The sequence below is a fragment of the Trichosurus vulpecula genome, chromosome 6 (genome assembly GCF_011100635.1).
Source record: "Trichosurus vulpecula isolate mTriVul1 chromosome 6, mTriVul1.pri, whole genome shotgun sequence".
Classification (NCBI taxonomy): Eukaryota; Metazoa; Chordata; class Mammalia; order Diprotodontia; family Phalangeridae; genus Trichosurus; species Trichosurus vulpecula.
In genome coordinates this window covers 263,751,082-263,809,974 of record NC_050578.1, presented here as the reverse complement: position 1 = coordinate 263,809,974, position 58,893 = coordinate 263,751,082, and the positions used below count along the sequence as shown (strand labels likewise).

The window sequence follows — 58,893 nt, the reverse complement described above, 5'->3', positions numbered from 1 at the left end:
TATTAGACTGAATTAATGAAAGCATATTGATTGTAATGAATTGGAGAAAGAGTTTCATTCTCAATTGCCATGATGAAACCTCAAGTTTGTTTCATTTCTAGACACAAAATTTCTAGGAAGCATATTGACAAACCAGCAAATGTCTTTGATGGGAAAAATATTTGAAACTTTACCATGTAAATATCAGGTAAAGGAAGTATAAATGATTAACCAGAGAAAGAAAGACTTGGATTTGGTTGGGATAAAGAATCCATTTTGAAAAATTTGAAAAATTGTCAGAAAAAGAAAGGTTTTTCTGGTTCTGCTTGGCTTTAAGGTAGATATAAGAGTAATATATAGAAATGGCAGGAAAGATAATTTTGGTAAAAATTAAGGCAAATTTATATTAAAAATAAAGCTTCAAAACTCAAGTGTAACCTATTTGAGGAGGCTGCAAGTTTGCCATCACTGGAGTTCTTCAAGTAGAGTCTGTAGGTGAAACACATTTAAAATTCAAAATCCACCCAATTGATTAGGAGAGGAGAGGACATTCTGAGCCTGTATAAGTAATTGATTGATGGTAAAGAAGCTAATAGAACTCAGCTTGTGGTGTACTGCAGCGTTCTGAGTCCACAATTCAAAAATGGGTTCCAGAAGACGTTGGAAAGTCATGGCTGTGATTTAAGTTTTGCTTAAACATCTCAGTAACAGTCAAGTTAGAGTGATGGTGAATGTGATCAGATCAGGCATACTCCAGAAAATGAATTTCTAAGTCTCCACCTTTCATTGGCAAAGACAAAGAAACTGGCAATCCAAGAACATTTGGAAAGGCTACCTTTTCCAAGTGATTCTTTGTCAGAGTGTACTCGTAGCAAAACTAGAGAAATTAAAAAGTGGTAAATTCAAGTCCCACCAGAGACCTATTTTGAGGGATTTGATATGTTCTGCCTAGCCCCATCAAGATCGACTCTAGCCAAAGGATGAAATGTGGATGTTATCAAGGGATCTTCCAAAACAGACCCCAGTCATTCTATTCAATGTTTAAATTTTAATTATAAGCATTTATGCTTTGGAAATCAGCAAGTATAATGCTTGATTTTTTTGTCTTGTGGATTGTCCAGACTCATGAAAGTGATGGAAAAAATATTAATAATGTAAGTTAAGTTTAAAAGAAGATAGTGTTCATTTTTTTTCCAGAAAGGCAGTTATTCAACATTCCCAGCACATTACTGATTCCATGCCCATGCAAAGGATAAAGCAGAGCACTATGTCTAACAAAGTGCACCCTGGGACTATGTTCCCTTTCACTAGACATCTTCCAACTTGTGTATTACATGGATTCTTTAGGTACCTATTCAAGTTCACACACCAGTTGGACAATATGTCCTTCATGGTCCTTTCTAAGTGAGCATTTATATCACTTCTAACTTTAGCATAGAAACATCATATAAGTTATAATTTTCCTGCTTTGTTAAGCTTTTTAAACATTATCAAGTTTTAAAAATTATGTCATTAAAGCCCAATGGTTTATATATTACTAGCTGTCAGGTCTCATTATTTTGTGTAACTTCCCCAAGGTCCTAACCTGCTGAAATGGACAAACTTAATTATTGATCCCAAAGGGATAGGTTTCCCAAACCCTAAAGCACTGCATAAATGTAAGCTACACTTTTCCAGATTAGAAATCCCATTCAGATAATATCTTAACTGTCCCTCACCTCAGGACTATCTGAACAGCAATCACACTAGTTTTACTCAAAGAGAGCAATGTCATGGTGACAACTTCCCAGGTAAAATGAAACTTACGGTCAAAGTTCTTTCCCTTAACTATCAAATATAGCCTTCCCACAACCAATGGAATAGTATTAGATTTGCTAGGTTACAGTACTCTCTTATTAGTCCAGGTAGTCATGAGTTATTCCTAATTCCTCATTTCCCTTTGCGTGTCTGATGTCACCTGAGAAATACTGTGATAGAAGTGGATTTAGGGTCAGGAAGTCCTGCTGTGACTCGAAGCAAGAACAAAGCTGAGAATACTTCTCTAACTCCTCCTTTCCTGCCTCTGATTAACTGTGTGATACAGCATGAATTGGTTAACCTCTCAGTATCCCAGACAGCTCTCTAAGAGTTTGAACAAGAATTTCATATGTATGAAGTGACATCTGCACAGAATTAGGGGAGGGTGGAAGCTCAAGATGAAAATAATAAAAGTTTAACAGACATAGGCCCAAATGTATTTTCAAGAAAAGAGATTTCAAAGGTGCTCCATCCTGGGGCTCATTCAGGTACCACGGAGACAGGAGCAACCTAAGACTGAGTGATGGCTCTCTATGAAACATCATGGCATCTTGAGAATCATATTGAAGATTACTTTGATTTTGATAACATTGGTCTGCTATAGTAAAACAAAACAATGCAAAACAAAGCAATTCAGAAACAAGTACAGTGGGATAGTGTAACCTACCTGTTGAAGAGAAAGCTATGCCCTGAGTTCATATGACCCAGTGCCATAAATCTTGCTAGGGTTTTTGTTTCTTCCTGAAGCATCTGGTGGTCTCTGCTAAGTAACAAATTTTATGGCATGTCTACAGCTTCATATAATTCAGGAAAAAAACTCTCCATCATATGTCCCTTTCTCAAGGGGAAAAAAGGCACATTAGGGACTCATTACTAAAATCTCTTTCCATATCACCCTACTCCCCATGCAAATATATGAAAAGAGCTTGGGAATTAGAGCTATTTGTACAAATATATTTTTGTGGAATATTGTTAATGTTTATATTTAATATGTCATGAAAATTTGACCCAATGGGCCAATGTTAGCTTCTCTAGTTCCTATTCTATCTAGCTCATCCTGAATATTCCTCATGTATTTCCACTTCTGCTCTCATTTGCCCTTTCTTCCTGGAACACTCCTCCCACTTCTCTCTTTAAAACGTACCATCATGAGTAAATTAATATTTTTGAATTAAGAATCTGTTCAATATTTTCTTTCTTTCATGGGTATATCTTATTGGCCTTGATCATGTAGGCTTTACATGTGAGTCATCTATGCAGGTCTTCCATTGTTATCCTTAAGGTTCTTGACCTGTTGGTCCTCCACATGAAATTAGTAATTATTTTTCAAGCTTAGCAAAACATAACTTTGAGAGTTTAGGAATGATATGAGCAAATTAATCTTGTTGGTATCATAATTTTTACTATATTGGTTTAACTTACCCATAAGGTATTGATGTTTATCCCATTATCCAACCTATCTTTATTTCCATAGAGAGTTTTCTTATTAGATTCATAAACTTCTTGGTTGGCTCTGTGTAGATATGCTCTCAAATGTCATATAACTTCTATAATTATTTCATGTTTTGTGTCTTACCTTTTTTTATTTGTTTTAACATTTTTCTTTATAAATGTTAAGTTCCAAATTCTCTCCTGCCTTCAAATTCCCTACCCATCCCACTGAGAATGCAAGCAAACATACCAATTAAACATGGGAAATCATGCTAAACATTTCCATATTAGTCATATAGCCAAAAAATAAAGAAAAGAATAAAGAAAGCAAGAAGATTTTACTTCAGTTTGTACTCAGAGTTTATCAATTATCTCTCTCGAGATGGATAGCATTTTTATCATCATAGCAGCCAACTGTTTCATAGTTGATCATCATTAAAACATTGCTGTTATTGTCGAAATGATCTCCCAGTTCTTCTCACTTCACTTTGCATCGGTTCATACAGTTCTTGCTATTTGTTTCTGAAAGCACCCTCTCATCATTTCCTTATAGCACAATAGTTATTTGCTGAAATCTTGTGTCACAACATGTTTAGTAATTCCCCAATTGATGAACATCCCCTAGATTTCCAATTCTTTGCCACGACAAAAAAAAGTATTGCTATAAATATTTTTGTATGTATAAGTCCTTTGTCTTTTTCTTTGTTTTCTATCGGGGGTACGTACCTAGCGGTAGTATTGCTGGGTCAAAGTTTAGGCTCAGCTTTATAGTCCTTTAGGCACAGTTCCAAATTATTCTCCAGAATGGTTAGATCAGCTCTTATTTCCACCAACTGTACTTTAGTATATGTGTTTTCACTCATCACCTCCATCACTTGTACCTCAAAGTTGTTTCAATATGCATCTTTCTAATCAGTAGTGATTTACATCATTTTTATATGACCGTAGATAGCTTTGATGTTTTCCTTCTGAAAACCAATTGTTCATGTCCTTTGACCATTTATCATTTGGGGAATGGTTATTTTTTTAATAAATTGGACTCAGTTCCCTATATATTTGTGAATAAGTCCTTTATGAGAGAAGTAGTATATATGTATGTATTTATGTAGGTATTTGATTTTACTTCATTTTCTATGGCACCTTTTAGCAAAACATACTTTCCCTATTATTCCTTTTAATTAGCACTATTTTTGCTTTTGCTTTATCTGAGACTATGATTGCTACCTTTGCCTTTTTAACTTTAGCTGAAGCGTAATAGATTCTACTCCAGCCCCTTATTTTAACTTTGTGTGTGGCTTTCTGCTTCAACTATGTCTCCTAGAAACAACATGTTGTTGGATTCTGGTTTCTAATCCATTCTGCTATCTGCTTCTGTTTTATGGGTGAGATCATTCCATTCACATTCACATTTATGATTACTAACTGTCCGTTTCCCTCTGTCCTGTTTTATTCTGTTTATCCTTCTCTCTCTTTATTTTGTCCCTCCTTAAAACCGGTATTGTTTCTTACCACTGCCACTGCTAATCTGCTTTCCCTTTTATCACTCCCTGCCATCTTTCTTATCCCCTTTACCTTCTCTCTCCCTATTGAGTAAAATAGGTTTCTATATCCAACGGAGTCTCTGTATAGATTCTTCCATCTTTGAACCAATTCCAATGAGAGCTGGGTTTTAGTACTGTACTATCACCCCATCCCCATTTGCCCTCTAATATTAAAGCTTTTCCTCTTTCATATTGGAAAAAAAATCTTCAGTCTTCTTGCTCATTTCCCCATCTCCCAGTGCATCCCTCTTTCTTACTCCATCTTCTTGAGATCATCCCAACATAATTGACTCATATTCATGTCCTCTGTCTATGTATATTTTAATTACCCTGATAATGAAAAAGTTCTTAGGAATTACATGCATTATCTTCCCACATAAAAATGTAAACAGTTTGCCTTTTTGAGTCACTTACAATTACCCTCATGTTTACATTTCTAGTCTTTTCTTGAATCTTGTGTTTGAATTTCAAATTTTCTACCCAGCTCTGGCTGTTTTAGTAGTCATGGCTAAAAGTCCTTGATTTCATTAAATATTCACTTTTCTTTTTCCCCTGTGCGGTTATATTCAGTTTTGCTAGTTAGGTTATTTTTGGTTGGGATCCTAGCTCCTTAGCCTTTCACAATGTCATATTCCAAATCCTCCGCTGTTAGCTCTTTCTTTAACTTCTCCAGGATTTCTTGTTGGTTTTGCATTTATTTAGTATTTTGTTTTCCTTGAGGCTTTACTCATAGTTGTTTTCACATTGGTCTCTTCTTCTGAATTTATGTCTAGTTTATTTTTTCCTGCTGCCATAGTAGCTTTTTACAATCAAGTTTTGTTTGCACATTTTTCCAGTTTATTTCTTGACTTTCAATTTGATCTTAAATTTGTGCTGAGGGTGGGGAGGCATTGTTCCAAGCTTCAGGATTTTTTGTTTTGTTATTTTCAAAGGTAGTTTTGCTGGTCTGTGGGTTTTCAGTGTTTCCAAGGTGGTGTGAACCACAGTGGTATGATCCTCAGTAAGGGTCCCTGCTCACCTGCACTCATACTTCTCTTGGTCTTGGAACTGTAACCAGGTCCCTTGTTCTCCTGCAGCCACAAGCACTAGTGTTCCTTTCCATCATAGAACTGTGACCAGGCTCTCTGTCCCTTGTGACCAGCCACAAGTACTACTCTCTGCCCTGGAACTATGACCCAGAACTGCAATGGGCAATAGAACTGCCATTCAATGACATGGTCCAAAAGTGCTGTTGCTTCATTCTGGGGCAGCCCCAACTCCATCATCATAGATGTCTCCTGCTGACCTCCTAAATTGTCTTTGTGTGGCTCAATCTGGCTTTTTGTTGCCCCTTCTATATTAAAATCTGATTTAAGGAGCTATATTAAAATTGTTTGGAGAATGTTTGGAGAGTTCAACTGGATGGCTGCCACTGCTGTGTTGTCTTGGCTTTGCCCAGTTAGAGCTGCTATTTTCTTTAATATTTTTGTTCCTCTTTTTACCAAAATCATAATTCTGTTTTCATAATCCAACAGAGTATTCTTAAATGAGGTTTTAAATATGGAATCTGGATATCCCACATCCATATCTCAGGAGCTAGTTATATGCTCATCTCTTTTGTAGTTTTTCCAAGGTGTGCAGATAAATGTTTAACAATACAAATCTCCAGAAGGGAAAAAAGCAGACAAAACTTTTAATTTTAAGTACATTATTTATACTTTCTAAGTATAAAAATACAACACTTGATTTACAGTGACTTTTTAAAATTTCTGATCATGTGTAAATGCTTATACTGAAAACTTTGACAACGGACAGTCACAAAGCTGTGGGATTTTAGTCCTGCACACACCTTTTTGTTTCCTATTCATTAATCCTATAGATTTTCAGATTTCAAAAATTTTTCTTGCCATATAGTAAGATTGACACTAGATGGCATGAGAAGGCCTTGCTCGTAAAGTCCAAAAGACTAAGCTTGATTTTAAAACCTGTTTTTCAGCCACCAAATAGTTTCTGAAACTTTAATGATTTTTAATAAGCTATTGAAATTTTTCACATAAACATTAATTAGTAAGATATTTCTTACAGAAAACATTTTAGACAAGTTAGCCCTAAGGTGTAACTCAGAGATATTAAACTTTTTTTTTTTGTCATGGCCCCCCTTTGGCAGTCTACTGAATCTTATGGAGACCTTCACAAGAAAAAAAAATAACTAAAATGTAAAACATAATGCGTATGATTAACAAAGAAACCAAAGTTAGTGAAAACAAAGATGCAGTATACATTTTGATCATTTGAGTTCATAGACCACTTGTAATACCATATTAAAAACCCCTGGTCTGGCTTAATATGTTTCCCACTAAATGTTTCACGTAATTCAATTTAATCCAATCTAATTAAGTTTAAGTTCAAGTCAATCAACATCTACTAAGATTCTAATTTGTACACCATGCTATGATGAATGGTAGTGATACAAGCATCTCTACACTCAAGGCACTATGACTGTATCACTTGGAAAAATGAATCTGAAATGAACAAAAATAATTGACCATATGGTGGTTCTATCTGGAGACAGCATATAATGACAGGTAAAAGGGCAAGGCTAAATCAACCCTTAGTTCTGTTGGGGTAAGGAAGAGGGGAATATATTCTACTATACAGAGTAGAAGTAGCCAAATGTTTTGAGTTGAGCTATCCTTGCATATAAAAATCTAGCCTGTGATATATTGTAAAGGCGTGACCAATGGCAAGTGTCTTAAATTCTTTGACCTTCAGTTTTCTTATCTTTATCCTCCATTGATTGTGAAAAAATGGATAGAGAAAATAATTTGTATGAAAAATCTCTTTTTTGATAAAGGTCATATGAATGTCCTCAAAACATTATAGCCTGATAGAGTACAGGGCTTAGGAAATGACTTATGAGATGACTTACAATGTATATACCCCCAAATTGGTAGTTATTTCATCAATGCCTTCGGAACATATAAGGCCATGGGGGAATTATTACTGACAAAAACAGGATAAGATTAAAAGGAGTTACAAATCCAGCATAACATCACACTTTCATGTAAGATTAAGGTCATAAGTCCAAGCAAAATCCATAAAAAATGAATGGTTTGAAAAGATACCCTGTGTTCTATAACATGTCATGTACCTTATGTCTTGACCTAATACTGATGACCAAACCATGCTTATTTCATCTTGTATCTCCCCTCTACATTTGTTTGAATCCTTTGTATTGAAACATTTGGGTGCTTGGGAAAAAGATTACAATTTAATTTGAGATTTGCTTTATTCCATGATATAGATTGAATCTCTGCTCTTCTACCCAGGGGGTTCTGCTTATACCTTCACCAAACATATGCCATAAAGTCTTTACTTCTCAGGCATAACATGAATATGATATTGTATTTCTTTCTCTCATAGAAATGCACTACTTGAAAAAATGTGGTTAGATGAGGATGAGGGTGAAGACAGAACAGTAATCCTCTGGTGAAAAAAAAAAAGGCCTGGTTCCTAGAGTCTGATACTCTGTGTCAAAAATGGCTAAATTTATATCCTTCTGCCACTAAAAGGTATTTGGTGGAGGACACATTTAATCTCTACAAGATCAGGTTATTCTTCTATAAAATCTACACATGCCATATAAATATCACAGGTCAGATATTTACTTCTAATAACCAGTTGGGATCCTCTATATGGTACCTCAAAGAAGACATTTGTATTGATTTTCTAGGGCTCTTTTCAAGGCACCTTTAACCTCCTTATTTCTCAAACTATAGATCAAAGGGTTGAGCATGGGAATGACCAGAGTATAAAAGACAGAAGCCACCTTGTCTGTATCAAAAGAGTGGCTAGAATGGGGCTGCAAGTACATGAAAGTCAGTGTTCCATAGAACACAACCACAACAGTGAGATGGGAGCCACAGGTGGAGAAGGCTTTGCGTCTGCCCTCAGCAGAGTTCATCCTCAGGATGGCCACAAGAATGAGTCCATATGAAACAAGAACAACCAGCAGGGAGGAAATCAAATTAAAAGCAGAAAGGCTCAGAATGATTAATTCTACATCCTTTGCATCCTTGCATAAAATACTTAAGAGGGGAAGACTATCACAGTAGAAATGACTAATTACATTAGATTTCCAAAAAGATGAACTAAAAATCTTAATTGTGGTCAGCAGTGCTTCACATGAGCTGTAGAGATATGGAATAACCACCAAGATGCAGCACATTCTGTCTGACATGGTGACCATGTAAAGCAGTGGATTACAGATGGCTACATAGCGGTCATAAGCCATCACTGATAACATAAAAAGTTCACTTATAATCAATGTTACGAAAACAACTAGCTGGGTTGCACATCCAGTATAGGAGATGATATTTTTCTCCACTACAAAATTAACCAACATTTTGGGGCCAATGGCAGTAGAGTATCCAAGATCAATAAATGCCAGATTCCTGAGGAAAAAATACATGGGAGTTTTCAGATGAGAATCAATTTTGGTCAATATAATCAAGCCCAGATTCCCCACTGCTGTGATTACATAGATGAATAGGAACACAAAGAAAAGGGGTATCTGCAAGTCAGGATGATCTGTTATGCCAAGGAGAATGAATTCAGTTACTTGAATCGATGTAGTTTCATTCCACTTATCCATTTCTTCCATCCCGGGAAAGCTGTCTGGGATATGCTCTTTGAATCTAGGATGCACCACTCACGAGAAATTCCGTTGGTAGGATATTTACAAATAACTTACTATTCGATGTGACATCAAGAAATTCAGGAATGAGCTCCTTATTTGCCATAACCTCTCTTTAGTTTCTGCACTGGAGGTAGATTCCTTTGCTGTCTATACGATGAAACTGAACCTGTACAAAATTTTGATATTTTTAATAACTATCTTTTCATTGAGATAAAAAATCTATGTTTATGAAATTTGTTCTTGTGATGGCACTGTGAGTCACAATTTGTATCACAAATGTAATTGGTCTACCAACCAATATTAGTATTCAAGTATCCATATGCTTTTTTACTTCTATACTTGCATGAAAATATCTGATATCAGTCAGATAAAATTTATAATTGAATGTGATTTTTGAAAAAAACAAATAAAATTCCCTGATGAAAGTACAAATAAACCTCCAAACATGGGTGCATAATATTTTTTAGTCTTAATATCAAGATACGTTACATAAAAAGCAGAAGTGGCCCTAAGGAAAAGTGTTAGTTTCAATATATTATAGGATGAAGAGAGACATTTCCCTCTCAGGTAATTCACCTGACATATGAACATGCAGGGAAACAAAGTCTCTATAGATATCAAGGTGGGAAGAGAATAACCTTGGGCCCTTGCTGTCATGAATATGGTCTGATTCTTTTGAGAAGACAGGAAGGCAAAGGAAATGTGAAAGTTTTCATATTGTTGTTTATGAATATTCATGAGATAATATTTTAAAGAATCAGTCTTAGAATTAAAAGGAAAAAAAATAGGATTTGAGAAGAAGGGAGACTTTTATTCCTCTCTTACCTTTTACTTACCTCAGCAAGTAAGGTTATGATCTTTCCATTTCTTCCTGTCATCAATAGAAGACTATTTACAGATAACACATTTTGCCAGTATCCTTCATATGTTATGGAAAAAACTCTACGTTGTTGTAATCATTTCCTGAAGAAAAAAGTATATGGGAGTGTTCAGGCAAGAATCAATCTTAGTCGATATAATTGACAAAATTGATCAAGATATTGACAAAATTGGGTCATTTTCAAAACAAAAGTTTAGTGTGATTCCCCATAACTTAGGGGAGAGCAGTGATAGCCAGAATGCCTAGCATCTCATCTGTGAAAAGTGGAAAGCTTCAGAAATGCCCTTAGGTTCTTTATTGTGATCTTCAAGTAAGAAATCCATTTACTTGTCATGTCTACACCTGCTTAATAAGATCTCACATCAGCTCAATCCTGTTTTATAATCCTGAGTATGTTCAAAGACCTTCCAGTTTCAGTGTTGAGTATCCAGTAGATCCCAGGGTTGTCAACTTACAATGCTCTAACCAACTCTGACAAATGTTAGGAGTGGTACAGAATTTTAGGTATCAAAAGCCTAGAAAAAACTGACCCAAAGCACTGCCACATTCACTATTCTCATCTTGATATGAATGCTTTAGAAAGAAAGAATCTTCTCTTTTGTCTCAGATTCTTCTAAATATTGTCTCATCCCACTATTCCTGTATTTAAATTGAATTGATGTAATTTTAATGATAATAACTCTCAATGTTTAAAATTATATCATGCTTTGGGCAGCTAGGTGGCATAAATGCCTATTGACTAAGTGAAGGAGGGTAAAATCTCATTTATTTTTCAGGTCATACCAATGGGGGATTTAATGAAATAAGTATTGTTATACCTTTAACAAAACAAAAATGAATAATTGTGGTTTTAAACAGATTGCTGAATCTCAATTCCCCCTACAAACTCCATTTACAGCCCCATTTCTTCCACCTACAATATTGTACAATCTTATAATTACCCATACTTAGTAGGATGCAGAAGGATTCCCAAAAGATAAAGATGAACTTCTTGGTACACTATTCTCTGATTTCCAAATTTGACCTGATTTTCCTTCGTTCTTCATTCTTTTCTAATCACCTCCCACCCCAGCTTGTTTTTCTCTTCCTAGCTTGCTTCTTTATGGCCTTTCTTCTAGAATTGAATATTTCTATTGATAGGGTACTAGATCTCTGTTCTGAGATTTTTTGTTGTTGTTTTCTGTTCTTTCTATTTAACTAATTTATCACTGCTTGACTGTCTTCCATTCCTGTACTCATGTACTTTACATGCCTGTACTCATCATGCTACTATAACTCCTGCTTCAGTTTGTGAATCTCTTTCTTTACTGTTTGTCACTTTATGTGTTTTTAAAAGTTTGGTAAGTGTTGGTGAGGAATCTCTTCAAAGTCTCCTTCCTATCCTTGTTCCTCAGTCTATAGATCTTAGGATTCACAATGAGGATCATTACTGTATAGCACACTGATGCCAATTGGTCAATATCTAAGGAAGTGTTTGACCAGAGCTGCAGGTACATTTAAAGGAGCATCACATAGAAAACAGTGACAGCCATCATGTGAGAAGCACAGGTGAAGAAGGCTTTCTGTCTCCCTTCTGCTGAGCATATCCTTAGATTGGTCAAGATGATGCAGAAGTGGAACACCTGGAAAATGATCATGGAAAAGAAGAGGCTGCAACTTGAAGAGATAAAGACTAGTATTTCTGGCATCAGGGAACAGAGCAAGATAAAGTTAACAGACTTTTATCCCCAGCAATTAACAAAGATCTTGACCAATAGCAGGTTCTTAATCAAATCAATTGACCAATTGACTGACAAATCCCTCTCTTCTGAGGAAACCAATCATAATTTTAAGCTCCCATGTTGCAATTTGTCAAGGCAAGTTTAGCCATGGAGAAAACTGCCTGGGAACTTTGGTAAATTTATGCTTGATATAAGTGAATAGTAATCATGTGAATACCTCCAAAATAAGTAAAATATTAGATCAAATTAATAGAAGCATAATGTTTACAATGAATTGGAGCAAGAGTTCCACTCTCACTTGCTATGAGGAAACTTCAAATTTGTTTCATTTCTATGCACACAATTTTAGGAAGCATATTGACAAACCAGCAAATGTCTTTGATAGGAAAAATATTTGAAACTTTACCATGTAAATATTAGGTAAAGGATGTGGAAATGATTAGCCCAGAGAATTGGCTTGGATAAAGCATCCAGCTTCAAAAATTTGAAAAAATTGTCAAAAAAGAAAGATTTTTCTGATTCTGCTTGGCTCATCAAGGTAGAAATAAGAGCAATACATAGAAATGGCAGAAAAGCAAATTTTGGTAAAATTAAAGCAAAATTATGTTAAAAATCAAACTTCAGAACTCAAACAACCTATTTGGGGAGGCTGCAAGGTTGCCATCCCTTGAGTTCTTCAAGTAGAGGCTTTAGGTGAGACGCATTTAAAATTCAGAATCCAAACAACTGATTGTGAGGGGAGAGAGCATTTGAGACTGTGTAAGTTATTGATTGATTGAAAAGAATCTAAAAGAAATCATTTTGAGTTGTGGTAGACTGCAGTATTTTGAGTCCAAAATTCAAAAATGGTTTCCAGAAGACATTGTAAAGGCATGATTGTGATGTATTTAAGTTTTGCTCAAATGTCTCAGTAATAGTGAAGTTAGAGTGATGATGATTGTGATCAGATCAAGCATACTCCAGAAAATGAATTTTTAAGTCTCTATCTTTAATTAACAAAAACAGAAACTGGTAGTCCAAGGACATTCAGAAAGGTTATGTTTTCCAAGTGATCCTTTGGCACAGTGCATTCATAGCAAAAATAGAGAAATTAAAAAGTGGTCAATTCAAGTCCCACCAGAGACCTATTTTTGAGGGATTTGGTGTATTCTGCCTAGTCCCACTGAGATCAAATCTGGCCAAAAGATGAGAGGCAGATTTTATTGAGGGATCTGCTTAAACCAGCCCTCGCTGCTCTATTAAATGTTTAAATTTTTAGTGTAAACATTTATACTTTGGAAATCAGCAAGTATAAGTGCTTAATTTATTCTTTAATTGATTGTCTAGACTCATGAAATTGATGGAAAAATATTAATAAGGTAGACTAAGCTTAAAAGAGGATTGTGTTCAGTTTTTTTTTTCAGAGAGGCAGTTACTCAACATTTCCCATCACATGACTGATTTTATGTCCATGCAAAGGATAATGCAAAGCACTATATATCTAACAAAGTGAGTTCACACACCAATTGGGAGTTCACACACCAATTGCTCAATATGTCCTTGATGGTCCTTTCTAAGTGAGCATTTATGGCACTTCTAACTTTAACAAGGGAACGTCAGGTAATTTCTTATTTTCCTGATTACGTTAAGCATTTAAAACATGATTAAGTTAAAAAATGATGCAATAAAATCTCAATAGTGTATGCATTGTTAGCTGTTAGGTCTCATTCTTTCGTTTAACCTCCCCAAGGTCCCAACCTGCTGCAATGGACAAACCTAATTGCAAAGGGATAGGCTTCCCAAACTTTAAAGTACTGCACAAATGTAAGCTACTCTTTTCCAGATTAGAAATCCCATTTAGATCATGTCTTAACTGTACTGTACCTCTCCTCATAGCTGTCGGAAGGGATATCACACTAGTTTTACTCAAAGAAACCAATGTCATGGTGACAGCTTCCCAGGCAAAATGAAACTGAGAGACAAAATTCTTCCCCTTAACTACCAAATATAGCCTTCCCACAACCAATGGAAAATTATTAGATTCCCTAGGGTATTCTCCTTTGAGTCTGGGTAGTCAAAAGTTGTTCCTAATTCCTTATTTCCTTTGTATATCTGATGTCATCTGAGAGCCACTGTGATAGAAATGAATTTATGATCAGGAAGTCCTGCTGTGACTCATGATGAAGCAAGGACAAACCTGAGAATTCCTCTCTAATCCCTCCTTTCCTGCCTTTTATTAGCTGTGTGATCCATCATGAGTTGGTTAAACTCTCAGTATCCTAGACAGCTTTCTAAGAGTTGAATAAGAATTGCAGATAATGTACAAAGGGACATACATCTGTATAGAGTTGGGGGCAGGCGGGAAAGCTCAGGATGGAAATAATAAAAGTTCAACAGCTATTTTTTCTATTTTGTGCTCATAATTTATTTCTTAGAAAAGAGATTTCAACAGTGCTCCATCCTTGGGCTCATCCCAGCACCGTGGAGATGGAAATAACATTCCATACCTAAGAATAAGTTATGGCTATCTATGAAAAATCATTGGGGAAGCTAGGTGGCACAGTGAGTAGAGCACTGGCCTGGAGTCAAGAGGACCTGAGTACATGGGTCCTCAAACACTTGACACACTTACTAGCTGTATGACCTTGGGCAAGTCGCTTAACCCCAATTGCCCTGCCTTCTCACCTCCAAAAAAAAGAAAGAAAGAAACATGATGGCAACTTGAGAATTACATTGAAGGTTACTTTGGTTTTGATAACATTGGTCTGCTATGATAAAACAAAACAAAGCAAAATAAAACAAATCAGAAACCAGTACAGTGAGATAGCGCAACTTACCATTTGAGGAGAAAGCTGTGCTCTAAGCTTATATGACCTAGCCCCATGAATCTTGCTAGGGTTTTTGCTTGTTCCTGAAGCATCTGGTGGCCTCTGTTAAATAATAAATTTTATGACATGTCTCCAGCTTCATATAATTCAGCAAAAAAAATTTCCATTATATAGTCCCTTCTCCAGGGGAACAAAGGCACATTAGGGACTCATTACTAAACTCTCTTTCCATATCACCCTGCTCCCCAAGTAAATATTTGAAAAGAATTTGGGAATTAGAGTTATTATCTGTACAAATATATTTTTCTGGTGGAATATTAGTGATTATATTTAATATGTAGTGAAAATTTGACCCAATGAACCAATGTTAGCTTCTCTAGATCTCATTCTACCTAGCTCATCCTGAATATTCCTCATGTATTCCTACTGCTGCTTTCACTTGCCCTTTCTTCCTGGAATGCCCCCTTTGACTTCTTTCTTTGAAAGTTACTATCATTTACTAAATTTATATTTGTGGATTAAGAATCTATCTAATATTTTCCTAGTTTCAAGGTTATATCTCATTGGTCACGGTCACATAGGATTTACATGGAAGACATCTGTCCATCTATCTCTTCAGCAATATTGATGGCAACACAACTTGTGAGCAGAACCTGAGAATGTCTTTTACAGGAGGGCTAGAGACTACACATATTCTTGAAGTTACAGTTCCACCTGTAGACTACTGTCTCAAATGGATGTACCACCTCTTCCAAAGGCAGAGTTTATATCAGGCTTCCTTCTTCCAGACCCATGAAAGAAAATTAGACAGAGAGATCACATATCTAATCTTTTGCCCGTGTGACTACCCTCATGTTCTGAGTGTCCAGCCCTAGAATAGTGGTTGGTGGCCTACCAAGAAGAATGTCAAAACCTGACAACCCACAATTCTGCCTATTGCAGTTTCTACATTGGAACAAGACAAGGGGAAGTATCAGGCCTTTCTAGTTGTGTTTCCTGGCATAGATTTACCCTAAGGGTCTTAACTTCCCTATTTAGCTACTCAACTCCCCTTGATGATTGTGGGTAATAGGGGGTATACAGACTCAAAGTTATCCCAAAACACTTGACAAGCTGCTTAGTTATTTCTGCAGTAGACTATGGCTCTTGACTGCAGTCAATAATACATGGCAGGCCAAATCCTAGAATAATGTCCTTAATTGGACACCTTGTTACTATGTTTGTTGTGGAACGTTCAATTTGGAAGGATTTTATCCAATGGCTCAATTAGCCTCTACCTACCAAAACATAGTTGTAATCCCTAGACTTTCGTAATTCAATAAAATCAATCTGTAGGAGTTCAAATGGTAGAATTGTCCACAGAAGTGTCTCCCCACTTTTATCACAGTATTCTTCCTGAAAGAGATGGACTGTTGACAAGAAAGGTACCACAATGGGCCTCTGCATAAAACCTGAGGGCATAGCATGACAAGGCCTTAGTTCCCATATGTCCCTGGGTATGGAGTTGGCAGTACAGGAAGACCACTAATTATTTAGATGCAATGAGGTGACCATCTGCCATGACCTACAGCCCATCTTGAAGAACTGTTTCTTGTCTGGTCACATATATTAATTTTGGTACCTATGATGAAGGAAGAATAGTGAATGGATGAGCTTGCATATAGCACGAGTAGTGTTTTGGTGGCTCTCAGTGACCCCATTGAGCAGCCCATTTGGCTTTCCCATATACAAACCAGCTGCAATCTTGCAAACAATAACTGCCCTCTGGCATGGGCCAGGCAATGCATCATGGAAATAGCCTTGGGGAATAAGATCACTTGGAGTAGATGATCTATAAATGAGGCACAAGTTATTGGTTTGCCATTTGTGGTGATGAAACTGTGCTTATTCATTAAGTCACAGACTTGAAAGGCATATTTGGAATCTGTGAAGATGATTACTTGGAGCCCCAAGTAAAATCCCCAAAGGGATTTTGAGGTTTTTATGCACTAACACATGGCCAATTTTTGTGTAGATGCCATGTACTGCTAAGAAAACATATATTCTTTTCTGTTTACATTTAATTTTTCCAGAGATCTATCATATTTAACTTTTCCATAATTTCATTTACCTCCTTAATTTCTTTTTGTTTATTTTTTTTGTTAGATTTATCTGGTTCTGAAATGTGAAAGTTGAGGTCTCCCACTAGTATAGTTTTATTATCTATTTCCTCCTGTGACTCATCTAACTTCTTCAAAAATTTAGATGCTATACCATTTTGTGCATATATATATATATATATATTTAGTATTGATAAGACTTCATTGAATATGGTGTCTTTCAACAAGATATAGTTTCCTTCTTTAACTCTTTTAATTAGATCTATTTTGCTTTTGCTTTGTATGAGATCACGATTTCTACCTTTGCTTCATTTGCTTCAGCTGAAGCACTGTAGAGTCTGTTCCAACTACTTACGTTTACCTTTGTGTATCTCTCTGCTTCATATGTGTTTCTTATAAACAACATATTGTAGGATTCTTGTTTTTAATCCATTTTGCTATCTACTTCCATTTTATTGGTGAGTTCACCCCATTCACATTTATAGTTATGATAACTGTATATTTCCCTCCATGTTATTTTCCCTTTTTTATCCTCACCTCTTACTCCCAATTCACAAGTGTTTTGCTTCTGATCACTGTCTTCCCCAATCTAATCTTTTTTTTTTATCAGTTCCCACTCCCCCTTCTTTTATCTCTTTCTACTTACTTGTAGGATAATATAGATTTCTGTATCAAAGTGAGTGTGCATGCTATTCTCTCTTTGAGCCACTTTTGATGAGAGTAAGATTTAAGCTTTGCTCGTCAACCTCTCATTTTCCCCACCATTATAATAGATCTATCAAGCTTCTTTCATGTGGGATAATTTATCCTATTCAATTTCCCCCCTTCTTATTCTTACAATGCAATTTTCTTTCTCACCCTTTTATTTTGTCTTTGGGGTATCATCCCATCAGTGTCACCTCATATCTATATCATCTGTCCACACATACTTCTAATTATTCTTATAATAATAAAATTCTTAAGAGTTACAAATATTATCTTGCCATATTATTAAAATATAAAGAGTAGAACATTATAGAATTCCTTATGTTTTTCCTGTTTCATTTGTTTGTTTCTTTGTTTGTTGTTGATGTTTTTACCTTTTTATGTTTCCCCTGAGTCCTGTATTTGAAAGTCAAATTTTCTATTCAGCTTTGGCCTTTTAATTAGGAATTATGGAAAGTCCTCTATTTCATTACATATCCAATTTTTATCCTGAAAGATTACATTCAATTTTTCTGAGTAAATTGTTCTTGGTTTTAATCCCTACTCCTTTGCCTTCTGGGACATAATATTCCAACCCTCAGGTTCTTTAAGGTAGAACCTGTCAAATCTTGTGTAATCCTGACTCTAGCTCCATGATGTTTGAATCGTTTCCTTCTGGCTGCTTGCACTACTTTCTCATTGATTTGTGAGCTCTGAAATTTGGCTATGATGTTGCTGGGAATTTTCATTTTAGTATCTCTTTTAGGAGGTGATGGATAGATTCTTTCAATTTCTGTTTTGCCCTCTAATTTTAATATAACAGGTTAGTTTTCTTTGATCATTTCTAGGAAAATGTCCATGCCTTTTAAAATTATTATTATTATTTTATCATGACTTTCAGGTCCTCTAGTGATTCTTATATTATCTCTCCTGGATCTATTTTCTAGGTCAGCCATTTTTCCAATGAAAAATTTGACACTTCTGTTTTTTATTTAAATTTTGTTTTATTATATCATGATGTCTCATAAAGACATTAGTTGCCATTGGCCAATTCTATTTTTTAAGGAACTAGTTTCTTCAGTGAGCTTTTGTACTTCTTTTTCCATTTGGTCAATTCGATTTTTTTAGGGAGTTATTCCCTTCACTATTTTTTTATATCTTTCCCTATACTATTGATACTTTTTTCATGATTCTCTTGCATTATGCTCATTTGTTTCCCCAATTTTTCTTCTACTGCTCTAATTTGCTTTTTTAAATGCTTTTTAAGCTCTTTCAGGAATTCTTTTTGGGCCTGACATCAAATTACATTTTTTTAAGATTTCACATGTAACAATTTTGATACTATTGTCCTCTTCTAAGTATATGCCTTGATCCTCACCATAGTAGCTTTCTATACTCGTTTGTTTTGTTTTTTTTTTTTTGGTTCATTTCTTTCTGCCTTTTTGTGACTTGGTTTTTATGTGACAATTGGTCTCTAGTCTTGTACTGTCCTAACTCTTTTGTTTTGAAACTCAGGGTCTTACTGCTAGATTTCATGGGCTTCAGAACTTAGTTGCTTGCCTTCACTGGAGGGTAAGCTTGTACTGGGGTTGGGGTCTTCCTGTTGGCCTCCCCTGGGTGTAGGGTTTAGCTATTGGCCTGCTCCAGTGGTGGGGCCTTGCTGCTGGGTTGCTATGGTAATAGAGTCTTTCTGGTGACTGGCCTTGGAAGAGTAATCTTGTTGCTGGTTTGCCCCAGGGGTGCTGCTCTGCTTCTGGGTTGCTATGGAAACAGTGTCTCTCTGTTGGGGTGCTCTGAGGTAGAGCTTCACTATGGGTCAACAATGAGGTCAAGGACTTGCTGATGGCTTGTGCTGGATGTGGGATTGCTGCAATGGGGCCTGGCTGAATTGCAGAGACTGCTCACTAGCCTTGGGTGCTACTCATTTGTAGGAATGTGCAGCCTCACTGGTGGATTGCCCCAGGCTTGGAGCCTTTTTGCAGGCCTCCTGCTGTGATGCTGGCTGCTGCTGCTGTTGAATCCTACTCCCCTTCCAACACAGTGAGACAGACCTTTCCTGCCTTGCTAGTAAAATGCTTCACTGCTCCTAGGTAAATTCTGAGATGATTTTCTAGTTGTTGGAGGGAATTTTGGGGTGTTTCAGAGGTGTCCTTCCTCACTCCACCATCTTGGCATCAGAAGTGCACTTCCATTTTTTTTTGATGAGCTCATTCCATTCAAAATTTACATTTTTGATTACTAGCTGTACATTTCCCTCCATCCTATTTTATTCTGTCTACCCTTCTCTCTCTCTTTTTGTCCTCTTTCAACCATTTCCTAAGAGAATAAAGTTCAAACAGTGCCTGCCACCCACTCCATGCCCCCTCTTCTATATGCTTTACCTTGTGCATCTTTTATGTAAGAAAACTTTTCCTCATTCTACTTCTCCTTCTCCCATATCACAGTATATCCTTCTTTCTTACCTTTTCATTTTTTTGGAGATCATCCCAACATAATTGAGGCATACTCATGCTCTCTGCTTATGTACACTCCTAACTGCCCTAATAATGATAATGTTTTTAGAAGTTACATATATCATCTTCCCATGTAGGAATGTAAACAGTTTAGTTTTATTGAGTCTCTTATGATTATTCTTTTATGTTTACCTTTTTATGCTTCTCTTGAGTCCTTTCTTTGGATGTCAGATTTTCTATTCAGCTCTGGTCATTTCATCAAGAATGTATGAAAGTCTTCTATTCCACATAATATTTTTTTTCTCCTGAGGGATTATACTCAGTTTTGTTAGGTATGTTATTCTTGCTTGGAACACTAACTCATTAGACCCTTGGGATATCATGTTCTAAACCCTCTGCTCTTTAATATGGAAGCTGCAAATCTTGTGTGATCTTGACTATTGTTCCATGATATTCAAATTGTTTCTTTCTGGCTACTCGAAATATTTTCCCTTTGACCTGGGAGGTCTGGGATTTGGCTATAATATTGTTGGAAATTTTGATTTGGGGATTTCTTTGAGGGGGTTTCTTTCTAGAGTCTTTCCATTTCTACTTTACTTTTTCAATCTAAGATACCACAGCAGTTTTCCTTGATAGCTGCTTGAAATATGATGTCTGTCTTCTTTTTGTGGGGGAGCAGAGAATGAAAGGTGATAATGGTGCTCATATAGCCTGCTAATTCTTAAATGATCTCTCCTTGATCTATTTTCCAAGTCAGCTGTTATTTTGATGAGATAGTTTACATTTTCTTCCATTTTTATCATTTTTATGTTTTTTTTTTATAATTTATTGATGTCTCATGGAGTCATTAGCTTCCACTTGCCCAAGTCTAAATTTTAAGTATTTTTTTTCCTGAGTGAGCTTTCCTACTTCATTTTCCAATTCACCAATTCTGATTTTTTTTTAGGAATTCTTTTCTTCTGTGAATTTTTGTGCTTCCTCTTCCATTAGGCCAATACTATTTTTTAAGGACAGCTAGGTGGCATCCATTGGGATATAGTGCTAGGCTTGGAGTCAGGAAACTCATCTTCCTTAGTTTAAATTTGGCATTTGAAATTTACTAGCTGTGTGACCCTGGACAAGTCACTTAACCCTGTTTGCCTCAATTTCCTCATCTGTAAAATGAACTATAGAAGGAAATGACAAATCATACCAGTATCTCTGCCAAGAAAACTCCAAATGGTATCACAAAGAGTTGGAGGGAACAAAAATGACTAATAAACAAGAAAACAATAACTTTTTAAAGGTATTATTTCCTTCTTATAAAATTATTAATTTTGCAAGCATTTTAATCAATGTTTCTCACTTTGCCTGTCTCCTTCCAATAGAGCAAATAAAAATATAACTCTCCTTACAAAATTGCATGGTTCACAAAACCACTTTCTCATTGGCTATGTCTGAAAATATATGTCTTATTCTGCACCTCTGAAAGGACACCTCTGAAAGGCTTTGTGGTGTCATTCATCTTCAATCTTTTGTACTTACTAGTTTATCATGGCCTCGATCAATGTTCTAAAGTATTTCAGAGAAGTTTTGTCTCTTTGATGTTGTCACTATATAAATTATTCTTCTTGTTCTACTCTGCTCTTCTTGAGTTCATATAAAAATTCCCAGGCTCTTCCAATGTTATATATTTTATAACTTCTTATGGGGCAATGATATCTTAATAATTCATATTCCCCAATTTGTTTAGAAGACATCACTTTAGGTTCCAGTTTTCTGGATATCATGAAAAGAACGTTTCTATAAATATCGTTGTGCATGTCAATTATTTTTTCCATTTCTTGAATCTTTTTGGGTAATAGACCTAGTAGTAGAATAGCTGTTAAAGATTATGCAAAAGTTGATAACATTGGGGCATAGGTCCACATTGCTTTCCATAATAGCCAAACCAACTTACACTTTTACCCACAGTGACTGGAATTCTGGTTTGCCCATGGCCCCTCCAGAATTTGTCATTTTCCTCTTGTGTCATTTTAGCCAGTCTGAAATGTCTGAGGAAATAACTGTAAAGTTGTTTTAATTTAGTTTTCTCTAACTATTGGTGATTTAGAACATTTTTCATATGGTTTTAGATAGCTTGAATTTCTTCCTTTCAAAACTGGCTGATCATATCTCTGACCATCTATTACAGTAAAGTTAATCTTAGTCTTAAAAATTTTAATCTGTTCCTTATGCATCTTGAATGTAAGATCTTTACCAGAGAAAATTCCTGCAAAGATTTTCCCCCCAGTTACTATTTTCCTTCTAATTTTACCTACATTAGATTTTTATCTACAGCACCTTTTTTAATTTTATAAAACCAAAATCACCCATTTTCTCATATGATCCTTATGTATTGATTGATTAGACTTGAACTCTCGCCTCATCCATAAATCAGAAAGGTAATTTCTTCCTTGGTATTCCAATTTGCTCAATATGTGACCTTCTACATCTTAGTCATGTATCCATCTGGAGAATGACTCAGTGTAAGGTGTTTCTGACAGACTGCTTTTCAGTTTGTCCAGTAGTTCTTGTCAAATCCTGAGTCCTCCTCATTAATGGTGATCTTTACCCAACACCATGATACCAGGATTGTTTGATGCTTTATAATGTACATCTGATTGGCTTCACTAACAACCATCTCTATTGCTTAACCAATACCATGTCATTTTAATGAGTACTGGTTTGTAGTACAGTTTGAGATCTGGTACTGATAGATTCCTTTCTTTGAAGCTTTCTTTTCATTGTTATCTTTGAGATTCTTGAGTTGGTCTGTCACATGAAATAGATTATTTATTTTTCAACCTCAACAAAATATAACGGTGCTCATTTAGTTGGCAAAGAATTGCATAAGTAATATAATTTTTCTGGTATCATAATTTTAGTATATTGTATTAAATCACTCATGAGCTACAAATATTTATCCCATTATCCAACTACCTTTATTTCTGTAGAGAGTTTTATAATTGGATTCAGAAACTTCTTGATTGGCTCTTGGTAGAATTCTCAAATATAATTTATCTTCTGTAATTATTTTGTGTTCTCACGGCTTATCTTTTTCTTATTTATTCATTTTTAACATCCTTTTCTTTATAAATGTTGAGTTACAAATTCTCTCCCTCCTTTAAATTTCCTCCCCATCCCACTGAGAATGCAAGCAAAATTATATCAATTATACATGGGAAATCATGCAAAACATTTCCATATTAGCCATAAATCCAAAAAAAGTTTAAAAAAACTAAAGCAAGAAAATTCTAGTTCAGTTTGTACTCAGAGTTCATCAATTTTCTCTCTAGAGGTGGATAGCATTCTTCATCATCATAGTAGCTGCATAGTTGATTATCATTAAAACGTTGCTGTTATCCTCAAAATGATCTCCCAGTTCTTCTCATTTTACTTTGCATCATTTGATATAGATCTTGACATTTGTTTCTGAAAGCAACCCCTCGTCATTTCCTCATAGCGCAACAGTGCTTTATTGCAATCATGTCCCACAACATGTTCAGCCATTCCCCAATTGATAAGCATCCCCATGATTTCTAATTCTTTGCTACCAGAAAGACAACTGTCATATTTTTGTGCATATCAGTCCTTTGTCTTTTTCTTTGATCTCTTTGGGGGTACAGACCAGTGGAAGTATTGCTGGGTCAAAGTTTAGGCTCAGTTTTATAGTCCTTTGGTCATAGTTCCAAACTGCTCTCCAGGATGGTTAGATCAGTTCATACTTCCACCAACAGTGTACTTACTTTAATCCATTCCTTCCAGCCCTAGTCATTACTAGTATGTATAGAGGAGTACCAAAAAGTTATTTCAATGTACATTTCTCTGATAAGTAGTGATTTAGATCATTTTTATGACTATAAATAGCTTTCATTTCTACTTCTGAAACTGCTTGCTCCATATCGTTTGACAACTTAACAATTGGGGAATAGCTCTTATTTTTATAAATTTGACTCAGTTCTCTATATATTTGTGAAATGAGGCCTTTATCAGAGGAACACTACACTTTTTTGTAAATTTTACTTCATTGTCTATGGTACCTTCTAAAAAATGTAGTTCCCCCAATTATCCCTTTTGATTAGTTCTATTTTGCTACATGTGAGACTATGATCTTCAGCTGAAGCATAATAGATTCTGTTTCAGCTCTTTAACTTTGTTTGTGACTATTGGTTTCAAGTGTGTCTCTTATAAACAACATATTGTTGGATTTTTGTTTCTAATCCATTCTGCTATCTGCTTCTATTGTATGGGTGAGTTCATTATATTCACACTTACAATTACCAGCTGTTCATTTCCCTCCTTCCTATTTTATTCCGTTTATCCTTCTCTCTCTTTATTGTGTCCCTCATTAAACATCTGATTTGCTTCTTACCATTGCTCCTTTAATGTCTTTCTTTTTATCTCTCCTTGCCATCTGTCTTCTCCCCTTCCCCTCCTTGTATACCCAACTAAGTCTCTATATAGATTCTTCCTTCTTTTGTTGTTGTTCTTTGTTGTCCTTTCCTTCTTTGAACAAATTATGATAGTGATGTTCAAACTTTGCAGTTATCACCCCACCTCCATTTGTCTCTATTATTTTTCCCACTTAATATTTTTTTTTCAAATTACATGTAAAGATAGTTTTAAATATTCACTTTTACAAGATTTTTATTTCCCAATTTTTCTCCTCCTTCACAAGACAGCAAGCAATCTGACATAGGTTATACATATATAATCATGTTAAACATATTTCCACATTAGTCATGTTGTGCAAGAAGAAACAGAACAAAAGGGGTAAAAACAGGAAAATAAAACAAAAAATGAAAATAGTATTCTTCAATATGCTTTCAGACTCTGTTAGTTCTTTCTCTGCACACAGATATCATTTTCTATCATGAGTCTTCTGGAATTTCTTGGATCATTGTGTTGCTGAGAAGAGGTAAGTCTATCATAGCTGATCATTACACACGGTTGTTGTTACTGTGTACAGTGTTCTTGGTCTCCTCACTTCACTCAGCATCATTTCAGGTAAGTCTTTCCAATTTTTCTGAAACTGCCTGTTTATCATTTCTTATAGCACAATAGTATCCTATTGCATTCATATGCCACAACTTGTTTAGCCATTCCCCAACTGATAGACATCTCCTCAATTTCTAATTCTTGGCTCCCACAAAAAGAGCTGCTATAAATATTTGTGCACATGTGGTCCTTTTCTCTTTTTTATGATAGACTTCATCTGCACCAGGCTGTGCTTCCTTTCTACCCAAGTGAGACAGACCTTTCCTGCTGTCCCTGCAAGTTATTTAAGGTGGAAAATTCTTTCAAAAATTCTCTTTTAGGCTCTGTGGCTCCAGAATTCTTTTAGAGGCTTAATTTAATGTTGTTTCTATGGGAAACTAGGAAGAATTCAGACAATTTCCTGGCTTTTCTCCACCATCTTCACCCTTCTACTATTAAAGCTTTTCCTTGTACACTTTTTATGTAAAAAAAAATCTCCATTTTACCTGTTCATTCCCCCTGTTCCCAATTCATCCCCCTTTGCCACTCCATTTTTTTGCAATGATCCCAACACAATAGACTCATACTCATACCCTATGTCTATATAGACTTCTAATTGCCCTAAATAATGAAAAAATTCTTAGGAGGTAAATGTGTTATCTGCACATACAGAAATGTAAACACTTTACTGAGTCTCTTATAATTGCTCTTTCATGTTTAATCTTTTATTCTTCTCTGGAGTCTTGTAGTTTGAATGTCAAATTTTCTCTCCACCTCTGGCTTTTTCATTAGGCATGGTTAGAAGTCCTTGATTTCATTAAAATATCCTTTTTTTCCTCCTGAGGGATTATACTCAGTTTTGCTGAGTAGGTTATTTTTGGTTGGAAAGTTCACTATTGCATATAAGACAGCTCATTCCACTTTTAAACAACTCATTTTAGAAAGCTTTCTTAGGGCCAAACAAAACATTTCTAATCCTCTAGAAAAGTGAATCAGTTAGGTGAATTTATACCTTTTGAATCTTCTTTCAAATTCAATGTGACACTGAGTTATTTGTCAAAATAACTAAACTTCCAGTATAACATTTGAATGACTTAGCCATTTACCAGTAGGATCTTCATGTAACTCTAAGAAAAAAAAATCTGTTTAGGGATTGTGACTAATTGGATTATATTACTCACTTCCAAAATCATTATTCATGATTTCTTAGAGAATCTCTGTCTCTCTGTCTCTGTCTCTGTCTCTGTCTCTCTCTCTCTCTCCACATATATAGAGATATGTTTATATATGTGTGCATATTTGTGTATATATATATATATATATATATATATACATATATATATAGGAGAAATGCATACAATAACATATCTCTGTGCATTTTAGACACACACATACGGACACAGTAATACACAGAAAATTATTTTAGAAATAAATAATGCTCAATAAATGCTTCCTAATTGATCATAATATGCTTTGATGATGTGATATTTTTTGTGTTGGGTCCTCACTTTCTAAATGCAGTTGGATAGATTCCTAGCTTAAATAAATTTGCAGTAAGTCTTCAAGAGTTACTGTTGCCAAAAAAATTCAGACATTATACCTTGCGAGTCTTTACCCTCCTTTGATCATGGTAGATGGATAGAGAGAATAATTTGTATGAACAACCTTTAGCTGATAAAAGTTTTAAGAATGTCTTCAAATGGCTTGCTAGAGTACAGATCTTACAAAATGACTTAGGAGGTGACTTGCAATGTATATATCTCCAAATATATGGTTATTTCATCAACGTCTTTTGAACATATAAGGCCATAGGGGAGTTATTACTTAGAAATAAGGGATCAGATTTTAAAAAGCAATAAATACATCTCATCACACTTTCATGTCCTGACAGGATGAAGGTCAGAAGAATTCCATGCAGAATCCATAAAAGATGGATAGTTGGAGAAGATACTCTGTGTCTTCTAACATGTCATATACCTTATCTCATGACCTAATACTGGTAACCAGACTACAGTATTTCATCTTGTATCTCCTTTCTGCATTTCTTTGAATCTTTTGCATTGAATCTTTTGGGTACTTGGGAAAATCACTCCTACAAACTTAGACTGGGCTCCATGATGGGGTCACAATTTAATTTGAGATTTGCTTTGCTCCATAATGCATATCAATCTCTGCCCATCTTTCCAGGGTGGTGGTGGGGGTGGTCTCTCTGTACCATCCCCAAATGTATGCTAAAAAGGCTTCACTTGTCAGGCATACCATGAATATGATATTTTCCCCCTACTAACTCTCTGCTTTTACTATATGGTTCATAATATAGAAGGTAGAAATGAACCACATGAAAAATAATATGGGAATATGATTGAGGAGGACGACGATGAGGAGGAAGATGGAAGAGTAATCCTTTGGTGAACAACAACAAGGCATAGTGCATAGAGTCTGATATTTTGTGTCAGAAAAAGCTTGATTTACATCTTTCTTCTGTCACTAAAAGGAATTTGGCTAAGGGCACATGCCTTAATATCTATGAGATTAGATTATTTTTCTATAAAGCCTGATAACACTGGTCAAATAGATATAACTGATTGGATATTTACTTCTAATAACCAGTTAAGATCTTGTTCTATATGGTACCTCAAAGAAGACATTTACATTGATTTTCTAGAGCTCTTTTCAAGGCACCTTTCACTTCTTTATTTCTCAAACTATAGATCAAAGGATTGAGCATGGGAATTACCAGGGTATAAAAGACAGAAGCCACTTTGTCTGTATCAAAGGAATGGCTAGACTTGGGCTGCAAGTACATGAAAGTCAGTGTTCCATATAATACAACCACTACTGTGAGATGGGAGCCACAGGTAGAGAAGGCTTTGCATCTTCCCTCAGCAGAGTTCATCCTTAGGATGGCCATAAGAATGAGTCCATATGAAACAAGAACAACCAGCAGGGAGGAAATCAAATTAAAAGCAGAAAGGCTCAGAATGATTAATTCTACATCCTTTGCATCCTTGCATAAAATACTTAAGAGGGGAAGACTATCACAGTAGAAATGACTAATAGCATTAGATTTCCAAAAAGATGAACTAAAAATCTTAATTGTAATCAGCAGTGCTTCACATGAGCTGTAGAGATACGGTATGACCACTAGGAGGCAGCACACTCTATCTGACATGATGACCATGTACAATAAGGGATTGCAGATGGCTACATAGCGGTCATAGGCCATCACTGATAACATAAAAAGTTCATTTACCATTAATGTTATAAAGACAACTAGCTGGGTTGCGCATGCAGTATATGAAATGGTATTTTTCTCCACAACAAAATTAACCATCATTTTGGGACCAATGGCAGTGGAGTATCCAAGATCAATAAATGCCAGATTCCTGAGGAAAAAGTACATGGGAGTTTTCAGGTGAGAATCAATCTTGGTCAAGATAATCAAGCCCAGGTTCCCCACAACAATGGCCAGGTAGATGATGAGGAACACAAGGAAAAGGGGTATCTGCAGGTCAGGATGATCTGTGATGCCCAGGAGAATGAATTCAGTTACTTGAATTGGTGTTGTCTGATTCCACTTACCCATTTCTCCCATCCTGGGGAAGCAATCTGAGAAGACAAGTACATGTGCTCTTTGAATCAAAGATGTATCCATCTTTGTATGAATTATATTTGGGAATAACTCTCACTGTTCAGCATGACATCAAGGAGTTGTGAAAAAAACCTCCTTACTTCCCATAACTTCTTAGTCTCAATACCACAGACAGATTCCTTTCCTGTCTACTCAATGAAATTGAGCCTGGGCAAAATTTTGGTATATTTAGTACCTATCATTTTCAGTGATATAATAGGACTTTGTTTATGATTTTTTTTGTCATGATGGTACCTTGAAAAACAGCACATATGTCAAAGGTGATTGAGATACCAACCATGAGTAATATTCAGTCTTCCATATGTGTGTATACACATATATGCACATATACATATACACACATATATACATATGTGTGTACACATTTATATTTTGCATGAAATTATCTGTGACATTATTCAGCTAAGATATATAATTGGATGATTTCTTTAAAATAAAAAAAATTCCCAATGAAGGTCCAGATAAACCTAAAAAACCCTCCAGGTTTTTGCAGATTTTTTCTTACTTTTGCTATCCACATATGCTGTATTAAAAGCAGAACTGGCCCTAAGGAAAATTATCAGTTTTAATATATTACTTAGGGAAGAGAGACATTTCCCTCTCAGGTAATTCACCTGACAATATGTTATCCAAAGAAACCAGGAGTGTGTATACATGTCAAGCTGGGAAGGGAATAACTCTGGACTCTTGGTATTATGGAAGATAGTATAAATCCTTTGGGAAGACATTAGAGCAAAAGCAATTTGAAAGATGATTTGTTTATGGATATTCATGAAATAATATATAAAAATCAGTCTTGGAATGAAAAGAAAATAAAAATAACTGGATTTGAGAAGAACAGAGCCCTTTATCCTTTTTTTCTTTTACCTACCTTAGTAAGCAAGGTTATTCTATTCTTTCCATTTCTTCCACTCATCAATAAAAGATAACTTATTATTTGTAGATAATGTGTTCTGCCAGTATTCTTCACATGTCATGGAAGCAACTCTACCTCATTGTAATCAATTCAAGAAATTGACAAATTTAATATTTTTCAGAAAAATTTGATATGACTTACTATAATTTAAGGGAGGGGAGTAACAGCCAGAATGCGCAGCACAGCTTTGGTGAAAAGTGGGAAGCTTCAGAAATGTCCTTAAGTTTTCATGTGTGAACTTCAAGTAAGAAATGGACTTAATTATCACATCTGCACTTGCTCAATAAAATATCAGATTAGCTCAGTACTGTTTTACAATCTTAGGTATGTCCAAATAAATGGGAAGGATAAATTGTGAAGACTTCATAGGGTAAAAATACAGGGGTTACACCTTTCTCATATTTCTGAAATAGGGAATGTCTGAAGGAATAGGAGAGGTTTGGAATCTAACCTTGCAGTGACTAAGCTAACTTCTAGAAAGCCAGAGCCTGAAGCTGTAGGTGTGCCCTTCACCCTCTCTCAGGTGCTAGCACCAAATAGGGAGATAATGGACTACCTGTAAGCTGTTTGTTCTCTGCTCCAGGAAGGTCTCCCCTCCCTTCTCCTGATTTCCTCTCCTAGACTTTTGGATGCCACCTCTGGAAGTGGGAAAACCCAAATGGACCGGATCTACTTGGTTCCCTAGTTCTCTGTCTAGTTTTTCACGCCTAGATTGTAAGCCTTCCTCAAAACCAATGGTGAGAAAGCATAGAGGTGAGTGGGAATCTTTTCACTAAGAGTATAAATTAGGGCAGTGTTCCCTTTTACCCCACCTCCCCCTCTAGGTTTCCCTAGTGGAGGCTATATCCAAATCTTGCAAGGTTTGTAAAATAAATTCGCTTTGCTTCTCCTAAAGATGTCTCTCCTATTATTTAAATTTTTTGTCCCATACACAAAGAACCCCAGTTTCAGTATTAAGAGTATCCAGTAGATCCCAGGGTCACAAGCTTAAAGTGCTCTAATGGTATGTATGTCACATGTTAGCAGTGTGACACAACTGCAATTTTAGGTCTCAAAAGCCTAGAACAGCTGTCCCAACCCAAAGTTAGAACCTGCCACCTTCATGATTCTTACTTTGACATGCATGTTTTGGAAAGACTTTTCCCTTTTGGCTTAGATTGCTAAATATTCTCTTAACCTTCTATTCCTGTATTTAAATTGGATTGATGTCATTTTAATGCTAACTCTAAAAGTTTACAATTATAAAGTATTTTAAGGGGTAGCAGGTGCTTTAATATGTTATGTCATGTGATTCTCAGAATTACTCAGTGCTGTTATTACCTGCATTGTATAATCCAGGAATCAGGAAACTGATGATCAGAAAGGTTAGATTGACCAGGATCGCACCTCTGGCATTACGTGGAGGTAGGAAGTTCCCCAGATCTGGCAACCTCACTATTGTGAGACAACATGTTGCAGTAAACAGATTCCTTACCTTGCATCAGGAAGTCCTGTATTCTAATTCCACCTGACTCTTGCCAAATGTGTGACTATAAACAAGTCACTTAACTTCTCAGAAGCTCATTTTTTTTAATCTATAAAAAGAGGATAATTATATCACCAGTCTCATGGTGGGCTGTGAGTATCCAATAAGATGATGTAGAGACAGAGCCTTATAGATATTAAAGAATCATGCATATGCAGACAAGTTTTCATTGGCATCATCATTGTTAGCACAAATTTACTATGTAAAGTCTAGTGCCACTAGAGCATCATAGATATTGAGACATCTAAGTAAGATTGGACTCTGAGAAGCTGATTCTATGTCTTTTTCTAGTAAGTAGGGTCTTATTCACTAAGTCATTGCTACTGTATTTTTCAATGACAATCTTGTAAAACCAGTTAGTTCAGCGATTTGTTCATTAGATTACTTAGAAAACTGAGATGAAGATTGAAAGTAAGACTGATAAAAGGTTATCACTTGAACCCTCAGGATGATGAGGTAGGAGATCATAACAGTGAGGGAACAGTGATAAACTCTTTCAGTTGGAACATTTATTACATTTCAGAAACTGCTATATTATTTGTATCTCTAAAAACATCTTAGTTGCCCCAATTTTAACACATATGATCTAGCTGGTGAGATTTGTTTGAGCAGGAGCCCCTGTGGTGCCAGGATGCAAAGCTAGAGTTCTGCAGGATCGCCCCTAGTTAAAAGGCACAATGTAGATGATCATAGACAAAGAATAATGTTATCTGCTCACCTAGAATGGAGAAGCTGCTGTACCTTGTTCATGTTGTCCCTAGTCAGCTGCTACAGGGAGAGTTTATAAGTTTCTCAGTCCCCCAAGACCTTATCCCTGAAGTTTTGAGGACAGTTAATGAATTACCTACTGTCATCAGACAATTTGCCAGGAGTATTGGTAATCAATGCAATTGCCAATCACTTTAGGTTTTTTTCGTGTGCTGATTAATAATTCTTATCTCACACAAAGTTGCACTGATATTCGCGTGTGATCATGTCTCCATTTCAAGGACCCAGTAGATAGAACTTTGTGTCCTCCATTGCTATAACCCTTAGGGATGCTATTTGTTTTCTATGAGTCTGAGTATCCTGACTCTTAGAGGCTTTGTTGGGACTGTTCTTATCCCTATGCCATGCAGATATGTCACACACCTATGTACACTTACATGTTTACATATATGTGTGTATATATAGTAGATATACATATATGTATATATGTGTTGTATACACATATTTCCTGGGACACAGTAATAAATAGACACTTATTTTAGAAATAATTAATGCTTAATAAATGTTTGTTGATTCTTGAAAATACATTTCAATGACTTGTGATTTCCTTGGATGGATCCTATCTTTTCAAGTGAAGTTATTCAGATGCCTATCTTAATAGGAGGTCTTCTTGAGTAATTGTGGCTGAAAACTTCATCACCCTATAGTCAACCTGAAAATAAAATTCTTTGGCTATTCTGATCCTAAGAAGACAGATACCTGGAATATCATGGAAATATAGATTTATAGTTTGCAAAATATTATGTATCTCATAGGTAAACATAATACATATGTAATTATGATACATATCTCATTTGCTTGATACTCAAAACAGTACTGGGAAATAGGGGTTGTTATTCTCCTTATTTTGCAGATGAATAACCTGAGTCATTGGGAAGTTAAGTGAATTGCCCAGAGTCATCCAAGTAGAATGTGATTGAGGCAGGATTTGAACTAAGGCCATCCTGGTTACAAGCTCAGCAGTCTATACACTGAAACTTATATGCTAGGTAGAATGGAATAGAGTTTTGTGGAGTGAATTAAAAGCCAGTCTCAGTGTCAAGACCTCAGTTTCAGTTCCTATGTCTATATCTACTGGCTACGTGACTGTGGGCAAGTTGACAACACTTCAGGACTCAGAAAATTCTCTAAAATAGCAAATTGAAGAACAGCCGCACTTGGCACTGGTAGGGATGTTATGTTGCCCACTTAGAGATATCTACACCAATGAAATACGAGATCCAGGAAGACTATAAATGGTCAATCCATCAATAAGTAGTTATTAAGCATCTCCTATGTGCAAGAACTCTCTTATTTATTTTGGATACAAAGACAAAAAGGAAATAGACTCTGACATGAAACTTCGATTCTTTCATCATGGACAAGATATGGATATCAGATAATAACTGAAAAACTATTTATTAAGTACTTACTATGTGCCAATCACTGTACTAAGCACAAGGGATGCAAAGAAAGGCCAAATGCCGAGTTCCTGTTCTCAAAAATCTCAGAGTCCGATAAGGGAGATATCATGTAAATATCTCCGTGTCAAACAGATACATATGAGTTCAATTGGAAATAATCCAAAAATGGAAAGGATTAATATATAAAAGAAAATACTGCTCCAAAATATAACAAATACAATGCAGTTTTGTGAAAGAGAAGGTTTAGCTTGAGCTGTGCCCCAAAGACTTAAGAAATTTGATGTGCAGAGGTGAGGAAAGAGCACATTTCATTTATGGGGCATAGACATTGCAAAGGCATAGAAATGGGAACTGTCATGTCATGTATGTCAAATAACTAGTTGGTCTTTGGTTGCACCATCTATTATAGCAACATTTCCCATCTTTCTCTGATAAATTAAAATGCTACCAAACACCAATACATTTGAATAACAATACCAAAATATATAGTAAAGACCCAGGGTAATTTAACATTCTAATTGTAATAAACTTGCATATTTATTAAGTGCTTACAATAACTTTAATTATAAAGTTTGCCTCCAAAAGTTCAAAGTTATGATTGAAATGTAATATTGTATTCTCCTATAATTATAAAAAATATATATAAAAGCATAAACTCCAATTACAAAATGATTATGATTGCTTATGTGGCATATGCTATGAGAATTAAAAGTAATCTAGCAAGATTTCAAATGTTTATTTTGATCTATAAAATCACATTATACCTATGAATTTCATTGAATATAAATAATATTTAATGAGATAAGCTACAACTTGGAAGAAGTCAACATTATATACATAATGAGCATATATAAACATAATGTTAATGCTGGGCTTTTTTATTAGTACAAGGCTTTGGAATATTTGACTGAACAGAAGTGAAACAGTATTTAAATATGGTTCTGGATCAAATTTATTTCTGTATTTCATTGAAATTAAGACAAATGAAAATGTTTGCTTACTCAAGTACATGGTAAAAAATTGTAGAAGCATTTATATGCTCTCTTGTGGAGAGACAGAAATCCTTTTATTTTCAGCTACTGAAACAAGAGATACAAACAAAGAGACAGATATATTAGAAAATATTTACTTTTCTACTAATTTATGATAAATTTTATGTTAAGTGATATATATATATTATATAGTTCAATTGCATCTGTTACTTCATTTTTAATGATATTTATACATAAGCTCATCTTTGTAAGAAATGAATATATTCATATGTATTCTTTTTTCTTCTACCACTGGTGCACTAATGCATAGAAACTGTGCAGAACAACTGACCAGTGTTGGCAATCAGTGCACTTAAAAATATGTAAGATAGAATTGTAACATAACTGGAAAATGAGTTCACATGGGGAAATAACCTCCATTATGTCCTCAGAAGTAGACAGAGACAGAGACAGATTATGCATATATGTATGTATGTGTGTGCACGTGTGTGTGCAGATATATACATATATATGTATATATACATACATATATATGTATATATATATACACACACATATATATGTATGTATATGAGGATATGCGGGGTGGGTTTGTGTATGTGTGTGTATACATATACCCCATCTATGTATACACGCATGCATTTAATTCTTTTGGTGTGCCAATGGACTGTTATTCAAATAATTCAAATATATGAAATAGGATTCATGTGGACTTTGATGTAATTAATGCGGTCCTTACCACCAACAATGTAGATGAAAATCTTCTGTCTATTCCTACCCACCTAGTCTGCGTGAGCAATATCCTTGTCCTCCAATAAATCTGCCCCAAGGTCCAAACCAGCAGCCTAGGGACCTTCCTCGAATTCTCTTGATATTTCAGGAACAAATACATAAATGCAATTTCTGTAAATAAGTGCATCAGTGGTAGAAGAGAAGACACAGATGAAGATATTCATTCCCTACAATTGTATAAATCTGTTATTAAACATATATCTCCAATTTTAAAGTGAATGGAATCCTTCATCCCTTTATCAAATCATTGTATGAAAGGATTTTGAAAGGATTATAGAGTACAGAGAAAACTAAAAAAACTAATATCATATCATAAGAAATGATGTCATAGGGGCCACTAGGTGGTGCTGTGAGTGGAGCACCAGCCCTGGAGTCAGGAGGGCCTGAGTTCAAATCCAGCTTTTAGACACTTGACACACTTGCAAGCTGTGTGACCTTGGGGAAGTCACTTAACCCCAATTGCCCTGACTTCCCCGCCCCTCTCTCCTCTGGCATTGCCACTACACTGGTTGATGATCTCATCCTGTAACCCCTGCCTATTTCAAAAGCCTACTGATTTGTCTACCTGTCATAAATCTCTTTAGTCTCTAATCAACCTTCAGTCAGCTGCCAGAGTGATCACATGTTTGACTGTCATGCCCATTCCTGGGTCTCTCTGTAATTTCCAAGATCAAATATAGATCCTCTGTATGGCATTCAAAAGTTTACATAACTTTCCACCTTCTGCCTCTGTAACCTTTTTACTCTTTAACTCTCAAGTATCTACTCTGCAATCTTGTGACATTTTCCTCTTTGCTGTTATTCAAGCAAAATATTCCATCTCCCAACTGAGGAAATGTTCACATGGGTTGTTTCAAAGCCTGGAATTCTCTCCCTCCTCATCTCTACCTCCTCCTGCCTTCATATTGTAGATAAAATACTATTTCCATTAAAAATTCTTTCCTGACCTCCCCCCTGCCCCAAGCTAGAATCTTCTATTTATTATCTCCAATATGTTCTGTGTATATTCCGTTTATCCCTAGTTGTTCGTATGTTGTTTCCCCCATTACATTGTGAGATTATTGAGAGCAGTGACTGTCTTTTGCCTTTCTTTTATCCTCCAATTTAGCACAGTATCTAGAACATAGTAAGTGCTTAATAAACACTTATTGACTAAATGAAGTATTGTAAAATGGCATTTACATTTCAGATCGTACCACTGGACATTTAAATGAAATTAGAGCATCATTAGATCATTCAAGAAAATAAAAATCAATAATCATGTGAGTTTAAGCAGATTTTTGAAACTCATAAGTCCTCCTACAAAACACATTGACAGTGGCATTTCCTCCACCTGCAATGCAGTGCAATCCTATAACCACCCATACTCAGTAGGATGCAAAAGGATTCCTAAGAGATTAAGAAGATGAACTTCTCAGTGCAACATCCTCTGGTTTCCACATTTGATCTCATTTTCCTTTATTCTAGACTTTTTTCTGATTCTCCTACCAAGCTTTTTTTTTGTTTTCCTTCTAACTTGCTTACATATTGCCTTTCTTTTAGACTTTTGACTATTCTTATTCGTGGGCTACTAGATCTCTGCTCTCATTTCTGTTTGGAGACATTTTTGTACTTTGTCTTCTTTTTATCTAATTAATCTATCGCTCCCTGGTTGTCTTCCATTCCTGGTAATTTACTGTCTGTCTCCATTACACTCCTATAGCTCCTGCCTCAGCTTGTGAATCTCTTGTTTTATACAAATACTTGTCAAATTACATGTTTTTAAAAGTTTGGCAAGGGTTGGTGAGGACTCTCTTCACAGCCTCCTTCACATCCTTGTTCCTTAGGCTATAGATCATAGGATTCAGCATGGGGATCACTAGTGTATAAAACACTGAAGCCATTTTATCAGTATCTAAGGAATGGTTTGACTGGGGCTGCAGATACATGAAAAGGAGTGTTCCATAGAAAACAGTGACAGCTGTCATGTGGGAAGCACAGGTAGAGAAGGCTTTCTTTCTCCCTTCTGCTGAACGTATCCTCAGGATGGCCAAGATGATGTGGAAGTAGGACACCAGCACAATTGTCATGGAAAAGAAGAGATTTGTAGCTGCAGAGATATAGACTACTGTTTCTGGCATATGGATGTCAGAGCAAGATAAAGCTAACAAAGGAACATTATCACAGTAAAAATGATTAATGACATTGGAAGAACAGTAGGACATGGAGAAAACACAAGAGGTGACTGTCACTGCTGTTGAGAAACTATAAATGTAAGTAAGGACAACAAGTAGAATGCAAACCTTCCGTGATACCACAACCATATATAAAAGGGGATTGCAAATAGCCACATAGCGGTCATAGGCCATGACAGCCAACATGAAAATCTCAGCAACAATGAAGACTAAGAAGCCTCCATGCTGGGTTGCACATCCATAGTAGGAAATGGTTTTCTTCTCTACCAAGAAATTGATCAGCATCTGGGGAGCAATGACAGTGGAATTACCAAGATTGATGATAGCCAAGTGTCTAAGGAAAAAGTACATGGGAGTTTGAAGTTGCAAATCTATACTAGTGAGTGTGATGATGCCCACATTTCCGGTCACTGTCACTCCGTAGATTGCTAAGAAGATGAAGAAGAGGGGAACTTGAAGTTCTGGATGCTCTGAAACTCCAATGAGGATGAATGTGGTCACATGGGAGAGATTTCCTGGAAGCATTTTTGATTGGGTTCACCTGCTCTGGGAATAAATAGAAAAACAATTTGGAAAGCCAGGAATGATTTTTCTAGAACTTACATCTCAAGTAAATCACTTTATCCTGGGATTAAGTTTTGTTTTGTTCACTATTTGGAGAAGTCTGTCTTAGATTTGGTGAGATAGTTTCCCTGGTTCCTAAATTATTGAGATGGGTTCAAAAGAGTGGATGGTTAAAATTTCAATGTGAGAATTTACACCTTGACATTAGCAAAAAGTGTAAATCAAGGCTTGATTTATTATGTTGTTTAATGTCTAGATGTAAGGATGGAGGAAACACTAATAATGAAGATTAAACTTAAAAGTGCATATTGAGTACAGTTTCTCCACCCACAGCTAGCTAGCTAGATGATTAAAATAGTGTAAAGTGTCTTCCATTTATCTGGAAGTTAACAAAATGAATAGTTGTATAGATTGAAAGCTGTTATTTTCCTTGGTAACTCTTACAGATGGGAGAAGCGTGCTAAGCAAATAGAAAGTGGTCAGTAAACACTTCTGAGACACAATACTTAAATTGCACAGTAATCTTACAGGAAGTTTCTCCCATTCCCCCTTAATTTCAGTAGCTACTTTCTGTTGATAATCTAAAATTTATGCTGTCTATACCTTGTGTATACAGTGGTCTTCATGTTGTCTCACTCAGTTGAATATATATATATGTATATATATATATATATGCATATCTCCAACAATTAGCAAAGATCTTGACTCATAGCAGTCTCTTAAGCATTATTTACTAACCAACTGACTGACAATTCTCTCTCTTCTGAGTAAACCAATCATAATTTTAATCTGCAAGGTTGCTATTTGTCAAAAAAAAAAAAAGAATTATCACGGGGGAAAAACATGTGGTGACCAGTAAATTTATACTTGATAAAATTATGTTCATAGTAATTATGCAATATCTCCAAAAGTAAGTAAAATATTAGACTGAATTAATGGAAGCATAATGTTTAGAATGAATTGGATCAAGAGTCCCCATCTCAGTTACCTTGATCAAACCCGAAACTTGTTTCATTTCTAGGCACAATATTTTAGGAAGCATATTAACAAACTAGTAAGTGTCTTTGATGAGAACACTTGAAACTTTACTATATAACTATTAGGTAAAGGAAGTAGAAATAATTAATCTACAGAAAAGAAGGCTTGGAATTGATTGGGATAAAGCATCTATTTTCAAAATTTTAAAGAGCTGTCAAAAAAGAAAGATTTTTCTGGTTTTGCTTGGCTCATCAAAGCAGAAATAAGAACAATACATAGAAGTGGCAGAAAAGCAAATTTTGATAAAGTTAAAGCAAAACGATACATAAAAAAATCAAACTTCTAAACTGAAATGACCCATTTGTCGAGGCTGAGAGTTTGCCATCACTGGCTTCTTCAAGTAGAGGCTTTGGGTGCGACACATTTAAAATTCAGAATCCACATAATTGATTGTTAGAGAAGAGCACATTCTGACCTTGTGTAAATGAATGACTGGTAGAAAAGAAACTAAAATATCTGAATTGGGGTTGTGGTGTACTATAGTATTTTGTTTCCATAGTTTCCTGCTAAAGGCATGATTGTTACTTATTTAAGTTTTACTCAATGGTCTAGGCAATATTGAAGCTGGAGTGTTCATGAATGTGATCAGATCAGGCATATTCCAGAGTTGAGTTTTTTTAAGTCTCCATTTTTCATTGATAAATACAAAGAGGCTGACATTCAAAGGACATTAGAAAAAAAAATTAGCTTTTCCAAGTTCCTTTGGGGCACAATATACTCATAGCAATAATAATAATAATAATAATAATAAATTTGAAAGTCCTAGGTTCATGTCCCACCAGAGTCCTCTGTTGAGGTATTGATTCTGCCTAGCCCCAATGAGTTGAACTCTGATCAAAGGTTGAAAGTACAAAAAGGTAGATTGCATCCAGGGATCTGCCAAAAAAATTTTCAGTGTGAGAATTTATACACTTTGGTAACCAATGAATATAAGAGCGTGGCTTGTCATTTTGTTAATTGTCTAATCTAGACTCATGAAAGTGATGGAGAAAATATTAATAGTGCAGATTAAATTTAAAATATCATACATATTCATTTTTTAACAACCAGTTATGAAATATTTCTTTGCACACTACTGATTTCATCTCCATGCAAAGCATAAGGTAGAGCACGGGCTCTAACAAAGTGTACTTTGGGAGTGTGACCATCGTTATGATAAACACATGCTCTTTATTATGTAATCTTCATAGGAGACTCTCGTACCTGATGGTTAGTATCTATTTCCTCGTGGGAAAAGCCCAGATTCATCTAAGGTAGTAGCTAAATCTTCCATTTTAGACACATTCAATAAGTCAAAATGGTGAGGTGGGTTTGAGTCTACAGATTTCAAAGTCTCTTGACTCGGACTAACCAACAGTATAGCTAATATCACAAGAGCAATTAAAAACAATGGTAGAGTCTCACATGAAGTTAGCTATATGGGAAAAATATTATATTGTTTGGGAAACATTACTATATTGTTTAAATCTAACTTTATGTGGTCTTCCCCAAGAATGTCAGTACACCACAGTAACTTTCCAGGAATTCTGGAAAAGGCTGCAAGGAATTTACGGTATCTCCAGATCCTTCATCTGCCCAAAACATTGTCATGTTGAGTCTTCACAACCAGGTCTTTTGGGGTCTACCCCAGCTTGTGTTTTGTGTTGTCTTATGTTTTGGCTTCACCCAAATTTTCTGGAATGTTGACATTCATTCACATCCATCTCAATCTACCTTGCTTTCAAAGTGACCTCTCAGTAAAACTACCCAAGTACATATATGTGGTTCACCTGTGGGCACCCTTGTCTAAATCTCTATAATGTAAACTTTCCAGAATCTGGATGAGAAGGAGCCATACGTCCTTTCTAGCTTGTGCACCTCTACCATATGATGTAACAAATTTCTTTCTAAAACTACTTCAGATTTTGGCATTTGTTCTCATGAACAACAACTTAGAAGACTAATGATCATCTAAAAAAAATCTGTATGGCGATGACTGATGGGACTGATTATGGTGAGTAACCCACAGAAAGAGCAGGATCTGACACGGACATATCAGCAGAAATACAAGAATATGTTGAGAACCAAGCAAAATGTCCTTCTTAAGTCAGAACAAAGCTGAGAATTCCTAATTCTTCTTTTCCTATGACACGGTAGGGTACCATCTCTTCACAGTACTTCTAACATTATTCCTCAGCCTCATTCCCATCGCCTTCCTAGTTGTGGAATTCTGTCTCCTTATGGGGACTAGTCTTCTTATCACATATTCATTGTGTTTCATGCTTGGAAGAGTGGTAATGGTCATCCTCCCTCTGGAATCCAGATCTCTAAATAAAAGATACAGTTCTCCCTTCTCTCATCTTTTTTTTTTTTGAAGTGGGAGGCAAGGCCATCAGGATTAAGTGACTTGGCCAAAGTCACGCAGCTAGTAAATGTCAGATGTCTGAGGCTGGATTTGAATGTAGGTCCTCCTGACTTCAGGGCCAGTGCTCTATTCACTGTGCCACATAGCTACCCTTAATCTTTTTCCATGTTTTTTTTCTCTTCTTCTCTTAGCAGGTCACCTGGACCTACTCTGAGATAAGCATAATCAAACTATAGATTGTTTTCACTTACTCTACCAAGCAGGGATTAGGGAGGGAATGGGAGAACAATTATCACAAATTCACTTAAACCATGATATATCATCATCTGGGAGATACTGTATGTATTTGTCCAAATCTACCTGTCTCACCCAAGCATCCCAGAAAACATTAGAAACATTAGGATTCTACTTTCTAGAACCTATAATATCTACACAATACCTACAAAAACCACTCTTATAGTCATATATACTCCTGCATGTATATTTAATCTCTAAAGGATCTTCAGTTCAATTATTCCTCCAATGCAGATAATTTATATTCAAGTACTTTGCACAAACCTTATGACCACTTTCCCCTATAAATGGTTCAATGCTTTGTTTGGATTATTCATTGTTTCCAAATACCTACTCAGTCCTCTAGTATCAAGTGTATTGCATTTAACTATATTCCACTTCCATTTTCCTTCTTAAGCTTTAAGCATACAATTCTGTCCCATTAAGATCATGTTTTATCTGTCCCCTCCCCCCTCAGGACTGCCTGAATACGTATCACATTTGTTGCGCTCGAGGAATGCAATACCATGGTGACAACTTCCTAGGCAAAATGTAATTGGGAGTTAAAATTCGTCCCCTTAACTATCAAATATAGCTTTCTTTAACCCAATGCAAATTGTTAGATTCCCTAGGGTACAGTATTTGTTTGGTCAGTTTTCAGTTGCATATGATTCTTTGTGGGCCCATTTGTGGTTTACTTGGCAAAGATACTGAAGTGATTTGCCATTTCCTTCTCCAGCTCATTATACAGATGAGGAAAGTGAGGCAAAACAGGGTTAAGTGACTTGCTCAGGTTCACACAGTGAATGAGTATTAGGGCAGATTTGAACTCAAGGAGATGAGTCTTCCTGACTCCTGGCTGGGCACTCTAACCACTGTGCTATCAAGCTGCCCCTAGGATACAGTATTCTACCATTAGCCCAAGTAGTCGAGTTCCTAATTCCTTACTTCCTTTCCTTCTGATGTCTTTTGAGAAACACAATGATATAAATGGATTCAGAGTCAGGAATTCCTGCTGTGACTGTCAATCAATCTTGGACAAAGCAAAGAATTCCTCTCTTCTCACTCCTTTTCTACCTCTGATTAGTTGTGTGATCCATCTTGGGTTGGTTAACTTCTCAGCATCCCAGACTGCTCTCCAACAGTTTCAACAAGAGTTGCAGATTTATTGAAGGAAGTCTGTACAGAGTTGGAAAAAAAAAAGCTCAAGATAAGAAAAACATTAAGAAAAGTTGGCAGTTATTTATTTGTCTATTTTAAGCTCATAACTTATTTTCTAGAAAAAGGATGTGAACAGTGTCCAACCCTTGGGCTCATCCAAGCACCATGGAGACAGAAATAGTATTCCAGAATTAGAGTGGTGACTGTCCATGCAACATAATGCTAGCTTGATTAGTACAGTGAAGGCAGCTTTGGTTTTTATTTACATTGCTCTGCTGTGGCAAAATAAATAAATAAATCAGAAACGAGTATAGTGGGATAGTGCAACTTACCTGCTAAGGTGAAAAGCTGTGACCTGAGCTCAAATGGCTGAACTGCATGAACTTTGCTAGGGTTTTGACTTGTTCCTGAAACATCCAGAGCCTTCTGATTAGTAATAAATTATGTGTCTCCGGTCTCATGTAAATCAGAAAAAAACAATCTCCAACATACATAGTCTTCCCCAGGGGAATAAAGGAATATTAGGGACTCATTACTAAGGTCTCTTTCCATCATCCTGCTCCCCAAGTGAATATATAAAAAGAATTTGGAAACTAGAGTTATTACTTTTACAAATTTTTTTTTTCTGGTGGAATATTACCAGGAATTATTTTTAACACATAGAAAATTTTTACCCAATTAGAACCTATTCTAGCTAGTCTCAGTCTCAATATTTCTCATTTATTCTGACTGTTGCTCTCACTTCTCCTTTCCTTCCTGGATTTCCCCCACCCCGCCCCATTTCTCTGTGAACTTTACCATGATTTAGTAAATTTACATTTCTAAACTAAGAATCTGTAAGATATTTTCCTATTTTCAAGGGTGTGTCTCATTGTTACTGGTCATATGACTCAAGTAGTATAACTTATGTTTCAATCAATTGCTGACAACAAAGTACATAAGGGACAAATGAGAATAATCAACATAGTGAAGGCACTAGAATTAAAGGGAAATTAGGGAGGGTGGCAAGAGCTACTGCTCAAATCTTTGATTCTTCTTCCAGGTTATTGGAACCCTCTGTTTCCATCTGTCCCAATCAGTGCCATCACTCTGGGCATTTTCTCTCAGCAATCTTTACTTTTGGAGAAGGAAATGGCAAGCCACTCCAGTATCTTTGCCAAGAAAACCCCAAATGGGATCATGAAGTGTCAGACACGACTAAAATGACTGAACAATAATAATCTTTGCTTTGGCCACTGTGTTGGTGCATTGTTAATGCAGGGAGGATTTCTGTCTAGGTATGTGTATTAGTAGGATGGAATAGAGATTCTAAAAATGAGCATATCATTACTATCCCATCCTGGGTCAGTAGTGGGAAGAGCATCCATTCCCAGGGGGTATTTCATGGGGTCAGAGCTAACCAAATGGTTCCAAAACTTCTGAGCCTGTTCCCAGAATCTCCTCTCCTCCTCAATGGTACAACAGGTGGAGAAGAGGATATTAAAGTTGCCCCAAGAAAGCTCGAATTGAAGAGACACATCCCTAAAACTCTCAGTAAGCTTAGGGGGATCTTTCTCTTTAAACTGAGTGAGGTCTGAAATGACCAAAGGGATGTGCACTCTAATTATCACACTGAGGAAGCAGCTATTTCCCTTAGAGGAAAAAGCCTGTGGTAGAATACAGGTTGGGAGGAAGGGAGAGAGGAAGTTCCACTTCTTTGCAGAGAGGGATTAAGGAGTGAGGGCCAAACTGGTTTGTACTGCAAGGCAAGGTGAAAGATCTGCTGGCATGGGAGGAGGGTGAGGGGTCAGAGGAGGAGTTACTGCTGGGACTGCCATGGTTGTGGGGTTGGGTCTGGGGCCTGGTAGGGGGGAGGGAGCTGGGTCATGGTGCGAGAGGAGCCAGAGGAGGAGATAGCAGGTAGGAGAGGGAAAGGAAGAGGAATGAGGAGTAAGAGGTAGTGGTCAATGTTGGGAGGGGCACGGGAAGCAAGGGAAGGGTTGGGGAAAGCAGGAAGAGGTGGGGAAGAGTTGGAAACAGTGAGGATGAGGGAAAGACAGGTGGCAAGAGGGGAGAGGAAGTGGGGAGGAGGTGGGAATGGAGGCAGGGAAGAGGGTGGGGCTGAAGCCTTGGGGGGCCCACAAGAAGAGGATCATCTAAAATATCATGTTGGTTCCCATTTCCCTTTTGTGGGGTGGATCTAACCATGAGCATCTTACAATCTTTCTGAGAATGGGGTCCCGAGAGAGCTCCACAAAGGCCATTATGTAGGTATTTTCATCCATTTCCTTTCTAAGCAACAGTATAAATCTAGCATTGTATTGCAAAGACCCACAAATAGCCATGTTTCTTGGTTCTCCAGATAATGCTGAGGCCAAGATGTGTTGCAAAAGGATATAGTCTATTTCTTTTTAAGTTCATTAGAGAAATGGAACTTTTTCCAACTTTTTAAAAGACAAACCAAGGGTGAATTTTTGGGAATTGAAAAGGATTGACTCATCACAGGCATGAGAGCTGGGAGTCCCTCTATAAAGGAAGATACTGGAGTAAGCCTCAGGAAACAAAAATAAATAAATAAACAAAGTACCTGCAGTTTTCCCAATTCTCTCGTGTCCTAGAGAACTGGGAGAATTGGACATAGACTTCCAGACAGGGCATCCCCTATACTTTGGAAGGTGGGCTCAGGTCAGAGACAGCCTAGTAATGCTTGACCTGAATGGAACCTGAGAGCTGATACCCAAAACGTAGCTGTAAGCCTTCCTACATGCTTGCAGTGACCCCAACTGCAGAGCAACAAAGTGAGAGAGAGAGAGAGAGAGAGAGAGAGGAGGTTTATATACCTTTTGGTCTTGGATGGAGAAGGGCTTGAGATTATGCATTTTCCCAGTCAGGGAACCATATGTTGTGATCTAGGGGTCTTGGAAACCCAAGATGCAAGGGTAAAGGGCCCAAATCTGCCTTGAAAGAATTCAACCAATCAAGCCTTCTTCAGATGCCTACACCTTTGATAGGGACAAGACTGATGTTTTATAGGAAAAAAAAAAGATCGTGGAACTATTTGGATGGGATGGAGGAGTGGCAAATTGCTCGAGGTGGTTCAGAGGTAATAGAGAAAGTGGGTCTGGATGGGATTAAGCAGGGTTAAGTAAACTAATTAAATAATCAAGGTAGGCTGGGGTGATTCCTTGGGCAGAGGCACCTGTGACTGAAATGTATGGGGAAAATTCAGGAACTAGACTGGATGTAACAGAGAATGAAGAATTGGGCTGGGTGGTTGGGTGGGGGCCACAATGAAAAGACAGTTGAAAGAATAATACTGGGATGAGCCAATGCCTCAGGTGAACACCAGGGATCTGGGTTCATTGGCTGGGTTCCTGAAATTCATGGCAAAGTGTGGGGCAGGGGTGGGGGAATGTAAATCCCATATCCTATCAGTATAATTTCTGTTAAGTCATTTTAGCCATCTAGAAGTTACTCTCCTTCTTTAAACCATGAGGGAGATATATTGCATCATCTTAAGTTTCCCTTGAGCTCTGAATTTATGACATGATCATGCCAGTGAATGGTGTCCTGGATATAGAGTAAGGGAAATCTGAGTTCAAATCCAACCTCAGACATTTACTAGCTGTGTGACTTTGAGCAAGTCATTTAAGGTGTGTATACCTCAGTTTCCTCATCTGTAAAATGTAGATAATAATAGCACCTATCTCCCAGGGTGAGTGTGAAGACAAAATGAGATCATATTTGAAAAGTGCTTTGTGAACCTTAAAGTACTATATAACTAGTAGCTAGCTATGTTGAGGTTTCTAGGGGTGGTCAGGACCCAAAATACCAACACGCCATGACAGGTCCTGCTTGAATGAATTCAACCCAAGCCTTCTTACAGCCAAAGAAAAACAAAGTTTATTAAAGATTCAACATATTGGCCAGATTCTTTAAGAAATCTCACCATTGGCTAGACTCTTAAGGAATCTGAGCATTTGTGACGCTTGTATTGACAAATGGGCCAGAACAATCTTAGCTGAGCTAGATTGAATCTGACCACCTTGATGCATGCAAAATGAGACTTCTGTACAGAAGGATTGTAGGAGGGATCGAGGAGTGGTCAAGTAGTCTGGGGTGATGGGAAGAGGGGTTTAGGGAGGATCTTGATGGGACTGGGGGGGGGACTGGGGTGAGATCAGACTCCAGGAATGGAATTAATGGTGGGAAATAGCTGAAGGCTGCCTGGAGATGACAGACAATGGAAGGCTAGAGTAACAAACTTGAGCATGGATATTTTAATAAGATCAAGGGTGGGAAATGGCTGTAGGCAATCCAGAGGTAACCAGACAAGGGAGGTAGCAGACAACAGATTTGGGCATGAAAAGCTTGATCAAGTGGGAAGATTAAGGTGGGTTCAAGGGGGTTCCCAGAGACTGTATCCTATCAGCTAGAGCAGAAAAGGATGCACCCTACTCATTTTATGCTTGAGGAGAATGAAATCTGGTGGCCATAAATGACCTATCCAAGGTCATAAAGCCAAGAAGTGACAAAGCCAAGATGAAGACTCTTCATATGGTTTCAAACTAGGTAGGTATTCTTTCCACTACAATAAACTGCTTTCAATAAACTTGTTCTCAGACTTCAGAACAGAATTCCACCTTATTTTTTTTTTCCTCAGAGGACTAATCATCTTGATAATTTTCCTCAGTCACCTGAATTGATTTTGAATACAATGATACTTTTGTGTGGGGTTAAAGACCCTCACCAATTAAAAAAAAAGTTTTTTAATAAAGAGCCATCTCAGGGTGGGAGCAGAAATATTTTATTCAGTTCTCGCGAGAAAAGGGTGTCCTCTGCCAGAACAGGGCTAGCAAGACAGAGGCAGGATACAGAAGGCAAGCAGGGAATTAAATACCCTTGTACAAACAATTCTAAGAAACCCCACCCCACAGGCTGGACCCCCATTCCCACTTGGCAGGGTAAAGTGGCCTCATAATCTAACAAGGAATAAGGAAATAAGTTTTTACCCAATACAAGCACAGAAACTACAGAATTACCTTATAGGGGGAAATAGACAAGGGGAGGGGGAGAGGGGAATACCATCTGATTTCCCCGAAATTATATGATTTACAGGAAAAACTGAACTTAGGCTGAGGTGACATCTATAAATCTAAAGAAGGAGAGTAGGGGAAAATGGGAGGGGAAAACCCTCTTCTCTCCCTCATGGTAAAGAAAGCAAGTCACAGTGACCCTATTCTTATTTGGTAAATCTTTAAACCAGAACTAGAAGAAAGAACAAAAACTTCAGGGGAGAAAGACATTCCTAAAGGCTAAATAATGAGATTCCCACAGACTCAAATTTATCTCATTTCCCTTTTCTCTAAATATTGAAAACATTATATATATCTGTCCGCTGTGAAGTCTTCACACTTTATTGTCTCACTACCTCACACACTTTAAACTACCCACAAAGATTAGTAATTTAAAAATCAAAACAAAACAATAGCCACACCAATTCTGGCAGCAACTACAACAAAAACAACAAAACTACCCCAGAATTCATTTTTTTTTAAAGCCCCAGGGAGGGCTTTCACAGAAAGCAAAACTTTTTTTTTTCTTTTTCTTCAAATAGAATATTTTAAAAAGAGGTTTTGACTATGGTTTCTGAATAACACTCAACATACCTATCACTTAGAGTTTAGTTACATTTTTACCTACTTGATACTTTTTCCAATGTGTGCTCAAAAATGTTTGAAAATCCAGTTCTCTAGAAAAATAAAAAGCACAGGCTAACTTTGAAATTTAATCTGCATTATTAGCACTAAGTATAAACAGATCAATGATTCAAGACCTGCATTATAGTGACTATCAAATTCAGTTGACTGAATCAGACATTGTCCCCAGTTCCCAGACCCATGAATTCCCTGAGGCTGACCAGATATTATTACTCTCAACCTCAGACTATTTTGTAAATGTCCTAAACCCTCCACTCCAGGATTCCCAAGCTTTCTTTAAGGACTTTCAGTAATTATACAAAACAACTTACCTTATAAAACCACAAAATATTTACATTCCTTCCCACCTGAAGCCTGAATTGATTTTAAATACAATGATATTTTAACTACTATTTAAGCCTTTCCATTTGCACCCAAGTCATTCCCTTTGCCTGACCCCTCCCACCCAGCCTCCTCCTTGGGTACCCCAGCACTTGCTATGTGGCACACCAAGCTGCAGCTTACTCTCATCAATGAAAGATCTTGGTTTTGCTATATTGGCTGTTTTGTCTTGGATTCAGGTTGACCTTATTTATTTCGCATGATGTGTAAATTCTCACATACACATGGTTTCCTCATTGATCTGATTTTCCTTCATTCTAGATTCTTTTCTGATTTACCCCTAAGAATATATTTTTCCTCCTAACTTGCTTTCATCTTCCCCTTCTTCTGGACTCCTGACTGTGCTAACTCATGGACTACCAGATCACTGCTTTCATTTCTGTTCTGAGACATGTTTATAGTTTCTTTTCTGTTTACTTAATTAATTTATCACTGCCTGGTTGTCTCCCATTCCTAGCAATTTATTGTCTGTCCCCATCACACTTCTATAACTCCTGCCTTGTATTATTGATGAGGTCAGAATTGGGAGAGTTGGTTCATCAAATGCGAAAGAATTCACTTAGACCTTCTCTGTAGCCATTGGGAGCTTTGTTGATGCAAAAGCAGCAGGCCTGAGATTTAGCAAGGAGCTAAAAAAAGGCACTGAAGTAGGGAAGGAATCAGACTTATATAGACCAAAAGCTATACAGCTTGTAGGATGATTTTAGGGTTTCTTATGGGGGTTGGAGATTTGGGGATAGGATAAGTCTAACACAGGTAGAGGACAACAATTGACACAAGATAAGGGAGACATTTTATGACCCAGGGTGGGACAGGAGACAAGGAATTCCCTGGTCCAGGATAAGGGGGATGTTTTGTGGTAACTCAAGATAAGGGGAGGAGACTTTAGAGCACCAGGGAGAGAAACTCATCCCTTAGGGCACCTTTGTTATCAAGATACAATAGGGCATCTCCAAGTTAGAGGACAAACCAAGGAAAAGGCAATTTAGTCCTCAGGGCACTGTTCGAATCCACATCACTATGAATCTCTAGATTTATTCAACTATTTGTCAAATCACATATTTTTTAAAGTTTGGCAAGGGTAGTTGAGGACTCTCTTCACAGCCTCCTTCACATCCTTGTTCCTCAGGCTATAGATCATAGGATTCAGCATGGGGATCACTAGTGTGTAAAACACAGAAGCCACTTTATCAGTATCTAAGGAATGGTTTGACTGGGGCTGCAGATACATGAAAAGGAGTGTTCCATAGAAAACAGTGACAGCTACCATGTGGGAAGCACAAGTAGAGAAGGCTTTCTGTCTCCCTTCAGCTGAATGTATCCTCAAGATGGCCAAGATGATGAGGGAGTAGGACACCAGCACAATTGTCATGGAAAAGAAGAGATTGGTAGCTGCAGAGATAAAGACTATTTTCTCTGGGATCTGGATCCCAGAGCAAGATAAAGCTAACAAAGGAACATTATCACAGTAAAAATGATTAATGACATTCGAAGAACAGTAGGACAATGAGAAAACACAAGAGGTGACAGTCACTGATGTTGAGAAGCTATAAACATATGTAAGAACAACGAGTAGGATGCAAATCTTCCGTGACACCACAACCATGTATAATAGGGGATTGCAAATAGCCACATAGCGGTCATAGGCCATGACAGCCAACATGAAAGTCTCAGCAATAATGAAGACTAAGAAGCCTCCAAGTTGGGTTGCACACCCATAGTAGGAAATGGTTTTCTTCTCTACCAAGAAATTGACCAGCATCTGGGGAGTAATGACAGTGGAGTTACCAAGATTGATGATAGCCAAGTGTTTAAGGAAAAAGTACATGGGAGTTTGAAGTTGAGAATCTATACTAGTAAGTGTGATGATTCCCACATTTCCAGTTACTGTCACTCCATAGATTGCTAAGAAGATGAAGAAGAGGGGAACTTGAAGCTCTGGATCATCTGAGACTCCAATGAGGATGAATGTGGTCACATGGGAGAGATTTCCTGGAACCATTTTTGATTGGTTTCATCTGCTATGGGAATAAAAGGGAAAACAGTTTAGAAAGACAAGGATGATTCTTCTAGAACTTGGATCTCAAATAAAGCACTATATACTTGGATTAAAGTTTGTTTTTGGTTTCTTTTGTTTTGTTTTTACTCTTTGGAGAAACTTGTCTTAGATTTGTAGAGATATCTTACCTGATTACTGATCTATCTAGATGGGTTGTCATTTTATTGCTTGTCTAGACTTTTGAAAGTGATGGAGAAACAAGAGATAGAGAGCATTACAAAATGCAAAATGGATAATTTAGATTATGTTAAATTGAAATGTTTTTGTACAAAAAAAGGCAATGCAACAAAAATTAGGAGGGAAGCAGAAAATTGGGAGAAAATCTTTACAACTAGTGTCACTGATAAAGGCCTCATTTCTAAAACATACAGGGAACTGAGCCAAATATATAGGAATACAAGTCATTCCCCAATTGAGAAATGGTCAAAGGATATGAATAGGCAGTTTTCAGAGGAAGAAATTAAATATAACTATAGGCATATGAAAAAATGCTCGAAATCACTACTGATTAGAGAAATGCAAATAAAAACAACTCTTAGATACCACATCTCTCATGTCAGATTGGCTAAAATACCAAAACAGGAAAATGTCAAATGCTGGAGAGAATGTGGGAAAATTGGAACATTGTTACATTGCTGGTGGAGTTGTGAACTGATCCAGCCATTTTGGAGAGCAATTTGGACCTATGCCCAAAGGGCTGTAAAAATGTTCATACCCTTTGACCCAGCAATACCACTTCTAGGGTTGTATCCCAAGGAGATCACACAAGTGGGAAAAGGACTCATATGTACAAGGATATTTATAGCAGCTCTTTTTGTGGTAGGTAAGAATTGGAAATCAAAGGGATTCCTATCAATTGGGGAATGGCTGAACAAGCTGTGGTATATGAAGGTAATGGAATACTATTGTGCTATAAGAAATGGGGATGATACGGACTCATAACAACCTCGAAAAACCTACATGACATAATGCCGAGTGAGCAGAGCAGAGCCAGGAGAACATTATACACAACCACAGATATATGGATTCTGTGAGGACTAACCCTGACAGACTTTGTTCTTCTCAGCAACACAAGGTACAAAGACAACTCCAAAGGACTCACAATGGAGAATGCTATCTACTTCCAGAGAAAGAAATATGAAGTATGAATGCAGATTGAGGCACACTTCATGCTAGCCTTTCCCCCCACCTTTTTTTTTCTTTTTCTCTCTTTTGTTTTTGTTTTGGGGTTGTTTTTTTTGTTTTTGTTTTTGTTTTCTTTTTTTGGTCCTGTTTCTTCTTTCTCATGATTCATTTCATTGGTCATAATTCTTCTCCATAACTTGACCAGTGTGTAAATGAATTCAATGTGAAGTTATACATGGAAGTTATATGGGGTTCCATGCTGTCTTGGGGAGGGAGGGAGGAGGGAGGGAAGAAAATCTGGAACTCAAAATTGTGTAGAACTGAGTGTTACAAACTAAAAATAATTAAAAAATATTAAATTAAAAACGTATAGGTAAACTTGGAAAAAAAGAAAGTGATGGAGAAAGTATTAATAATGCAGATTAAATTTTGAATTGTATGTATTTATTTTTCAAAGCCATTTATGAAATATTTCATTGCACACTACTGATTCCAATGCAATGATTCCATGCAAAGTATAAGGTGGAGCACTACCTCTAACAAGGTATACCTTGGAAGTATGATAATCTTTATGATAAACACATACCCTTTATAATATAGTCTTTATTCTTAGAAGACTCTCATATCTGATGATTAGTGTTTTTTTCTTCCCAAGGGGAAAAAAAATTCATTTAAAGTAGTGGCGAGATCCAGCATTTTAGTGAGTTACTAAGTGCCATATTCAATGAGATAAAATGGTAAAATTGGTTTGAGAAAATAGATTTCAAAGTCCATTGACTCAAGCTGCCCAACAATAAAGCTAAGATCACAAGAGCAATGAAAACAGTAGTAGAGTCTCACATAAAGTTAACTTTGTGGGGAAAACACTTTATCATATTTTGGGGGGGGAACAATTATTATACTGTTTAAATTGAAGTTTATGTGGTCTTCACCCAGAATGTCAGTTGACCCCAGAAACTTTCTAGGAATTCTAGAGATGGCAACACGGAATTTGGGGTCCCCCAGGTCCCAGATCCAACCAAAACATGGTGGTGTTGGATTCCTACAACCAGGTCTTGTTTGGGTCTATCCAAACTTGTGTTTTGCATTCTCTTGTGTTTTGGCTTCACCCAAATTTTATGAAATTTATTCATACCCATCTAAATCTACTTTGCTTTCAAGTTGACCTCTCAGTAAAACTTCCCAACTCCATATATGTGGTTCATTTCTGGGTGTCCTTCTCCATATCCATATGATGTAAAGCTTCCTGAATCTGGATGAGAGTCATAACTCCTTTCTTGCTTGTACACTTCTACCAAATGACCTAATTTTTTTTTTTCCTTCTAAGACTATTTCAGATTTTGGAATTTGTACTCATGAACAGCTTAGAAGACTAATGATCATCCAAAAAAATTCTCCATGGCAATGCCTGATGGGACTAATTATGGTGGATAACCTATAGAAGCAGCAGGATATGACATTGACATAGCAACAGAAATCTAAGAACATATTGAGACCCAAATACAAAGTCCTTATCAAGCCAGAACAAAGCTAAGAAATCTTCTCTGATCTTCCTATGATAGAGTAGAATACCATTATTTCTCAATACTTCCAAAATTTTTCTGCAGCCTCACTACAATTGCCTTCCTATTTGTGAAATTCTAGCTCCTTAACAGAGTAGTCCTCTTATTACATATTCATTGTGTTTCATGCTTGGAAGAATGGAAATGGTCATTTTCCCTCTGGAACTCAAATCCCTAAACAGAAGGTATAGGTCATCATAACATGAGAAACAGGCTCCTAGGATTCCACTTTCCAGAACCTCTAATATCTATGTAATACCAACAAAAACATTCTTATAGTAGTATATACTCCTGCAGGGATATTTAACCTCTGAGGAACCTTCAGTTCATCTGTTCCTCCAACTCAGATAATTAATTTATATTCAACTGCTTTGTGCAAGCATCAGGATAGTTTTTACCTATGAATGGTTCAATGCTTTTCTGGATTGTTCATTGTTTCCAAATACATATTCAATCCTCTTATCAAAAGTGTTGCATCTGACTGTATTCAGCTTTCTTTTTCCTGTTTAATTTTTAAGAATATAATTCTGTCCCAATCAGATCATATTTTACTTGCCCCTCCCCATCAGAACTGCCTGAACATGTATCACACTAGTTGTACTCAAAGAAAGCAATACGATTATATAAACTTCCCAGGCAAAATATAAATGAGAGTTAAAATTCTTCCCCTTAACTATCAAATGTAGCTTTTTTTAACCTAATGCAAATTATTATGTCCCCTAGGGTACTGTAGATGTTGTTGTTTGGTCAATTTTTAGTTGTGTCTGATTCTTGGTGACCCCATTTGGGGTTTGCCTAGCAAAGATACTGGAGTGATTTGCCATTTCCTTTGCCAGCTCATTTTACAGATGAGGAAACTGAGGCAAACAGGGTTAAGTGACTTGCTCAGGTTCACACAGTGAGTTAGTATGTGGCCAGATTTGAACTCAGGAAAATGAATCTTCCTGACTTCTAGCTGGGCACTGTATCCACTGTGCCATCAAACTGCCCGTAGGGTACAGTACTCTACCATTAGTGCAGGTAGTCAAGAGTTCCTAATTCCTTATTTCCCTTCTGATGTCATGTGAGAAACAAGACGGTAGAAATTGATTCAGAGTCGTGAAGTCTTGCTGTGGCTGACTATCAAGATAGGACAGAGTTGAGAATTCTTCTCTAATACCTCCTTTCCTGCCTCTGATTAGCTGTGTGATCCATCTTGACTTGGTTAACCTCTCAGTATCCTAGACAGCTCTGTAAGAGTGTGAACAAAAGTTGTAGATGTATTAAAGGAAATCTGTACAAAGTTGGAAAAAAAAAGCTCAACAGCTATTTTTTTTTTCTGTTTTAAGCTCATAACTTATTTTCTAGAACAGAGATTTGAATACTGCTCCACCCCTGGGCTCATCCAAGCACCATGGAGACAGAAATAACATCCCAACCTTGAGTGTGCTGAATGTCTACGCAACATAATGCTAGCTTGACTAGCATATTGAAGGTTACTTTGATTTTGATTACAGTGTTTTGTTCGGGTTAAAAAAACAAAATCAGAAACAAGTACAGTGTAATAATACAACTTACCTGCTGAGGAGAAAAGCTGAATTCTGAACTCATATGACCCAGCCCTATGAATTTTGCTAGGGTTTTTGCTTGTTCCCAAAGCATCTGGAACCCACTGATCAGTAATAAATTACTGTCTCCAGCTTCATATAGTTCAGAAAAAAAAATCTCCAATATACAGAGCATTCCCCAGGGGAACAGAGGAATACTAGGGATTCATTACTAAGGCCTTTTTCCATATCATCCTGCTCCCCAAGTGAATATAAAAAACAATTTGGTAATTAAAGTTATGACTTGTACATTTTTTTCTGGTGGAATGTTGCCAGGACTTATTTTTAACACATTAAAAAAATGAATGTGACCCAATGGGCCACTGTTAGTTTTCTGAGACCCCATTCTAGCAGGTCAATATCCTCAATATTTCTCATTTATTCCCATTGCTCCTCTCACTTCCCCTTCCTTCCTCGATTGCCCCCTCCCATTTCTCTCTTTTAACTTTACCATCATTTAGTAAACTAATATTTGTGAACTAAGAATATATTTGATATTTTCCTATTTTCAAGGTTATTTCTCATTGTTCATGGTCACATGATTCAGGTAGTATAACTTATATATCAATCAGTTGCCAATAACAAAGTACATATAGGACAAATGAGAAATTATCAACATAGTGAAAGCATTGGAATTAAAGGGAAATTAGGCAAGATGTCAAGAGCTACTGCTCAGATCTATGATTCTTCTTCCAGCTTTCTCAAATGAGTAGTTTCCTTCTGCCCCAATCAGTGCCATCGCTCTGGACATTTTTTCTCAGTACCTCTGCCAAGCTACATTTTGTGAAAATATAATCTTTACTTTTAGAGAAGCAAATGGCAAACCACTCCAGCATCTCTGCCAAGAAAACCCCAAATGGGATCAAGAAGAGTCAGCCATGACTAAAATGACTGAAAAACAATAATATTTGCTTTGGCTACAATGTTGATGTAGGAAGGGTTTCTATCTGGAGAATGGACAGATAAGAGGGAGAGGATTGAGATTCCCAAAAAATGAACATCTCACTACTATGCATTTTTTTCTAAAAGAAAAAAATCCAAAGGAGAGAAAAATAAATTGGGCTTTGTTAATATCTTGTTAGCTTAAATAACTATATCACAAAATTTTAAAAAATGATGGCAAATATCAAAGTGACAACAGGGAGAGGGAGGCATTCTAGGAAGGAAGAGGAAGTGCTAACAAAAGTGAGAATAAATGAAGTATTTTCAGCATTAAGCCAGTTGTATTAGGGTACAGGGGAGCTGAAATTGTTGAAATGGAACATTTTGGAAAACAAAATGTATGTAGTAAGAGTCCACTATTTTATACAAAATCTTCTTTATGTTTACTTTATTATAAAATTTATGATTTGAATTATTGTAAATTTCATAATAAAAAGAACACATACAATATGATGCATTATATAAACATATATTACACATATATTTATAGGAATTGTGAACCATTTTTAGCCCCCTCATCACCTGAGAAAAGCCCAAAACCAGGATTAGCCAATCAAGAGAAAGACATTTTTGACCCACTCTGAGCTTAACCTATCATAATGCTTTGCGTGCTCTGGCATAACAGCATGCTTTGCTTTGTTCTCTGAGTGAACCCAAAATGTACCTTCCTGTTTCAGCAACTACAGGGCCAGATGAAGTTGATCATGAACATTCTTCTCTTTATGACTGTCTAGGGCAGGACACCTTAAATGGAGACTATCTTGAATAATGGGACTTTTTCTTACATTAGTATTTTATGGACACATATTATGTTATTATATACATGCACATACATACATACATACATAGTGCACATATACATATACGTGTGTATTATACATGTATACACACATATATACACACACATATATATACACTATATATATACTCTATTTATCTATATCTATGCATATAGGTATATAGTCATGTTAATGATAAAAGAAATTCAGACATCCTGGATCTATAATTTCAATTGATACCTTGACATTCTCTTATCCTATCACATTTATAATCTATCCAATTAAAAAATTTTTTTCTCATATTATGGTTAACACAAACAGAGACTAATTTTAGCTGACACAGGCATACTAAGCAAGGAAAAGAGAGAGAGATGAGAGGAGATTGCTCTGAAGATATGAGATCCCTTTTGTCTATCTGTCCTTGGGCTCTTCATTTTCCACAATGACTTCCCATGCATATCCTTATAAGCATGTTCTTTCAGCTTTCAAAGAAATAAATATGCATATGCAGCCTCATTTGGTTTGTCTTTCTTAGAAGGACCTCAATGATGGTTGACAAGATATATATATATATATATATATATATATATATATTTGTATTTTTAAATATTTTATATAGGTATGTATTGTGTGTGTGTGTATATATACATACGCATGTGTATACACAATATATAAACATAATGTACACGTATACATATATTTATGTGTTTATATATAAATATAAACATACATACATATAAACATAAATTCACATAGCTTTGTTCCAGCCACACTCAAAGGCTAAGGAAAAGGGACATATACCCATAGAATATGTGTACTACACATAATTTAAATGAAAGCACCATCTTTGTGAAACATCCAGTCTTTTCCACTCCTTGCCAATTAACATTGCTAATTTTAAACTACCATCTTCAGTGTCTATGACTCATGTTCAGTTAAGTAGGATCTCAGAAGACTTAGAGCTTAAAATGTCCAATAGATGGCGAATGGTAAATAGACAGAGCACTAGATTTGGAGGGGGAGGGGGTGGTCTATATCCTTGGCCCTGTAATCTGCACTTCAGTGACCTTGGGCAAGTCTTCTCAGCCTCACTGTCCTCACTTTTTTCTCCCCAGATCGCTAATCCTTTTCAGAAATTCCCCCAGTCATCTAAAATGATTTTGCATATAATGATCCTTTCAACTACCCACAAAGATTAGCAATTTAAATATCAAAACAGAGGAAAGACGCCAAGATGGTATAGTAAAAGCAGAGACTCACTTGACCTCTCCACCAAATCCTGCCAAATACCTGTAAAAAATTACTCTAAACAAATTCTAGGAAGCAGAACCCACAAAAAGACAGAGTGAAACAAATTTCCAGCCCAAGACAACCTGAAAGTTCAATGGGAAAGACCTGTTGCACCAGTCTGAAAGAAGAGCAGAGTCCAGAAGGATTGAGCAGCTGATCAGATAGGGATTACTGGGATCTCTTTGCTGGAGCTGAGGCAAGATCCTCTTGCTTTGCTCTTGCTTGGATCTGGATCGCAGTCCTAAGGTGAGGAGGAGCACTTGTGTGGCAGGGCTTGTGGTGGTGGTGGAGAGCGTATCCTGCTCCAAGGCAGAAAAGAGTGCTTGTAGTCACTCACAGAACAGGGCACAGGGCAGGAGAGGATCATACCACATTGGAAGAACTGAAAATTTACAGATCCCTAGAAATATCTCTGAAAGTAGCTGCACAAAACCACTGAAGCTTGGGACAGTACACCCTCCACACTGGAAGCAGAGACCTACCTTAACAAAAAGTCAAATAATTGGCTGGGAAAATGAGCAAACAGTGAAAGGATATGGAAAATCAAGAGAAGTAAAGGAAATATTGGGAAGAGAAATGAGAATGATGCAAGAAAATCATTTAAAAAAATGGGTCACCAGCTTGCTAAAGGAGCCAAAAAAAATTGCTGAAGAAAATAACACTTTAAAACGTAGACTAACCCAAATGGCAAAAGAGGTCCAAAGTGGCAATGAGGAGAAGGATGCCTTAAAAAGCAGAATTGGCCAAAAGGAAAAGGAGTTCCAAAAGCTCACTGAAGAAAATATAATTCCTTAAAAAAT

The 58,893-nt window shown here is 36.5% G+C and overlaps 4 protein-coding genes across 4 annotated transcripts; all 4 read right to left on the bottom strand.

The window, feature by feature from the left end:
• Positions 1–8,430: 8,430 nt before the first annotated feature.
• Positions 8,431–9,390, bottom strand: LOC118853264 (olfactory receptor 8K3-like). Its single transcript, XM_036763270.1, has one exon. It carries the CDS (start codon positions 9,388–9,390, stop codon positions 8,431–8,433), a length of 960 nt encoding a protein of 319 aa, XP_036619165.1.
• Positions 9,391–27,703: 18,313 nt separating this feature from the next.
• LOC118853263 (olfactory receptor 8K3-like) lies at positions 27,704–28,663 on the bottom strand. Its single transcript, XM_036763269.1, has one exon. It carries the CDS (start codon positions 28,661–28,663, stop codon positions 27,704–27,706), a length of 960 nt encoding a protein of 319 aa, XP_036619164.1.
• Positions 28,664–36,867: 8,204 nt separating this feature from the next.
• On the bottom strand, positions 36,868–37,815 carry LOC118854210 (olfactory receptor 8J3-like). Its single transcript, XM_036764555.1, has one exon. It carries the CDS (start codon positions 37,813–37,815, stop codon positions 36,868–36,870), a length of 948 nt encoding a protein of 315 aa, XP_036620450.1.
• An 11,989-nt stretch (positions 37,816–49,804) lies between these two features.
• LOC118854230 (olfactory receptor 8J2-like) lies at positions 49,805–50,752 on the bottom strand. The gene has a single exon (XM_036764576.1). The coding sequence runs from the start codon at positions 50,750–50,752 to the stop codon at positions 49,805–49,807; it is 948 nt and encodes a 315-aa protein (XP_036620471.1).
• Between the last annotated feature and the right edge of the window lie 8,141 nt (positions 50,753–58,893).

Coding starts and splice junctions, on each gene's coding strand:
- LOC118853264 (XM_036763270.1), bottom strand. CDS start 9,390: ATGGAAGAAATGGATAAGTGGAATGAAACTACATCGATTCAAGTAACT.
- LOC118854230 (XM_036764576.1), bottom strand. CDS start 50,752: ATGGTTCCAGGAAATCTCTCCCATGTGACCACATTCATCCTCATTGGA.
- LOC118853263 (XM_036763269.1), bottom strand. CDS start 28,663: ATGGGAGAAATGGGTAAGTGGAATCAGACAACACCAATTCAAGTAACT.
- LOC118854210 (XM_036764555.1), bottom strand. CDS start 37,815: ATGCTTCCAGGAAATCTCTCCCATGTGACCACATTCATCCTCATTGGA.